Genomic DNA, 71,901 nt, shown 5'->3' on the forward strand with positions numbered 1-71,901 from the left:
CCTCTGATGACTGGCCCTGTCCCCTCCAGATCTCTCATTTTCTCTCACGTGTGTTTCCCTTAATAAATCTCTTGCACATCTGAAATAATCTTGGCTTCTGCTTTTTTTGAGCATCCAGGCTAACACAAGTGCTGTTATATCCTCTAACATTACAACAGTTAAAGTGTATTTATTTATTTTTAAAAGATTTATTTATTTATACAAGAACTGGGGTACAGGTCAGATGTGTGGGGGGTGAGAGGATTCACCAGAGACAGAGCGGGGAACAGAACAGGCAGACTGACGAAATGCACCATTGAGGAGAGCAGCGAGCGAGACAGGAGCGGTCTGCACTGCTCTCTGCTGTGCTCTCTGCTGATCCCAGCTGGCTGGGATCAAACCCCCACAGCAGAGGCTGCAGACACCCTCTGCCTCAACCGCCTGCGCCACCAGGGAGGGCCTCAAAGTGTATTTATTAAAATTGCATTGGAGAGGGAAGAAATAGCAAAGTCATTAACGTGAGAGTATTATGAAAGCCTCAGCCACTACATTTTTCATTCCTAAGTGCATTTATGGTAACCTTTGTTATGATAGCGTGGCCTATGTCAAGGACAAGTTCCTGCCTCTCTACTGTTTTCCACCACAAAGCTGGAGTTCATGGGTTCTCTTGATAAGTGAGGTATAAAAGCTGTCCTAGTCGCCTTTGGTGTGTTTGTGAAATGAATCCTGCAGGCCTGGGAATTTATAAAATTAAATTTAAAATGTATACATTTATAAAATTAAAAAATAATAATTATTTTTTATTGGATCACAGGGGTATGGACATGTGGTAGGAGCTAGTAATATTCCAATCATAGAGGATGTTTTGGAACATCTCACTGTCACTGCAGCCAGCCATCTGAAAGGCTCTTCCTCGATTAAGGAAGAAGAGTGTGGTCCATGTGCTTTTCTAAGCTCCTCCCATCTCTGGGTCAGACAGACTTTGGTTCGTACTGGAGACCTAGGCCTTCTGGGAGCTGCCTCAGCCTGAAGCTGAGCATGGATGGTTGTCCTCTGGTTCTGGAATATCAAACCCATGGGGTGAGCACACAGGAGATAGTGTTTCTGATAACTATACCTTCATTAATGTGCTTTATAGATCTTCAAGCACAATATCCCTTGTCCACTCCCTCTTCCAGAATACTCTTTCCCTTCCTTAGCTTTATATTTTTTCATACTGCTCATACTACTTGATATATGCTCCTTTGTTTTTATGGTCAAAAACTGAACCATAAACACAATGAGGGCAGGTGCATTATTATTTCATCTTGTATTTCCAGACCCTGTAACAGTAACTCACACTGTAGTTAATGAATTTCATTCAATAGACATTCAATAGTCACGAGGGTTTAAATTTCACTTGATAGACATTCAAAAGTTCAATGACTAGACTGGAAGAGGATGATCAGCTGTGCTTACAGATGCAACAGTTTATAATGATTTTAAGAGTGTTTCTTAAAAGGGGCCTCCTGGTGGCACAGGGGTTAAAAAACAGCACTATTAAGCAATTGGCAGCCACTGCAGCATGAGTTTGATCCCTGGCCAGGGAGCTACCCACATGAAGCGGCAGACCTCTCCTGTCTCGCCTGCTGCTCCCCTCAGCAGTGTATTTCAGTCAGTCTGCCTGTTCCCCACTCTGTCTCTGGTGAATCCTCTCACCCCTGCACCTCTGGCCTATACCCCAGTTCTAATATGCATAAATAAATAAATCTTTTTTAGAAAAAGTTTCTTAAAAGAGGCAGGTAAGACCAAAAGGGTTTTCATTTAACTCCGGAAAGTATTTCTCCAATGTGGCATCTTGTCTTGTGCTAAAAAATAACATCTGAAATTTGGGTGAGACCACAGGCCTTTACTAGTTTACCTTTACATGTTGTACAGAGATCATAAATTCAAGAAAGGAAGTGTGAGCACTGGAAAACATGGTATCTGCTACCCTCTCATCACAATAATTTCTAGAGGAAATACATCCTTCAGTTTCATTTTAAATTTCAAATTTCTGTTTTAAATTTGCTTGTGGCCCAAGACAGCAGATAGCAAGTGAATTTACATGGACTGTCAAGGGATATTGTTCGCCAGCTACTGCCCTGGTGGCTACTGGCTACTCCCCATCCCTCCCAGGAGGGCTCAGGGACTCTACTTTGAGAAGGAATAGGGACATTTCAGATCATGGGTGACCATAAGTGTTAACTCCACCTTCATTTGGTTGATAATACAGACATCCCCAAAATCTAGGGGAACCTCATCCTTCTTACCCAGGTAGCTCTTGTGTGCTTACAATATTCAATTTCCCCCCCAATTTGTTCCTTATGCTCATTTTAGAAAAGCACAGATTTGAATCTTCTGTAAGAGGAACAGAGGGTCTTCTTGGATTCTTTTGAGCTGAGAAAGAAAAAAAATAAGAACAGACCCCCCCCCCAACTCCACTCTCCCTCCCCGCAAGTTACATCAAAATATCAAGCATCCCTCTTGTCTAAAATGAGTAACTTCTATTTTTTGAGAGCAGTCAGGGCATTCTGCTTAGTCAGCACTCCTCGCTGATGACATTTACTGAGCTCCTCTGTCATGCAGTTGCCCCTGCTTCTTAGCAGCGTCTAATCCAGAATGAAGCCTTGCTTCCTCAGACCCTTCCCCAAATTATCACCCAAAGCCCAGATCCTATAATGGCTCTCAGAGGTGTGCTCTGCCCCCCTCTCCACCCGCCCTTCCCCCTGCAATCAGTACAAATCTCTCTTGTTCAACTGTAGGTGTGTTCCCCATGGTGGGTGCCCGAGGGCACTGAACCATCATCTGTCATATTCTCTCCTTCCCACCCTATTGCCAGGCCTCCCTTTGCTAGTACCAGGGAGCCACTAGGCTTCATGCAAAGTCACTGGAGCGCAACTGACAGGGGTCAGCTGTTTGCCGTTTTATTTCAGGTGGGCCAATCAGGACCTGGGGTTTAAGTCTGCCCTGGGCTTAGATTGTTGGCTACCAAGAAACAAGTCCACAGCACCCACTTTCTTCTGGGTAAATGTCAAAAGCCTTAATTACGGTTTATGATGGTTTCCTTTGTAAGAGCTTGGCTCTGAGGCCACACAAACAGCAACAACAAAAGGGAGAAACTATGTCAAAAAAATAAAAAGCTGGAGTTGCAGCTCTCAGCCCTATTTACCTTGATGGGGGGGGAGAGGAGTTTATAACCTTTCAGGTCTAGCTCCTGTTTAAAGCAGACACTTCACAGACAACAGGGCAAAGTGCAGGACTCCGCTACCCCTCTGGGCCCTGGAGCACAGGTTGTGTTGAGGAAGGGGGAGGGGTTCTCTGCTGACTTCTAGACCTCTTGATTTGATTGTTTTTATATTGTGCATCTGATATCACATTGTACTTCTAGCTCTGCGCCCCCTCCAGCCCACCCCTCCTTTTGGCACTATCTTAGATCTCAAATTATACTGAAGAATTTTGACAATCTGTGAGCTTTACATGAAAATTTTGGGAGTTTATGCAAAGAACTGTTCAGTTCCTATATGTACCTATTTCTTAAATAATGTGTATGAGGGCCCGCCCAGCAGTAACTTAATGGGCCTCAGGTGCACATAATTACCTTAACATAACCCTTCACTCCTGAAACCCTCATCTCTGGTCAATGCCTGGCTTGTTTTTAATTTACTCATTTATTCTCTTTATTTCTAATATAACAAACACCTCTGAAAGCACCCCCCCAACGTGAGGACAGAACATTGACTTAACTTAAACTTCCCCAGATTTCTTATCAAAGCAATACTTCTTCCTTACAGCATTTAATTGCAGAAGATTCCAAAGGCATCAGTAACTTCTCCACAGCTCTCTTGACTTAGATGCGGAATCACTGCAATGTTGGTTTAGGGACTAAGTATCGCAGAGATTCTAAGAAGAGATAGGAAGGATTTGTAATAAATACCGCTGGGGAAGGTTGCTGTAAAGTCAGAACTCCATAGGGCGCTCCCGTGGTCTTGGGAGTTACACAATGATGGTGTTTCTCAGCTCCCTCTCCAGGAATGCAGCTGAGGGTGTGTGTGTGGTGGAGGTGAAAGAAACTGGGTGATTTCTGAGATAATACAAACAATCTCGGAAGCATTCTCATTCATGAGGGTAAATCTCCATTCCTGCACCTAAGGACACCAGGACTTAGGGAAGATGCTAGTTCAGGTCAGAAAAGGCGAATCTTCAGTTAGGAATGTTCATGGAGGAGACAGTGGGGATAGCAGCGCCCAAGAAACTGGAAACTTGAAGATTTCCACTAGATGGTTGATGGCTTCTCCCAAACCACGGGGTGAATAAATAGCTGCAAACATTATGATGCTCAGGGAAAAGGGTGAGGAATGTATTGAGGAGATGGACTGATAGCTAGAAATTCTCAGACACTACCTGGTCTCAAAGAAGACTAAAGCTTACTAAAGTGGTCAAATGAATAGACAGGAAGGAAAGTGTTGCTCCAGGATGGTCTTGAAATGCTTCTTGGAATAGAAGCAAGTATCACGTGCCTCTTGGGAAGGAAACTAGTTGGTCCCTGCTGGACATTCATTCACTCAGTGAACATAGGAGAACCTGCAGTCAGTTAGCTGGATCACCAGACACATGGGCGATCAGAGGCAGGTTTTGCTTTTTTGGGGAACACCTTTAGAAATAAGAGGAGGTGCAGTGTGCTTTGTTGGAAGATGTTTGAGTAGCTGGAAGAACTAGAGTGTGATGGGGAAGATCTGGTGGATGCAAATGCTTGTGGGTCTCTTACACCATTCCAAGGGCTTTGGCTGTGCAGACTCTTGGTCAATATGAAGCCACTGAGGGATTTTTATTTGCATTTATTAAAAATTTTCCAAAGTAATACATGCACAAGGTAAAAAAATTAAATAATACAGGACTTAAAATGAAAAACAGAGTTTCCTATCCCACCCTTTCAACCCTAGACTGATCCCTAAGGCAAGGCTTTTAACAATTTCTCCTTTAGACCTTCTGGTAACTAATTTCCTATCATTAAATAATGTTTGAACAATAATTTCTTGATTTATTAACTTTAGGCAATCTTTAATAATTTTTTTTATAAAAGATAAGGATTTAACTTACACTATCCCCACCTTTCCTTTCTCAAATTATTGATAGATAGGACATTTTAAATACTTTCATTGGTTTAATTTATAGTTTTGAACAGCAGACCAATTTTGGGGCTCTTGTTCCATCAGCTGTAGATTTTATCTTTCATTCCCACTTGAATATATAAGCCCTGTTCTTCCTTTCACTGCTCTTCCCCCAACTAATGCTCAATCTCTTCTGTTTCTGCTTTTCCTTAGCGTGTCAGGATCAATTACTTTCAGTGTCAGTTCTGAATAAGTAAGGAAGCCTTTCATAGAGAGTCATAGGCTGATCAGAGTACCAATAAATAGCATCTACATTATTTTGGCTGTTTAATAAAAACTGTTTACTGAGAGCCGAGTAAACCAGGGCATTTTCTTCCACACACATCCAAAGCCAGGGGGTCTGTGCTACTTGAAAGGGAAAATACCTACCGCCAATGCCAAATCCAGTCTCCGCTTAGGCTCCATGAAAACTTTTGCTGTTATTTCATAATCAGACCTGAATTTCTTGATATCTTTTTGGGTTGTCTTCTGGTGACTAAAGAGAACTGGTCCTTCATGTTCTCAAACATTCCAGCTGCCCAATGAGTCTGCCTTAGGACAGAGTGCAGATTCTTCCCCAGGAGGCTGTGACTGGGCGCGCTCACCTGGGAAGGGTCTACGTGGGCACACCTGAGTGAGGCTGCCTGTTTTCTGGATTCTGTTTCTTCCTCTTTTCTGGCTTCTCTCCTCATTTTGCTGAAGAACAACCTCACGGTGATTTCTCTGTAAGGGTGCAAAGGACTTTCTGAAAACTTACATGTCAGAAAATGTCTTTGTTTTGACTTGACTCTTGACAATTTGGCCTGCTAGGAATTCTAGATACAAAAATCTTCCATTTGTGATGACATCACTCCATTGGCTTCTAGCATTCATGTTGATGATAAAATTTGCAGCCAGTCTGCTTCTCATCCTTTTCAGTTGAGCTAATTGATGACCTATTTTTATTTTCTCTTTGGGCACTTGTAATATCTTCTCTCTCCTTAATAAATTCAAAATTTCGCAAGCTTGTGTCTAGATGGAGGTTGCATGGGGGTTCCCCTTCTATCTGAACTCTAAGTCCTTCAATCCTTTCTCTTTTTATTTCTTTACCTATTTTGATAGATATGACATTTTTAAGACTTTTATTGGCTTAATCGATAGTCTCCCTTCCAGAAACTTCTCACAGTTAGATACTATCTATGTCTCTTTTCTTGTTCATATTTTCTGCTATTTCTTTTTGCACTCTATCTTAGGGATAGTCCCTCAACTGTTGTCTCCAGTCTGTCCACTGGATGTTTCTGGAGGCCTTATTTAATTTCCAAAGACTTTTCCCATTCAGTTTCCTTTTCATTGCAGCATCTTACAAATATACCTCAGATCTTTTTTGAAGGTACAGATGTTTAAGTTACGGTTTCTCTGTTTCTTCCAGAGTTGGTTGTACTTTTTCAAATCCAATTTTAATTGATGATTTCCCTTACATGCTTCTCCCCTGCTCATTCTCTCCTCCCCACCCCCATGTCTAATGCTTGGGAATTGCTGGTTGGCCTTTGGCACTTAAGAATCAAAGTAACTGTTGACTTTCATAGCAGTTGGTGTGGGTTTCTGCTGCTACTGTATGGTTGGGTCTGCTTCTCCAGTAAACCCTTTTGATGCTGGAAACCCTACTTGGGTAGGGCTCTCACTTGTTAGAATTCGACTTTGCTAACAGGCTAGGGGGTTACTCATTTCCACAAAAAGAGAGATTTTTTTTTTTTCCTGGAGCACCAACTCCTACCTCTCCTCAGGCGGTTTATTGAATTATTTTATATAGACAACAACAGCAACAATAGCAAAAACAACAACAGATTTGTAACTGGCACCAACAGGACATCGCCTGTATTCTGTGCACAGGGTTGGGGTAGAACAGGATGGGAGTCGATTTTACAACTGGGATAACTCTTTAGTAGATACACTTGGCAGGTCTCTTTGGGGTTACATTGTTCAGATCAGCTTAAATTCTCTCTGAAAGGTACCTTCACTCTTTTAATCATTTTCAAGCTTCATCCATTGATTCTCTTCCAGAAAGGTGTTGAGATCTTCTTCACTGATAACTAAATTCCTTCCGTTTTCTTTGCTGAGATGTGTCAATTCTCTTTCGGGTTTCTTGACTTCGATTTCAGTGGGGCCTGGAGAGGGAGGGGAGGTAAACTTATACGTTCAGGTCATCATCTTAAATGCAAAGTCCTACTGGAAGCATCTAGACAGGGGGTGATATGGATTACTTTACATTTTTAAAGGGTCCCCAGGGCTCTGCTGCTGAAAAAACAGTGATGAGGGCAAGAGTGGGTATAAATATTCTTCTAAATGACTAAGGATCTAATATCTTTTCTGAAAACATACAATGTCTGGGGCTTTTGGGAGCCAGGTACTTTACCAAAATAACCCATTATTTTAATCCAATAAGCTAGTTGAGGGACCCACCTCACATTCTTCCTTTGAACTGACATTCGGGAAAACCAAAGGGGCTTTTTGTGCTGACAAAATTGGACGAGGGGTAAATAGCAACCCAAGCGCTGGCAAGTAAGGACATCAAGGTCCTTCTAATTGCTGGTTGGTTTCCTCATTTACTCATTTATTTGGTTATTCAAAGCACTGCAGTTACTAAAACCTTTTCTGTAAGCAGAATGCTTGGGTTCAAATCCCAGATCTACCACCTATTAGCAATTGGCAATCAGACTTTAGGCAATTACTTGATCTCTATAAAATTCAGTTTGCTCACTCCTAAAGTGGGAGCAATAAATTTCCATCTCATAAGTGTCTCGTGAACATTAAATGAAACAACCTACATAAAAGCGCCAGTACAACATGGGGCACATACCCAGTCACCCGCTAACTGACAGCAACTATTTCCAGTGATGAATGAGTAGTTCGCATCTGTGATAGGTATTCACAGTGCCATGATGAAGAAATGATATGATAAAGGAATTGAAAGAAAAATGTCATCTAGGTCAACTGTCATAGTCTCTGCACCCCAATAAAGCAAATAAAAGGGTGTGCTAAAATAACGAAATAAAAAATATGTGAGTTAAAGGGTGTGCTAAAATAATGAAATAAAAAGAAGTGAGTTAAAGGAGAACTGGCTAAGTCTAGACATTAGTACACCAACTCAAGTCAAAAATACAAAGAAACAGGAGATTCTGAATTAGATCAGAACATTTGTGAAAATCTGTCAATATGTTATAATTCAATAAAATGTGGATCCACTGCCTCCAGTTATCTTGTTCCGGAGTAAAGGTTTCTCTGTGTGTGTGGTGACTCGTGGCAGGGATAGGCCCTGCCTACTGTGTGCTAAACACAAACACCCGCACAGAATTGCTCTGGTTTTCCAAGTGAGTTTCCCTCTTGATCTAATCAAAGGAGGGATTTTCACCTGCAAGATGGAACTGACGAAAGAAACGAAACCCCAAGTAGCTATTAAAACCCACTGTGAATTTAGAGCCTTTCCTTTAGCTTCTTAAAGCAAGAGAACCAGAAGCTGCTCAGGAGCTGCGTGCGTAAAGAGTAGGGTGGACAGAAGCCATCCCGCTGCATCCGAAATGCCACTTACGGTGGAGTCCAGCGTTGGCTAGATGATAATAATACTGGTAGCTGATAAATTCTCATGCCTGCTAATAGCCAGCTGCTTTTAAAATCAGTTTGGACATACTACAATTTAATCCTCACAGTCATCCTACAAGATATATTGGTCCCATTTTATAAATGAGGAAACTGAGTCACAAAAGAGTTAAGCTTGCCCAGAGTCGTATAACCAAGAGGTGACAGACCAGGATTTGCACTCAGGGAGTCTGTGTGAGAGCTGATGGTCTCAAGCTCCAGACAAGGGGAGAGAGGAGGGAGTGGGGAGCTCTCTACTCTGCAGACTGGCATGAAACAAAGCAGTGCCTCGAATGTGCAGTCCTCATCAGGACGAGCTTCACAGCCACCCGTGAGGCGGGAATTGTATGCCCATTCCACACAGAAAATGGGAGCACAGAGGTTAAAGGTCATCCCAAGAGCTAACCCTAGGTGTGGGGTTCCTTCCACTTCACTGGGTTGTCTTTGAAAACCACCCAGGACTCAAAATATGAGTCACGAGGGAGCTACCTGGTTATGCAGGCAAAGTCATGTTTCCAATGGATTCTGTGGGGAAGTTGTGGGAAAAACTGATCAAAAATCAAGTCCCAGAAAGACCTCGGGGTGTCAGGGAGAGAACGGCCCTCTGTGGGTCATGGCTCGTGGTGGCGCCCCAAGGGCCAGCACGGGCGGGTGCTGGCACCCTCGGGTCTGGGCTGGCCCGAGTTCCAGAGGGAATCTGAGAGTCCCCAGGAGGGGATCAGCCCCCAACTAAGGGCCCTGCTCCTGAGAAATCCTGCTTCTACTTCCTGCTGTGTCCTTTACCCGCTGCCTGGAGACACTGGGAACTAGGATATGGGAATACGAGCTGGGAGGACAAGGCTGGACGCCTGTGACACAGAGGTCGAGGCGTGACCCCCTAGCTCTGCCTACCTCCCCAAACCTCTCTACCTGCCACCTCGCTGGGCACTCCTTACATCTGTGTGAGGAGGTACAATTTCATAATATTTTCCTTCCATTCAGGCAGATAGGCCAGGCTGGTAGCCACTTCCTTCTGGATCGGCCAGGCCCAGGCCTCAAAGAACGGAGCCAGATTCTTCTGCACTTGGTGGGAGAACATCTTCACCCACAGATTCATTTTGTCGACGTTGTCTGTGGGCAAGTTGGTCTGGTTTCTATACTCAGTGAAGAGACGAATGAATGGCTCCCAGCCAAAGGCCTCCTGGAGCTAGAAAGAGAGAGGGAAGCAGGAATGAGACATCTCATCAACCAGCATGGCAAACATGGCGGCAAAGGCATTAACTGTACAACGGACCACCACAGGCATCCTGCTGCTGGCCTTCTCCCCGAGTTTCCTGCAGCCTTGCGTCCTGCCTCTCATGTCTGATGTTAATAAGGACCCCTGGCGACACAGAGCTCCTCAAAAAGTAGACACTCAAAAATAAGGGCTGGGGTCATAGCAGCCATTATCAATATTTACTACCAATATAATTATTCATATCTCACCGGCTCACGAAAGTAGTGCTAGGATATTACACGGGATTTAAAATGGGCTGAAGTGAGAAAATTCTATCTTCCAGAGTTGCAAGATTAAACGCAAACACCTGGAAGCTCCCACCCCCTACCGTGGTGTAAGGGAATCCTCACTAATCATAGGTCTGTGTCAATTTTCAAGGTCTTTGAGGAGGAAGTGAGGCTGGTAGAAGCAGAAGGCTGTACTCGAGTGGAGAGTCAGGCGTACATTTGGAAAAAGGCAGCCCACCCCAGGCTTTGGAAACAGTGGCCAGGCTGCATGGTGGATTTTAACACTGAGCAGTTCCCTAGACCAACCTCAACTTCATGTCACAGACGAGGAACTTTGTCTCTGGGGTGAAGGGCCCCTAAGACCAGGCCCGGCCTCTCTGGCACAGTCACCGTTGTTCTCAGAGCCATGGGGAATGAATAGAGAAACTGGAACAGGTGGAAGAACCAGAATAGCGTGCTCCTGGCCCGAGACGGAGTCCCGGAATCCAAGGTAATGACACTCCACAGTGAGCTGGGAGCCATCCAGGGAAGGGACAAGGGATGGGGCATTGAATGACAATTTAAAGACAAAGTGGGGCAGCCTGGATGGACTGAGGAGGAACGTGAGACGCAGAGATGTTCTGCATTCGCGGATAAAAATCGTTCACATTCCACTCATTGTGTGGGGGGAGGGTTGTTTGGTTTCAGATAGTGTTACATAGCAGAGTTCGGCTTCGCTGTCAGGTGTGTCTGGTTTAAAGCCAGTGGTGGTATATTTCCAGTGCTATAATTGCTGCTGCCATTTTGTTTTTTTTTTAAAGGTTTATCTATGCATACAAGAACTGGGGTGCAGGCCAGAGGTGTGGGGGTGAGGGGATTCACCAGAGACAGAGCGGGGAACAGAGCAGGTGGATCAACTGAAATCCACTGCTGAGGGGAGCAGCAGGGAGGCAGGAGAGGTCTGCTGTGCCATGTGGGTCAGCTCCCTGGTTGGGGATCAAGCTCATGCTGCAGTGGCTGTGGATAGCTTCATAGGCTGCGTCTTAACTCCTTGCACCTCCAGGGAGGCCCCGCCTCTACCATTTGGAACCTTTCTCGCTGCTTTCTATCTACTCTCATAGTGTCCAGATTGTGGGGTGGGGGCAGGGAGGTGGGGTGGGGACTCATTTAAGGCGAGTAAATTAACTGCAGGGTCATGTAGAGGCTTCTTCAAATGGGACCGTCACACCTGGGCTTTGCCTGGCTTGGGGACATGAACCAGGGGTCTCCTGGGTCACCAGAACATCACCTAATAACGCTGCCGCCGTGGTCCCCTCCGTGCCAGGCATTTACCTGTAGGTACGTCTCCAGCGCCGTCCATGCATTCCAGTTTTTCACGTTGGGACCCTTGCCCAGGTAGATTCTCACTCTCTTCTCCCGAACTGGGGGCCACAGAGCAATATTGGCCCGGCCCCGGGGGATGCCCAGCACCGTCTCATGCACGTACACACACCACAAGTTGCAGGTGGCCTCAGTGGTGTGCGGCGGGAACTCCCACTCCTGCCGCTGCTGGTTGCGGCCCAGCTCGTGGACGGGCCCCCACAGGCCCTTGGTTCTGATGAGCTTCTCGTTGATGAGCTCCTGCACGGATTCCAGGTGGCACATGATGGGGTACCCGGCGTGCATCCAGCCTGGGAAACGCAGAAGGAGAGGCTCAGTGTGCTCCCCGCCACGCAGTTCTCGGTCTTTGTCACTCCCCAAGGCCCCAGGTGACTTCTGGAGCCCCTCTAATGCTCCAGACCTACACCCTCCCGGGCCTGCCTCTCTCCTCCGCGCGTTCTGCAAGGACGCCCTCTGCTCTCCGATCTGAGCGGGCTCGGCCGCGGGAGGGCCGGGGAGCAGGGCAGATGGCGGGTCATGGTTCCCTGCTTGTCTAAGCACGCTTGCCCATGTGGGCCTGTCTCCTTACAGTGTCCTCACAGCCGAGGCCTCTGAGGATGGGCTGCCCTCTCTGTATGTAGGCACGGAGTCACCCGAAATTAGTGACTTCACAATGGCCACTTATGTCAGCCAAGAGAGCCAGGGTGGAAATTTTCAGGGTCCTGTAATTTCTACACGCGCCCCCCCCCCACTTATTTGCAAAAATCTCTTTTCTCAGTGTCTTCGCTAAGCTTGTTGGGTTTCTTTTGTTTTAATTTTAAAAGGACAGGTTTATATCGTCACAGTTGGCAGGGTGGAGAGCTGCCCCTTCTCTAGTTGCTCAATTCCTTCTCCCAACACCTGGAGCCTCGGTCAAGGCCTTGGACGTCTCACCCACTCTGCAGAGACCCATGTTGGACAATGGGGAGACCATGGACCTTCTGCATCCCCCCACCCCGCCACTGTGTGGTGCCCGGTGACTGGGTGCTTAGACCACCGTGTATTTTACTACACTGGCGACATGCGGCTGGACAGCCCGCTTTCTCCATGTCTCGGGTCTCACCATATTCCTTATGCCATCAACGGGTTACCTTAAATGGCCTCCTCAACCTTGGTTGAAGGGACATTGTTACCGAATCACTCCATACTCTGGATATTTAGGCGGTTGGCAATTTTTGTAGACGGAGGCTGCTGAGTCTGTATTTTTAAAATACACTCTTTCCAGTTATATGGCAAGGATGACACCTTCCATGTCTTGCTAGGAAAACCCTCTGACCCCACTGGCTGCCCTGGCATGGCTGTTGGAAGGAAGCCCGGGGTCATGCGGGGAGCACCCACCGACTGAGATCTGCACGTCGGCCACGATCCTCTGAGGCAAGCGCAGAGGGAAGGGCTCGGCGCCCAGCCTGGCCACCGCCTGCATCACCTCATCCCAGAGGCGGAGCAGCGGCTCGGGGTTCTCCAGCGTGCGGAGGTTGGCGGTCGGCACCGTCAGGATGATGTTGTCCGTGGCCAGCTCTCCCCAGGGCCCCGGATGCTCCTGGATCCGCCTCTTCCACTCCTCCTGGGACGTCTCCCCTGGGAAGACAGGCCAGGGGCTTGGCTCTCACTTTTCCACACCCCTGCTGCTGCAGCACCCAACTAGAACCCCAGGAGGATGCCAAGGACATGGCCACCGTACCCTCCCTCCTCACCCTTCTGTGAATTCCCCGGGATGTGCTTTGGTCTTTCATCTCTGCGGCTGCTAAGTCGAGAAGCTCGCCTCCCGTCCCTGAGCGGATCTGAAGCTGTCTTCCTACACTAAAGAGCAAGTGGCCTCCTCTCCCTGCCCTTGGGGTGCGCCCCAGGACCTCCACTCACCCAGCTTGTAGTAGGGGGCATGCACGGCACCCTTGACGGTGATGGGCACGGTGCCCAGCTTGCTGCTCTGCGGCACGATGATGTAGAGCAGCCCCCCCCAAAGGCAGGTGATGGACTTGCTGGGCTTGTCCAGGCAGCACCGGTTGATCACCAGGGGCCCTCGGAACAGCTTGCTGGCCCTGGTCAGGTCATCCGTGTGGCAGCCTATCTGTATCTGGGGAAGACAGACCCCCAGAGTCACCTTGGGCACAAGGAGGGTGAGCAGGAGGTGGAGGCAGGAAGGTTCACTGGGCCCCGTGCACCCCAGCCTGCCCACCACGCGTGTTGTGAGCACGAAACCCATGAAACCATCCGTCCTCCAGGTCATGCGGACCGAACTGTGTGTAGAATCCTCCCGAGGAGGCAAACAGTCCCACAAAGAGTCATGTTGAGTTGCTGATGTGGGAGCACCAGCTGTGACCCCCAGGCTGAGCCTGAGAGGGCAGCCCCTCCAGGGGTCTCGGGTTCTACAATACAGAACCCCAGGTTGCCTCCTGCAGTGGTGATTCTGCACTAGGAATGGGCAGAAGGAATCGTGTCTCTTGTGGATGGGGGTGGGGGCCGTGGGGCGGCTGATGGAGTGTGGCGTTGGACTCTCCCCAGACTCTAGCCTCCCTCCTGGGCCAATAAAGTGAGCCCCGTAGTTGATGGAGTCCTGGGTTGTTCTCCCGGATCGATGCTAAACAGGCCACAGGTGGGTCACAGTGACCCTCAGGGGGACAGAGCAGGGGAGCAACTTATTTTCGGAAGAGGGTGTGTGTATGTGAAAGTGAGAAAACAGAGGCGGGCTGGGCAGCCAGGGAGGTGCTGGAGTCAGAGACCTGGCGTGCACGGGAGACAGATGCATGCGGCAGAGAACGGCAACAAAAACTGATGAGATACACCACGTGCCAGAGCGCTGCCGTGGGGTCCCTTTCTTATTCCCCAGGTGATGGCGTAAGTGAAATGCACAAGGCAGAAGCTGGCCAGGTCTGAGCCGCAGCCTCTGGGGCAATTAGCTATTCCGTGCCTAGTTTCCTCACCCTTTAAACGCAGGAGGAGGTACGTGCCCTGTATTGCCAGTAGGGTTTTTTTTGGCAGACCAAAAACCATGGATAAATATGATGTCCACTGGCCCCACATTTCCAGGTGGGCTGGGCGGGGACTTACCTTCAGGTCGGCAGAGGCCGCAGCTTCAGGCAGCGAGACCTCTAGAATCTGCCTCCCTGGGATGTAGAGCCCGGTGCTCATCCAGCAGTACCTGGTGCCTGCAGGAAAGAGAGAGGGCTGCTCGATCCCTCCTCCCCCAGCCCCTCATGAGTGTCGCACCTCCCCCCTACAGCCCTCCCTGACTCATTTCTTACAAATATTACCACCCCAGCCCATCTACCATGCACAGCAACAGGTGGCGATGCCCTGGTGGAGACCAGACCCTGCCATGAGCTGCTGGCATCACCACACCCACCCCAGGTGCCCACCTCCTTCCTTACCTGGGTTGTTGCAGTTGACCTCCACAGTGATGGGGGACTCCGAGGGGCGCAGGTAGGGGCTGCTGTACACGTCGTCAATTTCCGGCACTAACAGAGACAGGTCACTTCCGGAGTGGGCCAGACCTGTGGCCAGGGAGAGCATGGCACCCCGGCAGCAGTCATTGATAACCGGGTTCTCGCGGGTGGCCACGGGGAGCCGGTAGCGACTCAGCAGCTTCCTCAGGAGCCGGTGCACCGACATATAGGCGGGGATCTCCTCAGCCGGGATCTGGAGGAAGGCCGCGCCGTCGGGCCCCAGCTTGGCCAGCCAGCCCTTCTCCACGTTCCCGCGCTTCCTGCCCATGATGACCTCGAACTCGGCCAGGGTGGAACGGAAGTGATAGGTCCTGATCCCTGCCTTCGGGGTGCGAAAGGGCCCTGGGTTCAGGCTTTGGCTTGTGATGCTGATGCCGAAGGGGTTGAGGAGGAGGTTCCCTGGGAACCGGGCCAGAGGGGACACTCCGGGGTTCTTGAAGGCCCACCACCAGGCCTGGGCGCCCACAAACAGCCCCCCGCCCTCCGCCACAAACTCCTGCAGCTCCTTGACCCCCACGTCACTCATGGGCTCGAAGCAGTAGACGCTGGCATCACTGGTCAGGTGGGGCTCCACGCTGGCGTCGATGCCCCCCACTGCCAGCAGGCCGCTTAGCGCTCTCAGCTCTGTCTGCACCACGATCTTGCCCCGGCGGCCCGCGTCCAGCCAGCGGACAGCGTTGAGCAAGAAGGGGCCCAGCTTCCCCACGGAGAACAAGACCTTGTGGCCAGTCACCACCACCCGGCCGCGCCCGTAGCGGGCGGCCGCAATCACACAGCCGTGGTAGGAGTCCAGGCCCAGGGGGAAGGCCAGGGCCCCGTGCACCAGCAGCTGGGACGGGAAGCAATCCGAGTTGGTGATGTCCAGCTCCGAGATGCCGTGCAGGAGCTCCTCTCTGTCCTCTGAGAGGTCGTCCTCGCAGCTGCAAGACACGCATGTTCTGTTACGGAGCAGCTCTTAGATGACAGGGTGCCAATTTCACTAACACAGGGCGCCCTGGGGCATCACGGTTTGAGCTCCGTGGGCCCCTCCTGAGTGGATTTTCTAGTAAGCAGATGCCATAAACTCAGTGTTGATATATACAGCTCGATGCTGTAAATGTACTTTCTGGTCCTTATAATTTTCTTAATGCTCTTTCTTTTCTCTAGCTTACAAGATTGTAATACAGTATAATATGCATATAACATCCAAAATACGTGCTAATCCATTGCTTATGTTATTAGTAAGGATTCCAGCCAACAGCAGGCTATTAGTGAAGTTCTGGGTGGTCAAATGTTTTGTACAGACTTTCGACTGAGCAAAGGTGGGTGATCTAGCCCCTGTTCCCTGTTGTATAAGTGCCCACTGTATTATTGTGTTGAACACTTACAGGTGCACATCTGTAAGTGGGCAGATCTGACTTCACTGGGTATGGAGGTTTGTTTGAGGGAAAAGAGAATGTTAATTCTACTCTGCTCATTCTTGGCAATCAAGTCCTCCAAAGGCAATCTCAATTGCTGAGTATTCACGATTTAAGACTTATTTCAGCCTTTGAAGCATTATATAAAGAACTGAATGGGAAATGCTCATTTCGTTCTCATAAAGAATCTTATTTAGACCTTTCTTATTTATAATCTCCTGCAAATAAAGTGGACGGAGAGCTTAGTTACTGGGCTGGTGAAGAATCACTCTATTTCAAAAGGCAAGGCAGGAATGGTAGTGGGACCTGCTAGTCATCTGAGCCCAAGAGGACTCATTTGTCCACACCTGCAGTCCACCTATTCATGGTTGGCTCACGGGATGAGGATATCCAAGCTATCCATCTGGTCCTATCTGTGGGTAACAACCCATTCCATGCCCCCCAAAAGATCTCAGGAATTCCATAATCCCCAAATGGTAAATGGAGGTCAGACACCTTTGTGGCATGACTGATGGATGAGGCAGAGTGACCCCTGTAAGCTTGAGCACTGGCTTTGTGGTTGTAAGAAAGCACTGGAATGGGAGTCCGTTAGACATGTGTAGTGTTGCTGTTCTCTCATCAACTGGTAGGAAAACTGTAGTCCCCATAGCAGGCACAACCTCTTCCTAAAGAGGAAGGCATCACCCTCCTAGATGAGCCATCAGCTCTTAGAATCACTAACATTTCAAGCCATTCAGTTAGTTCTGCTTGTTCTGATTCCAGATGCACACAACAACCTGGTGATGATAATCTGGCTTCTCATGATCATCTGTCCAGAGCACATAGTCACTAGCCAGGCCAACCAGAATGTTCTAGCTTTGTGACATTTCTATTTCTCAAGCAACATCTTACTCTATCATTACGTTGGTGATACTAAAATAAAAAACTAGTTTTCTATTTCAGCACTTTGTAAGTTCAGGGTCACAATTCACCGTTTTTTCCATAAGAGTGGTCAGCTGCTCCAGAACCATAGGTTGAAAAGATTGTCCTTTCCTAATTGAATTACCTTTGTCAAAAATTACTGACCATGAATCAGTCAGTTTCTGCACTACACAGCCCATTCCATTAATCTGTGTGTCTATCCTTATGCCAATCCCAGTGTTTTTATTATTAGCTTCCTAATATGTTTTGAAATTAGATTATATTTGTTACTTTCATGTGCACATTCATTCTAGAATCATTGCATTGGATTGGATTGAGTCTGTAGGTCACCTGGGGAAAGCTGACATGTTAAAATCTTTCTAGAAGGAAACTGCCAAGTACTTACAGCGAATATGTTTACATATTAATAAGATATACTCACTGCATTCCCAACAAGTGAATCCAGTGGATTTTGGTGAATGTAGTGGAAGCAAAGTACAAGTTAGATAAGTATATTCACTCTTGCCACGCCTGGTTAAGATCCTGACATAGGATCTAGAATTAGCATTCCACATATTGCTAATGACATCCAAGGGATTTGTGGATCCTTGTTATAAATAAGCTTATTAATATCTGCTCAGATATTTTTATTTTCCAAACTACTTGGGGAGACATATTCATGTTTACCTTCAGAAATTTGGCAGTTTTCTTGTTCATGTGAACTAAATTCAAGTAGACATTCAATTTTCAAAATTCTGAAATCTCTTTATAATCTGGAGTTCCCAGGCAGGAAATGAGGGTAGAGACTATGAGCCTCCTGACATCTGTGGGTGTTCTTGTTACATCAGCTGTTTTTATTTCTTGGGGCCTTATTTTTTGATCCAAAAAGTAGTGACTCTTTCTGATAAAAAATTTGATTCATTATGATAAGAAGTGCAGACAATTTACTCACTGAGAAGACTGAAAGGTTCCCAAGATCTTGTTTAGATTTTATTTTGAATAGAAATGGGCAATCATTCGAGTTAAAACTATCTTAATTCACACTTATATAGTCATATGGGGGTTTAAAAATTAAGAAGACACTTTAGTAGAGTGACAAGATCCACTGAGATTTTCACGTTGACCTCACTCACTTAGCCTGTGATGAAAATAATCTTTCTTTTTGAGTTATCACAGGAGCAGCTCTGTGTCTTGTATTGCCTAGTATTTCTAAGAGGCTTTGAGGGTATTTCATACAGTATTACCTATTACAACAAGAGTGGAGACACATTCAAAGGCTCAATAGCAAGGAAATGATTGAGTAAGATATACTCACTGCATTTCCAAAAAGTGAATCCAATGTAATTTTAAAGATTATGCAGAATGAAAATTTTATGAACAGAATTTGAAATAACACATAGGCTAAGATAAATATATTATAAACTGTAAATAAAAGAAGGAATAATATACAAAGATAAAAAAAAAAAAGCTATATTGTAGGTTTATACTATAATGTTTTATAAAATGAAAAAATTTTAAACAAGACACCCATTTATTCACCAGATCAACAAAATGGGAGGTAAAAAATCACATGACTATTTCAACTGACACAAAAAAAGCATTCAATAAGATTCAACACCCGTTTATGATAAAGCTCTCAATAAAGTGGGAATAAACAAAACTTATCTGAACATAATAAAGTCTTTATACAACAAGTCCACAGCCAATATTATACTCAAAGGCAAAAAGCAACAACAAAATTGAAAACTAAAAGCATTTGTACTAAGATCTGGTACAAGACAAGGATGTCCACTCTCACCATTGCTATTCACCATAGCACTGGAAGTCCTAGCTAGGGCAATTAGACAAGAAGGCATAAAATGAATCCAAATTGGAAAAGAGAAGTGAAACTATCACTATTTGCAGAGAACTGGATAATATACAAAGAAAAATCCAAAAGACTATGAAAAAACTACTAGAAATAATAAATGACTACAGTAAAATACAGCAGGGTACAAAATGAATACACAAAAATCTGTTGCATTCGATATATGCAATGACTTAGAAGAAAGAGACACTTAAAACAAATCTCATTGACAACTGCACCAAAAAGAATGAAATATCTGGGAATAAATGTAAGGAGGAGGGAAAGGAACTATACACTGAAAACCATTAAGACTCTTAAATAAAAGACACAAAGAAATGGAAAGCTATCCCAGGCTCATGGGAAGAATAAACAACCTTAAAATGGCATGTTACCTAAAGCAATTGACAGGTTCAACACAATTCTTATTGAAATGCCAATGACGGGCCTCCCCGGTGGCGCAGCGGTTGAGCGCTGGGTTGCGAAGCTGCCCGCAGCCTCTGCGGCACCGGTTCAATCCCCGGCTGCTCCCCGGCCACCGGAGGAGGGTCCCACATGGCGCGCAGACCTCTCCTGCCGCCCGCTGCTCCCCTCAGCAGTGTGCTTCGGTCCTTCTGCCTGCTCTGCTCCCCGCTCTGGCTCTGGTGAATTCTCTCACCCTCCCGCGCTTCTGACTGTACCCAGTGCTTGTATAAATAAATAAAAATAAATCTTTAAAAAAAAAAAAAAAAAAAAAAAAAAAAGAAATGCCAATGACTTTTTCAAAGAAATAGAGCAAACAATCATAAAATTTGCATGGAACCATAAGAAGCCTTGAATAGCCAAACAATCTTGAGAGAAAAGGAGAAAAGCTGGAAGATCATGCTCCCTGACTTCAAAATCTACTAGACAGCAGCTGGACACAAAAGAATATGGTTCTGGAACAAGACCAGAAACACAGACCAGCGAAGAAAGCTCCTATATAAACCCACACAAATATGTAACCACCACATTGGGTGGGAGAAAGGCAGCCAATGTGACCCTTGCAGTACTGGGTACTGGGTACTGGAGAACTAGTATTAAAATTGTCAGTGAAAAGAAGAGGTGTTTTGTTTTCTTTTTTCCCCTACTAATCTCAACCTAAGCATTGACAAGTATTTCTTTACATATATATATAAATATAAATATATATAAATAAAAAATATATAAATTTATATATATACACACACATGCATGAATAACACACACACACACACACACACATAGATATATCCTCATACCTTTTACTTTTTTCTCCTTACTTCATCTTAGCCAAGTAGCTCAGGAAAATCACTAATGCCATCTTCCATTGGTCAAAAAATGACCCATCAGATGTATGAGTCGTGCCATGAAATACCTACCTGAATAAGCAGAATCAAGAGCTGCAAGGCAATTATTCCTAGTAAGTAACTAACAGCAGCATCATCCATTGTCTCCATGGTGGAAATATTAGCCTTCAGTTGACTTCATGCATGTGTGAGCCCACAGATACCCTAACCCTTCCCAAATCAGATTCTATGATGGTGAGAGATCATTTAGGCATAGACAAAGAATCAAAGACATATAATTTTAGGAGAGAAATATCCTTTCAGACAACAAAGGGGGCCCGGGTTGTTAAACAGGATTATGACCAAGTCTTACCTTCCCGTTCCTTAGGATGAAGAGCTGAAGTCTGATCAGTCTGATCAATCACTATGCTTCCTCCCTCACTGCCCATGAGAGAATGGAGTTGTGGGGTGCTGAGGAGCTCCAAGCCAAGGAGAGGCCATAATTCTTTCCCTAAAACCCCATACTCACCCTGGTGTCCTTCTGTACCCAACCCTACTGGTCCCAAATACCAGTGCTCTGGGCTCCAAGGATGCTGACGGTTTTAATAACACAGGACATGACCTGGGCCTGTCTTCTACTCCTGGGACCGCTCTGTCTTCTATTTCCCTCTTTCTCCACCCAAAGATTGTTTCCTAAGTCCCCTGTCCCCTGCTAAGCTGCTCTGTGTCCAGCTCTGCAGGAGATGCTCGCTGGAGCACGAGGGGCACAGATCATAGTGGTGTCAGAGAACTTCCAGTGCAGCCTCCTCTGCCTCCTGCATTCTCCATCGTCAGGTCTTTTGCCCCAGAGGTAAAATCCTTTCCTGACTCCTACATGTAACACAGAACTTGGCCCTCCTTTCCACTCTCCCAACTTCTGAATCCTTGAGTTCTTACTTCCATGCTGACCCCATCTGGCTTGACATTCCGGATCTTTTTCCACAGCTCTCCAGACTTTGTCTTATGGGATCTGTTTCCCTCTTCCTCACATTTCAGTCAAAAACCACCTTCTTCTATGAACCTTCCTGGATTAGCAATGCCAACTCTTGGGGCCAGCAATATATTTTATTAAGTTAGATCCTTGGGGGGAATGGAATGGGCTGGGACAGAGATCCCTAAGAAGCGATCACTAAGCTAGGTGGTCTGCTCTGAGGAGGCGGCAGCAATCGGGCCCTGGCACCTTCTGTGTGTCGGGGTATTTTTAAAATTTGGTGGATTTATGGTGAATCTACAACTGAGTGGCAAGTTATTTTCTTTAGCCTGAGAACAATGTGAAGATAAGAACCACGTCTGCCTTTTAACCTGAGATCAGTTCCTCACTGGGTTACGCACTCACCTAACTAAGACTGGGATCTTGGGCATCTTCTTGGAGACTTTAAAGAAACTCGTGTCCCCTTTGTTCTCAGTGAAGTATATGCCGGCCACGCTGGTCACGAGGTTGCCGGGGAACGTGAACAGGACCCTTTCATCATCGCCCTGGTTGGCCCAATCCCAGGCTTGGCCTCCAATGAGCAAGCCCCCGCCGCGTTTCATAAACTGGACCAACTTCTCAGTCATGGTTTCATTGTAGGCATCGATACAGTAAACCCCCAGGGAGTCTTTCACTTCCGACTCGATCTTCGCCTCCAAACCAGAGCCCTCAAGGATTTTGGCCAAGGGTGCCAGGGATGGGTGCACTCCGATGGAGGCCCCAGGGGAAGAACAAAGCCAGCCCACTGCATTGAGCAGAAAGGGAGTGAGCTGGGCCTCCACCAGGTAGTCCTCGTGGGCCACTACTACCAGGCGGCCGCGGCCATAGGAGGAGGCAGCGATGAGGACCTGGCCCACGTCATTCACCATCACCGGGAAGGAGGCCTCTCCAATGAGCAGCAGTTCACTTGGGGTGGCATCCTCGGGGATATCCCAGCTGGTCACTCCATTCATAAGGGCCTCAAAGGCAGCAGAGGGAGTCGCCATGGCTGGATCAGTGTCTGCAGAGAGGAAAGCAAAGACTCAGCCTGGTGAAAATGAGATGCACAAGTAGACAGTCAAGCAAAGGGCTCACTCCTCCCAGGAAGGGGCAGTTGTTCCTGTTATGCAGATGACGCGCCACTGGGATGGCTCCAGCACGCGCCAGGCTGTCCATGTCTCCAACCCAAGAGACCACATCATGTCCTCTCCTCCTAAACCCATACGGTCAAACTAAAAGGGTCAGACAATTCTCTGTCACAGAAGGAAACTACAGGAGTGAAGAATGAGGGTGAAATTGTGTCCCCAAAGAAAGATGTGTAAGATGTAACCCTTGGCACTTGTGGCTGTGACCGTATTTGGAAATGGGGGTCTTGAGGATATAGTCAAGTTAAGGTGAGGTCACGCTGGACTTGAGACGGTCCTACTCTAACAGCTGGTGGCCTTCTAAAAAGAGGGAATTTGGACACAGAGAGCTACAGATACACAGGAGAGAATGTTCTGAGAAGATGGAGGCAGAGATTGGAGAGATGCTTTTATGCACCAAGAAGGCCCAAAACTGCTGGCAACCACCAGGTGCTAAGAGAGAGGCAAGGGACACAGTCAGCTTCAGAACTTCCAGAAAGAACGAAACTTCAAGTACCTAGATTTCACAATTCTAAGTCTTCAGAACTGTGAAAGAATAAATTTCTGGGGCCTTCCCAGTGGTGCAGCAGGTTGAGCGCAGCGCTGTGAAGCTGTCTGCAGCCTCTGCAGTGCGGGTTCGATTCCCGGCCGGCCAGGGAGAGACCCACATGGCACGGCAGACCTCTCCTGGGAGAAGAAACATCTATGGAGAAGTGACAAAGGCATGGGCAGGCGGTTGGGAGATTTGAAAGGCAAAGAATTGGAGGCTTTCCTCCAATTCTCCTCCTGCTATTGACCTCTGGGGCTGGCCCAGGGGAGTGGAGGGAAGGCCAAAAACACCTGAGGTCCCTTCTCTGTGCCAGTGTCCCCTTCCCTGCACCCTGAGAGCAACCAGTGTCATCTTAGCCAGCCATCGCACAAGTGGAGAGCCAGGATATTGGAATCATGTGACATCCTGCATGATGGACAATCGCAGAGCTGTTATAAAGGATGAGCTAAATCTATTTTGCATCTACCTCAAAGAGTGTCCTAGATATCTTTTAAGTGAAAATTTAAGTCACTATAATATGTAGGACACAAACCCATTTTCATATGAAAGAAGATAATAATAGTAGTACTAGTAATTTTAGTAGCAGTAATGACATAGACAGTGCTTTGCACGTTCCAGGCATTACTGAAAAAGCTTTACAAAAGTGATTTAATCCTGACAATAAAGCCAGGAGGTGTGTACTATCACTACAGATGGGCAAACAAACAAAACAAAAAACCCAGTGACGGGAAATGTGTTACTGGTTCAAATCTCCTAGATGATCGATGGTAGATGGCAAGCCGACCTTCTCAATCAAGTTCCAGAGACTTAACAGTCACCTGCTAAGTACCAGCATTGTGTATGCATTTTGTTCATGAAAGCCCCATAAGAACATGCTAACATGCTAACACTGATTGCATTAGGCTGGGGAGAGATTTCGGTATATTTTCTCTTTATACACATCTCCAGCCCCTCATGCCGAATGCATTACCATTACCATTAGAAATAACACATTTCTAGCTAATATAAAGTCCATCAAGCAAGTAAAACACACAGTAAATGGCTGAGTATATACACATTTAGGTTCATCAACTGATCCCATCTCACTGGCCCTAAAGCATCTTCCTTCCTCTCCCCCCCAGGCTGTACAATTGCCCACCAATACATCTGATTTCCACCCCTGTGGGGTTCCCTGCAGTGCTGTGGGGTTCCCTGCACTTTCCCATTCTCGCCAGCTCTCTGACTCTCTGGTTCTCCTAGCTCCATGGGGAGTCCCTGCTTCTCTCCTGGCAAGGTTCCTCCCCTGGTCCCCCTGGCCCACTCTGGACCCCTCTAGCTTACTGGAACCCAAGGCACCTCAAAAGCAGAGGGTACCCCAGGCACAATCTGTAACCCAGAGAGAGATCTTTACACAACTCCCATTCCTACTACTAGGCAGCTCCATGGGGCCTAAACTGCTTCCCTTTGAGATATGTACCCAGAAGGGAAGGTGGGTAGCAGGCCCCCCGGGGCTATTGCACCACAACTTGCATTAGAGCTTGTTTTCAAATCCCCAAAGTGGGGACGTGCTGGTCAGGGGGTAGGTTCTGTTCTTTAGCGTCTCTGAGAACAAACAGGTACTCAGAACAAGCGGGTACTCCTGGATGGAGGACTGAGTGGAGGGTGTGGCTGTAAGTGCTAATATAAGGTCACCTTCTCAGCAAAGAGCTACCCTGGGCTTGAAAAACGGAGTATCAGACATCCCGTTCTATCAGTCCTCATGAACCAAAGTGCACGCTGCTTTCTTCCACGGACCCTTTGTCTTTATTTCTATATTTGTCCAATATCTTTCCCAACATCCATCAACTTTGACAAAACTGGAAGTGGGTTGTCTCAAGCCCTTCCTCCCTACTCTGTCCTACACAGGCCCAGCTCAGTCTTACTTGATTTCCACTTTAAAATGATTTAGTTCCTCTAGTTAAAGAATAGGTAATACACGTGCAAGGATAGATGGCAAAAAAGAAGCTCCCATCTGTACACCCGCTGCCACCCAGCTTAAAAGACAGACTATCACCTCCCCAACCATCCCTTCCCCATCCCCAGGAAAGCAAGCTGGATCCCTGACTTTGCCTCTTCCAATCCCTTATTTCCACCTTACCCCATCCTCATATTCCCTGGTTCCCATGGGGGCTCTCTGTCCTCTCTGGATCAGCTCACTTCTCTCCCTAGATAACTCCCCGCAAGATGCAGGAGCCCTAGCCCAGGAGTGAGGTGACCCTGGTTACTAAAAAAATAATAATAAAATAAAGCCCAGGCGCTGCTGCTGATCCGCCTGCCTGGGAGGGTGCTCTGTGCAATGGACAGTGCGCGAGCCAGAGACAGGACATTCTTAACACGGAGGGGCTGTCAGTACTAACTTCTCCCTCCTCCTGTCCGCCCCAGGCCCGGAGCCAGCGCGCAAAGAGCATAGCCAGGACGTCAGAGGAGCGAGGAGGGGCTGGGGGGTGGGCGGGCATCGAGGAGAGGGGAGGCACAAGGGGGAGGCGGGGAGCCAAGTGGAAAAGCTCAGCTTGGCAGCTAATTCTGCAGTCCGGCTGGCACCGGGTCTGGGTGGGTGGGAGCACACTCACTCGTGCGCGCGCACGCGCGCGCGCGCACACACACACACACACACACACACACACACACGTCCCAATCCGGGGCAGAGGTGAGGCTCTCAGTCCCGGGGACGGTATTTGCAAAGGCCAAAGGGCAGTAGGCCAGAAGTGATGCTCTGTCACCAGCTCCCCGGGTGACCCTGCGCGCGCCTCGCCTCCTCCCGGGGCTAAGTCTTTCTCATCCGATAAAGTTGCAGATTACACGGTGTTTCTCTGGCCAGGCCTGTGCGCAGCTCGACCACACAAAGCCAGCAAAGCCACATCAGATGTCAGAGCCCCGGGGGGAGGAGCAGCAGCGCGGCGGGCGGGGGCTGCGGACCCGGGGCCGGGCCCCCCGCGGGCGCTGACAGCCAGGGTGCCAGCCCCGATCTGGGCACCCAGCCCCTCGCCTCCCCTCTCCCCCAGCCCCCTCTGCCTCCCGCCCGCCCTCGCCCAGGCCCAGGCCGAGTCCATCCAGCCCGCGGGCTCCGGGGGCCACTCACCAGGCCGCCCCGCAACTTCCCGGGGGGCGCCGGGCGGGGCAGGGCTGGGCGCGCACGGTCCCGGGCCGGCGCGGAGGGGGCGACCGAGCCGGGAGCCGGAGCTGGAGGAGCCGGAGGAGCCGGGCGGGAGCAGAGGAGGGGTTTCCTGAGGAGTCTCCACCCCACTTCCTCCGGGCCGGCGGGCGCCCGAGGGGCGGCGCCTGGCGGGGACAGCGCTCCTTTGTGTGGCGGCCCGTGGGCCCAGCGCGCCGGCCCGGTCCTGCAGGCGTGGACCGCGGTTCCGTCCAGCCCTGGCACTTCGCCGGCTCCTCATTAGTGAGGAAAAGAGCGAACAAAAAGATGGGGCAGTCTGTGGAACATTATCCAACAGCCAACTAAACGGGTCTCCATTTACTTGGGGGGGACACGATATATTTATTGGCGAGGGGCAGACAAGTTGGAGACATTACTGGCCATGCTGTCATTTTTATAGAAAGCAGCCTGTGTGTGTGTGTGTGTGTGCGTGTGTGGTGGCAGAATGGAAGGATACACCTCTTGAGCTAATATTGTTGAAGCGCAGGACGAGCTGAGCGCAACCTCCCTAGCCTGGCATCCTTTGTGTTGTTTGATGTGTTACTTTTGTAAATCAAAAAGTAAGAGTGTATTTCAAACAATGGACAGCTAAAATTTATTCTCTGTACATTCCAAATCCTCTTTCTCAAGGCCTTTCTGATAGCAAGCTGACAGCTGCTCCTCCCCTGCCCCCAACCCCAGGCCCCATGAATTTCAGCCCTACTCTGTGCTGTGATTTTGGTCTTACTCTGTGTTGTGATTTTGGTCCTACTCTGTGCTGTGACTTCAGCTCCCTCAGGCAGTTTAGCATGGAAAACACAGGCCAGCGTAGTGGTTAGGAACCCAGAAGGTTACCAGATGGCCCCGATTCAGATCTCAGGCCGCACTTACAATACTGAGCGATCTGGGGCACATTATTATTCCTCTGTGCCTTCGTTTTATTACCTGTACAATGGGGAAGATAAAATTAGGACCTCCATTAGAGATTCATGGTAAGACGTAAATTAGGAAAGCGGCTTAAATTAGGTGAGCGAAAACTTGTAAAGTTCTTAGCCCAGTACCTGGAAGACAGTCACATGGTGGGAGCGCTAGTTAAACAAAATAGATGTTCAGGTCGTTGCTCTAGGGGTCAATATTTCACATCTCAGGAAAAGGCATACCTTTTAGTCCTGACTATAGTTTTGGCCCAAATCCAAGCCAGATGTCCTTTCTCCATCCCTCCTCCACCCCTGCCCCCAAATGGAATCATGTGCACAATAATCAATAGGGGCATTTGGACAGGCAGCCTCGGCAGGAGGGTTTATGCAGAGGAAAAGGCAGGAGCAAAAATCAAGAGAAACTGGATTCAAGCCTGGCACGCAGGGACTGCCGAGGCTGCCAGGCCTGGTGGGAGCTTCTCCAGGCTCAGGGGTCCCCGCTAAAGGAGGAGGCTGGTGACTTGCTTCAGGGGTCCGTTTCCAAGGATCTGAAATGGCAGGACTAACCCCAGCTTAAAATTTGGCAATTTTGTTTCATAAAACAATTTAAAATTCAAAATAGGTATTTGCTAATAGACACATAATTAAGAAAAGGACAAACTGTGTATCTCTCTATCAACCCACCTCCAATCTAGCCTGTCTCTGGGCATGGGGAGCGCATGAGATTTGGGGGAGGGGGTTCTGTCTGGTTTTGTTTTCCATAAAAGGAGGGGTAAGCGAGTGAGAGGGAGAACAGAGCGCAGAAGCAAAGGTGACAAAATGTCAGCTTCTGATGAATCTGATTATATCATATTCTGCACGCATCTGCACCTTTGGAACACTCCCCTCGGACGAGAAGAAACGCAGCACTACGTTAATGACCTAGCGTGGCAGAAAAAAGCAAAATCAGAACCAGACTCGGAGAAACCGCAGGGAATCCTGGAGAGCCCCCGGCTCGCCCAGGCCCCAGGCCCCAGGGCCCAAGCCCGGCGCCTCCCCAGCCCCGCGGCGCCGCCTCTCGCGGGACCCGAGGCCCCCCCCCGCCCCCGGCACCCCTGAGCCCCCCGGGCCCCTCGCCGCTGCGCACCCGGCCACCGGGCCCGGCCTGCGCGGGTTCCAGAAACCATCTCCGGGCAAGACTCACCCGCGGTCCAGCAATTCCCAGCGCCGGCAGTCGCGGGGGGCTCCTCTGCAGAGGGGCGACGCGGAGACCCGCCCGACCGCCCGGGACCGGAGAACCGTGGCGCAGGCGGAGGGCGGCGCGCGGCGCAGGAGGGATGCGGGGCAGAAGCGGGGCGCGGGGGGCCGTCCTGGGAGCTGATTGGCAGCCGCCGCGGCGGGGGCGGGGCCTGACACCGCCCCCAGGACCGCAGAGGCCCCGCTTTGTGTCAGTTTCTGCGGGAAGAGGAGGCCAGAATCCGGGTGGAGACCCAGACCCGCCCTTGGAGTGTGGCAGGGTGACTCCTTAAAGGAGAAATCAGCGAGACTATTTACGAGAGAGGGGTTGACCAGTAGTGATAAATTTTGCAGGATCTAATACACAACGATTTCTAAGGATAAGCTACCCCCTCACCATCTATCCATCCATCCATCCATCCATCCATCCATCCATCCATCCATCCATCCATCCATCCATCCATCTATCTATCCATCCATCCATCTATCTATCCATCCATCCACCTATCCAAGTATCCATCCATCTATCCATCTATCCATCCATCCATTTATCCATCCATCCACCCATCCACCTATCCATCCATCTATCTATCTATCTATCTATCTATCTATCTATCTATCTATTTATCGATGGATGGATGGATGGACAGATGTAGATATCTATATCTATATATACCAGGAGTTAGGCTATATATTTATTTACACTTTTAACACTTAACGTGGTAGTAAAATGGAGCGTTAGACTTCAATTTGTACAAGAAACTTAAAATATGTTTATGATTTACAGAGAAATTAGAATGGATGATAGAGAACAGAGAAATTGTAATGGATGATATACATCCAATTTAGAATTAGTTATCCTGGGCGGGTAGATTACTTATATTTTTATTTCATTCAGTTCATTAACATTTTAATAGTAATCTGCATTATTTTGTGATAAAATAAGATATAATCCACTAAAAATAGATGAAATGTCCTGCTCAAACAGCTGGCAGTGACATTGCTATAATTGGTTGCCTTTTGGGGGGGGGGTTGGGTATTGGAGGTTTCTTGAACTTTGTTCCTAGTCCTGATTCATTTTAATCAAGTAAGAGCTGGATCCAGTGCTTGACTTTTGAGCCAGGTCCCCTGTGAATCTGTCTGCTCATCTAGCTTGATGAGCTCAACTTTCAACCCTGGGCCAGAAAGCATTTGTCACTTTTTTATGACTGGCCCAAAGGCCTAAGTGGTTTTTGTGGCCTCTGCATTCTCCAGTTTCCTCACCTCTCACTGCTCCTGACCCTAATTTTCCAGATTCTTGAGACCCTGTCCCCAGACTGAACTGACCTCAAGAAAAGACCATGTAAAACACCTTCTTTATCACAAAACTATGTCTTGCCTGAAACTTCCAAACTTCCAAACTTCCAAAGTGGAACTTGTATTATTTCAGATTTCATTATAAATCCCCAAACTACAATAAGCATAAGTGAAATTCTGTGTTTTATTTGTCTTTAAATTTGCCACTTTTTCTGGCCATGAACAGGTGCTCCTTGACAGATGGACGGACAAGACAGATGCCCTGGGGTAAGGAAGGTAATCCCAGGTCACTCGAAAAAAGAGAGGAACAGCTTGATGTAGAAAACTGATCAAATCACACACTGCCTGTATTGTAAGTTTTCTCCTCTTTTACTTTAGTTTTCTCCTGTAAACCTTTTTGTTTTCTTTCTATAGCTCTCCAAATTTTAGCTGACACTATCATCTCTTTCTGTTTCAGGTTTCATGTTATTAGTTCAGTTTTATTTTAAGTTCTATATCCTTTCTACTTCTCCTAGAGTTTTGGCTTTTCTTTCCAGTTTCTATGATGAGTTATAGAGTCTTTCACGAAACCTGGAAAGCACTGAAATAATTATTGAAATAGTAAGTTCTGTCACATAGGAATGAATGGACAATTTATTAGAAAACTATGCTATAAAATAGTATATGGCATTCTTAAAAAGGATGAGCTCAAGTCATACCTTGAGGAATGTTCTCCATATCTATTTTCAATGAAAAAGTATGACCCTATATTTGTATGTTTATGTTTATTTGACAGGAAAATGAGGATAGGTTTGACCACTTCAGCAAGTGGGGAGGGTTGACCAATAATTTTTTTCTTTAGACATTCCATATTTTTTAAATGTTATCAAAACCATTCGAAATTTAAAAAAATGGGACAATTCAGTAACACTTCTTCTAGTAGAAATACACATACCTGTTGCCAAAAGACATGTACTAGAATGCTCAAAGTGGTACGATCCATAATAGCATAAAACTGGTGCTACCCAAATGTACCCTCCCTGCTTTCCTACCCTTTCCTACTCTTACAAGAGCCTTAAAAATGTTATTTTCAGACCAACATATATAAATACTGAGCATTTATTATCACATGATCTGCTTTTAAGGACATTTTAAAGAATGTCATTCAAGAATGAATAAAACAACCTTAGATAAATAATAGATTTAAGATAAAATAGTGAGAGACATCTAATTCTGGCATTGAGAGACTACCTTGCTTGGAAGAATCCATCTACCTACATAAGATTGCAATAAAGTTGGGTGAACTACAGGAAATAGAAGACTCTGAAGGGGAAGCAGCATAGGACATGAGGAGTTACATCCCTGAGGAAAGGAAAACAGCACACAAGCTCCACATTCTCTGGCACTTCTCCCTTTAAAGACTATCCCAATTCACAATGTGGACCAAGGCCAAGGAGAGAATGCAGACTCACTGGTTCAAGATGATCAATTGAACTGGAATCCAAGGGCACAATTTTAAAGAGCAAATTTGAGTGAAATGAATTTAAAAATCTAAGTACAAATTCCCCTTAAGTCATTGGTTGACTCCTAAGCTGTGCATGCAGACAAAAAATCTTGCAGAAAATAATGGCTAAAACAATAAGCAATTGAACAGACATCTCAGTATCTCAGTATGTTCTTGGAATAAAGCAAAGTTTCATCAAAGTAGATGATTCTTATGAACCTATTTTGCGTTCAGTTGAGACCTGAGAAAATCCATGGCTATAAACAAGAATAACAAAGGAGTAAGCATTAGCCTCTTGGTTAAAGGGAAAATTTGAAATGGACCAGTTCTCAGAAAATTAAAAACGTATTGACAGTGTAAAGGTAATATGTTGGCACTTTATCTGTCCCCTACCCCATCAAAAATTCTCTTTGAGAAAAAGTAACATCACCAGAACCTTTAAATTTTTTTCATTCATGATGTCCTGAAACCAACCAAGTATTTAGAGAAAGGCCAAAACTCAGATAAATTGCCAAGAACTCAGGAGACAGGAGAAACAACAAATAACAGAAATAGGCTTATAGATATTTCAGACATTTGGGTTCTTAGACAGGGACTGACTTTAAAATAACTGATGAATATGTTCAACATCCATCTGCCCCCAACAGGTTTGGAGAAGTTCAGTAGAATTAAAACTCATAAAGAGTAAAGTAAAAATTACAGGGATAAAAAGAATAATTAAAATCAAGAATTCAGTAGTTGGCTTTAATAGCCTATTGTATGAAAATGATCAGAGATTTAATGAACTGTAACGAAGGTCAATAGAGGGTATCCAAAAATAAGAGGCAGAAATGATGTTGCACAAAAAGATGAGAAGCTATACAAAGAGCATAATAGAATTATGAGATGTGGTCAAAATTATGCTTTATGTGTATTCAAAGTCATAGAAGAAGAGAGAAAATGAAACAGAAGCAACATGTTAATAATTAATGACTGAAATTCCATTAAAGAGATAAAAAAAAAATCAAAACTCAGACTGAAAGAAAGTTACATTCCTCAAGCAGAATAAAAACAAAGAAAATTGCATTCAAACACATCATAGTAAAACTGCTAAAAAACAAATTCAGAAAGGAAATCTGAAATCAGCCACAGATAAAGGATACTTTCCATTAAAAGGAACAATAGTACAGATGGCTTTTCTAAAAGAAATGATGAAAACCAGAACACAATGGAATTGCTTTTCTAAAAAGAAAAGAAAAATCTGCCAAGCTAAAACTCTATGCACAGCAAAAATATCCCTTAAAAGTGAAGGCAAATTAAAGATAGTTTTAGAAAAACAAAGGCTGGCAGAATTCGTTTCCAACACAGTATAAGGATTATAAAAAAGAATTTTTCAGGATTAAGGAAAATTATCCAAGCTAGCAACACAGAGCTGTGGGAAGGAATATAGATACTGGAAGAGAAATACACTGGAGCTATAAGGTAATACTGACTATTTTTTTAAAATTTTTTTAAAGATTTATTTACTTATTTATACAAGCACTGGGTACAGTCAGAAGGAGGGTGAGAGAATTCACCAGAGCCAGAGCGGGGAGCAGAGCAGGCAGACTGACGAAGTACACTGCTGAGGGGAGCAGCGGGCGGCAGGAGAGGTCTGCGAGCCATGTGGGACCCTTGCTGGGTGGCTGGGGATTGAACCGGCGCTGCAGAGGCTGTAGGCAGCTTTGCAACCCAGCGCTCAACCCCTGCACAACCGGGGAGGCCCAATACTGACTGTTTAAATGCAAATATATCTTGTGGGGTATAAAAGCAAATAAAAATAAAATATGCATTATTTTAAGCACCACTGTAAGTTGGACATTCATAAAGATAAATTGCTTTAAAGTGATTGCATTGTTTGAGACTTATCCTTATTCTGATACCAAAGCCAGATAAGAACACTAACGAAAAGAAAAGAAAATTACAGACCAAAATCCCTTATGAAAATCAATGCAAAAATCAGGCCTCCCTGGTGGCACAAGGCGCTAAGTCTCAGCACTATGACGCTACCTACACAAGTTTGATCCCTGGCCAGGAAGCTGCCCCACATGGCCCAACAGACCTCTCTTGTCTTGCCTGCTGCTCCCCTCAGCAGTGTATCTCAGTAGATAGGCCTGTTCTGCTCCCCACTCTGTCTCTGATGAATCCTCTCACCCCTCTGAAGCTCAGGCCTACACCCCAGTTCTTGTATGCATAAGTAAAAATAAATCTTAAAAAAGAGAAAATCAATGCAAAAATCAAATCCTCAGCAAAATTTTACAACAGTACATTCAACAATACATTAGAAGGCTCTTATACCATGATCAAATGAGACTGAATAATTAATATACTTGTTCTAAAAATATGTCGGAATTATATAATTATAGATTAGACATTATGTTTAAGTATACAAATAAAAAAATGTGCTAGATTATCAGGAGAAATTAAAAAACCCAAAGGAATTAATATCATATATTCTCTAACTACATTATAAATAAGGCAACATTGACAATCTTCATATATGTGATTGGATATAAAAGACAGACGTCTAAGAAATTCATGACTCAAACAAAAACCCATAAATTATAAATATTAAAGCAACATAACTAAATATTCATATCAAACTTGGGAGATGTAGATAAAAAGCAGTGATGCAAAGTTTTAGACACAAGAGCTTATGTAAGAAGAAAAGCTCAAAAATTAATGTACTAAGCATAATGTAACTTAGGGGCTTAGGAAAAAAATTACAGAAAAATTCGTGACACCAGGAAGAACTGGAAAATAAGTAACATAGTAAAATAAACAATTTTGTGTGTATGGGGAAGAGCTAATAAAGTAGTTCAAATTTTGGCAAAATTAATGCAAACAAAAATAATTTATATATAAAATTTACACATAAATAATAGATGATGGAAATATCTAAACAGATAACAAAATGTTAGGAACAATTTTATTCTATTAATTGAAATGGTTAAATATCTTGGACAATACCATCTGCCAAAACTTACCCCATACAAAAACAGTCCTATAAATCTTAAAGTGATTGAACCAAAGTTTTATATCCTTTGGCGAAGTAAACTACAACACAGGATTTTGCTGGTGATGTGAGGGAACAGTTAAGAATCAGATAAGTCTATTTTGCATAAATTAGCAAAATAAGTCTATTTTGCTGTTCATCTTCCAGAGAACAGCAGTAGTGAGAATGCTACCCATCATTTTTAATGATATGATATCAGCAACAGATAGGGTTCCTACCAAAAAGGATAATTACATCTCAGCCTACATTCACATACATAGATATAACTATCTAATGCTTCTCTTTGTATCTACATTTATGTATAAAAGTTATTGCATATTTACCATGGAGTATTTATTCCAGGAATGTAAAATTATCTAACATTAAAAATTGAATACTTAACCATGTTAACATATTTAAAGAAAAAAATTATATGAGAAAATGAATAGCTACGGAAGATACATTCAATAAAACATCTACCCATCATACAAGTGTTTACCAAAGGAAGAATTGAAACATTCTTATCATGGAACCAGGCATTAAAAGATAATTGCAGCAAATGCCATATTTAAAAGTGATATAATGAAATCTTTCTCCTTATTATCTGAAGGATAAAACAAGAAAACCTTCTTTACATTTTCAATATTATATTGGAGATCCTAGTCAATGCAGTAAGACAGGAAAAAGAAATTACAGGTATAAAGATTGGAAAGCAGAACATAAAATTGTCATTTTCAGATACATTTTCAGATACTTGCATAGCAAATCTGAAAGAATCTATAGGTAAATTTAGAATGATGATGAGTTTAAGTCTGATTGAAATGTAATCATACATATGGCATATGAAAAGAATTGAATTTCTACATGCCAGCGACAATAAGCTACAAAATATAATTTTTATAACAGAAAAATTTATAATAGTAGTAAATATATATATACTTATATCTATTTAACACAAATGAGCAAAATGAAAACAATGAAAATATTATGAAACGTTAAAAACATAAAGGCAGCCTAAATAAATAGCAGTATATACCAAGTTCATAAAAAGAAAGCTTCATCTTAAAGAGGTTATTTTCTCCAAGTGGATACAGAGAATAAAAGCAAAACCAAGAACAACTCCAGAAGGTTTGTCTTCTTGTTTTGTTTTAAAGAACTTGATAAGTTTGTTTAAGTATTTATATGGATGGTCAAATGTTCAAATGTCCTATCAGGTTCCAAGTTTTAGTGTAAAACTATAATAGTTAAAAATTAGTATTGATGCAGAGTTAGACAAATAGATAAGGAAAGAGAGTAAGGAGCTTAAAACAAAAATCATTCATATATGGAAAATTTAATTCATGCTGATCACTGGTGTTAGGACAATTGATTATACATAGGGAATAAACAACATTAAATTCAGTTTCCAGGTGATTAAGGCTAATTGCAAAGGCAAAACTGTAAAAACTTTTAGAGGAAAGTAGTAAATAGTAGATATATAAAGTATACATATTTGGAACATATACTTATAATTATGGTATAAAGTATTAACAAATAGAATAAAATTAATTTATTCTCTTTAGTAAACAGTTTATCAAAATTGACAAACTTTGAAAAGACAGACTATGAAAAAAAATACTGGTATCTTGAAATTTAAATTCAAAACTTTGTCTATCAAAAGAGTCAGACAAGGTGATGCAGAGGAAGAAATGAGAAACATCAATTGAAAGCAGATGTCTGCAGCATCCATCGCTAACAAGGATTTATTAGCATAGATTATATAAGGAAACTATTTCAATAAATCAACAACGAAAAAGACAACCCAATATGAAGATCAGTCAAGACAAGAACCAGCATTTCATAGAGAAAAAGCATGATGATCTACTAATACATGAAAAAAAAACAGCCAACTTCATTAGTTACCAGACAAAAACTAATTAAAATCACAATGGAATGTTATTCCAAGCCCAACAGATTGGCTGAAATGAAAATTGATTAAACCAAGTTATGACAAGTGTGTAGAACAGCAGGGGACCTCATTTGCTGCTGGAGGGAGCGCAAACTGCCAGGACACATTGGAAACCTCTTGGAAATAGTCTAGTAGAATTGACTATACACCTGGGACTTCTACACCTGGGGAATGGTCTGTGGTTGTACACCAGAGAGAGTCATCTAGAGGACAAGAATGCTAGAGGACATCATTATTTGTTCATAACCCCTGTAGCAGGCAGCCTTTAAAATAACCCCATAATCCCTACCTCCGGATATTCAAGCTTTCCTGTAACTACCTCTCCTTGAGTGTGGCCTGGCATTGGTGACTCATTTGTAACTAATAGAAAATAGCAAAAGTGATGGGAATGTCGCTTGGAGATCAGGTTACAAAGAGAATCTGGCTTTAGGCTTTCTCTCTGGGAGCCTTCACTCTGCCATGCCGAGACTTGCATGAACTATGTGGCAAAGAATTGATGTGTCCTACCAAAGCCAGGGAGTCAGAGAGCTGCCAGCTGTTCTGCGAGTGAGCACTGAAGGGTCCTTCCAGCCCCAGGCTTGGGATGACCATAACCCTGGCCAATACCTTGCTTATAGCTTGAATCAGAGACACTCTCCGAAGCAACTCCTGGGGGGTACCCACAGAATCTGTGAGATAACAGGGGCTGTTGGGTATTGTTTCAAGCTGCTAAGTGTTGGCATAATCTTTTACAGCAGTAGATAACTAATACATCTCCCATCAAATGTCCATCATTAGTAAGATGGATAAATGATAGCATATTCACACCATAAGCAATGAAAATGAAGGAATCATCAAGGGTGAATCTCAAAAACTTAATAGGTACAGTATGGTGCCACTAACACAGAAGTAAAAAGCAGGGAAAGTCAATGAATACATGCTTTTGGAATACACAGAGTATATAGTAAAACTTTATAGTAAAACTATAAAGAAAACAAGGAAATGATTAATAGAAAGATTGGGATAGCTGTCTCCTCCTAGGAAGGGAGAAGAATGAGTGTAAGATGGGACAAACTAGTCTTTAAAGCCTTATTTTTTGACCTAGGAGCTGGTCAGGCATTTAATTCATTATTTTGGGGCCCTTCTTACATACTTTACATATACTTTATTAATAAATTAAAAAACCTAACCATAGCAAGAAAGAAAATATTGAAGTCAATCGACAAATAGTTTGAAGTATGAAAGGGTGGATGGATGGATGGATGGATGGATGATGGAGGATGGATGGAGGATGGATGGATGGATGGATGGATGGATGGATGGATGGATGGATGGATGAGGATGGAGGATAGAAGGATGGATGGCAGATGGATGGATGGATGGAGGATGGATGGAGGATGGATGGAGAATGGATGGATGGATGGATGGAGGATGGATGGATGGATGGATGGATGGATGGATGGATGGAGGATGGATGGATGATGGATGGATGGATGGATGGGTGTGCGGATGGATGCTCGTCTAGACAGATACATTCTGTCTTTCATGTCCTGTTAGACCTGTGCTTCTTCCAAGAAGTTCCCATGATTATCAGATTGGTACCTCTTTTCCTCCTGTATTTAAGGCTTTCTCCCTCTATTGTAGGTGGAGCCAACAGGGTGGCCAGCTGGTGATATTGACTGGAAACTATATAATCCAGCACTTATTGCATCAGGACAAATACACTCCAGATAAATGCTCAGACTAATCCCCGCACCCCCAACCTCTCCACACCTCTCCTTACCATTACCCCTGCCTGCACCTCAGACACACCCAGAATCCGAGAATGCCTAGGGCATTTGGGGAGGTGACGACCTTCAGTTACCTCTGGGCTCAGGCAGAGGCAAGACACCCCCAGAGAATTCAAGCGAGTCCCAGGAGGTGAGATGACATCACCTCCAGGGTCCCTTTAGCTCAAATCTTAAAGGCTCTCTGGGGAGCGAGAAAAGAAATCAGGAGAAAATAGGGGGTCGCCTGCCTACTGGCAGGCCATGGCGTCCTGCAACACTGCAAGGACACAGCCCGAGCTGCGGGGAGGCAGCAAAGGGACCGAGAGGCCAAGAGTCAGGACAGCTGTGGAGCACCTCTGCCACTCCCAACCCCCCTCGGGGACCCCAAGCCAGCCCCGGCCCACAGCCCCACACCCCGCGCAGACTCCCTCCCTCTCGCGGCCCGGCCCGGACACCCCTTGGGGCCTGGGGCCTGTGTCCCCGCCAGGCCTGAGCGGGTCCAGAGTCCATCGCTGACCCCACTCACCGATTGCCCCGCTACTCCCTGCAGCGCGGATTGGGGGCAGGGGGACGGCTAGGAGGGGGCAGCAGCTGTTCCCGGGGCAGGCGACGCAGCCCAGAAGGACCCGGCGCGCAGGCTGGGGACGTGGAAGGTGGCCGGGCTGGGGAGGGCCTGGCAGGGAGAGCCGGGCAGGGAGGGGGCGCCCCGGGAGCTGATTGGCGGGCGCAGCCGTGGGGTGGAGCCTCCCCACAGCCGTGTTGGGGGGGGCGCATCCCCTCTGTGAGGCCTGGCTTTGTGTCAGTTTCTGTCCTGGCCCGGGTGGAGACCCAGGGGTCCTCCCGGGAGTGCAGCAGGTTGTTGAGAACGACCAGAGGTTAATAAATAATAACACACTGTTAGAGAAGATGATGCAGAGTGATTTCCAAGGACGAGTTAGTTAGTGATGGTCCTACATACTTTTTTTTAAAGAATTGGGTTGTATTAAAATGGAGAGCATGATGGCATTCTTTTTTTTTAAAAGATTTATTTATTTATGCATACAAGAACTGGGGTACAAGCCAGAGGTGTGGAGGGTGAGAGGATTCACCAGAGACAGAGCGGGGAGCAGAACAGGCAGAAGGACCGAAGTACACTGCTGAGGGGAGCAGCGGGCGAGACAGGAGAGGTCTGCTGCGCCATGTGGGTATCTCCCTGGCCGGGGATCGAACTCGTGTTGCAGTGGCTGCTGATAGCTTCATCCGTTGTGTCTTGACTCCACGCGCCACCAGGGAGGCCCCAATGATGTCATTCTTTTAAGAAGGAAAACGGTCTTGTAGTTGCTTATTTAGGGGGTGCAGAGAAGGATGAAGAAGCTGGCAATGGGTACTTATTTTTATGTCTTTGAATGATTTTCAAATATCACAGATCTTGTCTTGTCGATGAAATGAAATATCAAGATATTAAAATTTTTATTAACCAGTAAATAGGCGCCGGATATTGGACGTGAAGGAGCGTGAGGAAAAGTGGGACTCTTGGGAGCCTGGCGAGCGAGACCCCCAGGACGTCCTCTGCGCACCGCGGGGCCGGCCAGCGCGCCCTCCCCATAACCGTTGGCGCAAATTACCCCGAACTCACTGGCTTGACCAGTTCTGTGCAGGTGTCGACGGGAACTTGCTCCTTCTGGAGGCTTGGGGGACAGTCCATATCCTGCCGTTTCCACCTCCTAGGGGTTGGGGCCCCTACCTCCATCTTCACAGCTGTCTTACCCCGGGGGTGTCTGCTTCTGTCCGCACCTCTCTTCTGCCTCTCCTGTCTGGCTGCCACTTTTTTTTTTTAAGATTTCATTTATTCATTTATATCAAGCACTGGGTACAGTCAGAAGCGCGGGAGGGTGAGAGAATTCACCAGAGCCAGAGCGGGGAGCAGAGCAGGCAGAAGGACCGAAGGACACTGCTGAGGGGAGCAGCGGGCGGCAGGAGAGGGCTGCGCGCCATGTGGGACCCTCCTCCAGTGGCCGGGGAGCAGCCGGGGATCGAACTGGCACCGCAGAGGCCACGGGCAGCTTCACAGCCCAGCGCTCAACCGCTGCGCCACTGGGGAGGCCCTGGCTGCCACTTATTTCTGACCACGCTTGACCTGTTTCTCCTTCTCTCCTGCTTCCCTTTGTGCACACACTTTGGATTTTCTGTTCATGTCTCCTCTGCAGTGTCCGTCTTTGTCCCCAGAGAGCTCAGCTCTTCCGCAGAGAAGCGAGGCGGGCACACCCCCCGAGGACACTTGCTTCCCCCTCACTGCCTTGCAAGCTGGTCTGCAGCGCTGAGAAAACGCGCGTGGTAACGTGTGCGTCAGGCGCTAGACTCGGGGAGCTCCTAGCCTGGGGGGGGGCACCCCCTCTCCTGCTTCTTTCCCCCAAGGCCAGGCTTTCCCCCAGGCCCAGAACCAGGCCAAGGAGCCTGTCCCAGACATCAGAGCAGGAGGGACGGGCTTGGAGAGTGACCAGGAGGGAGGAGCAGCGAGCCCAAGGCCTGGCCCCCTGACCGGGAATGTGCTGGCACAGCCCCCTGGGGACCCGCAGGGCTGGCACAGCCCCCTGGGGAGCTGCAGGGCAGAGGCTTGCCCAGGCTGCAGAGGCTGTCTCCTCCCAGCAGCACACACACACACACACACACACACACACACACACACACACCCCTCCCAGCACAAACACCTACACACACAAACACACACATCCCAAAGCCTAGTCTCCTCCCAGTTCCCCGCAGCTACACACACACATACACACACTCCCCAAAACTCCCAGCACAAACACCTACACACACACACACACACATCCCAAAGCCTAGTCTCCTCCCAGCTCCCCGCAGCTACACACACAAACACACACACACACACACACAAGCACACACACACCAAAGACTAGAGGAACGTGCCAGCGATTCAGCCTCAGGAATTTTCCTGCTGGAAACACTGAAGTCCAACCGGACATCTGCATGTGAAGGTCACGTCCTCCCCACCCCCTGCCCGGCGGCCCCCCTCCCTCCTGCATTCCTGAGCTCCCTTTTCTGATAGAAGATTGGAGACCATGTTTTAGCTCTGCAGCTTGAGCAATGGCACAGAAACGCAACACTAAGGGCAAAAGGACGGCTTTGCAGGGAGGGGGCTGTCTGGGGAGAGGCGGGGGCGCAGGGAAGGGCCTGGCTGACCTCAGTCTCAGAGAGGAGAGATGAGGCCGGAGCTGCAGCTGTCCTGGCAGAGAGCTGAGAATGAGACCCAGAGCTGCTCCCCGAGAGCCCTGGGTGTTTAGGCACCCCCTACAATCCCTAAACCCCTGTGCATCCAGGTCCCCCAGCCCTGCTCTCAGCTGTGTAAACACATCTTTGGCTTTCTTTCACCCTCAGAGGACCTCACGCGAGAGCACACTCCGTGGCGGGTGACCATGTAAGCCATTTCTGGACACCTCTGGGAAGTAGGCCTGGCCCGGAGGGAGTTCCCGGGCAGGGTCCTCCTGAGGGAACACAACAGTAGACTTTGTCAGGGACCAGGGATGTGGGGAGAGGATGCCCAGCTGGGTTGCAGACTTTTAAAAAAGGATTCTCAACCCGATTATTATTTTTACTTAAATGTTTCTCAGTGAAGTAACGCTGGTTTACAGCACTGTGTGTGCTCAGGGCCACAGCATCACACTTCTTCAAATGTCTGTGATCACACCGTTGCGACCGTCTTGCCCCCGCCCCACCGAGGTCCATGGGCCCCTCCTTGGTAGAGGGCATCATGAGGCCTAGTCTCCAAAGACACCTGTCACAAGCTCATAGGTTGAAGGAAGGGCATGAGCCCCACCTTGGTCAGGGGAGGCTGATGTGTTTTAGGTGTGAGGGAGGATGGACATGAGCTCACAAACTTTCCTGGGGGCATTTCAGTGTAGTGTCCCAGGTCAACAAAACATGCCAGTAGTCGCTGTGATGATTTTGATAGCTGGATATTGGACATTTGAATCAGACGCCCACCCAGCTCCTTATTGCTCACATATTCTCACTGTGCATTGGAGATTCCATCAACTCCTCCAAATGATTTAGCGGCATCTACTTTATTTTTTTAATTTTTACTTTTCTTAAATATTTGCTTCCCTCCACCCCCTCGGGTGTTGTCCCCATAGAATTTCCATCCCCAAGGCACCCGTGCACCATCACCACAGTCTCCTGTGCTCCTCCTTCCCTGCCTCTGATTGCTCTCCCTCCTGCTCCCCTGCAGGATGTCTCTGGTTTGTAATTGTCTGTTTTTGCTTTGTTGTGTTTTGTACTGTTATTGTTTTTTTTTTTTTACACTGATGTCTTATTTGGTTCCCCTATATTCCTGCTGTAAGTGAAACCATCTGATATTCTTCTTTTCCCTTCTGGCTTATTTCACTGAGCGTAATTCCTTCTAGCTCCATCCACATTGCTGTGAATGGCATGAGTTTATTTTTTTTTGATTGCCGAATAATATTCCATTGTGTACATATACCACATCTTCTTGACCTAGGCATCTATTTTTGGGCATTTGGGTTGTTTCCAGGTTTTACCTATTGTAAATAGTGCTGCAATAAACATAGCTGTACAGGTGCTCTTTTGAATCAATGTTTTTGTGTCCTTTGAGTAGATTCCTAGGAGTGGAATTGCCGGGTTGTATGGTAGCTGCGTTTTTAGTAGACTGAGGAACCTCCAGACAGCTTTCCACAGTGGTTGGACCAGTTTGCACTCCCACCAGCAGTGCAGGAGAGTTCCTTTTTCACCACATCCTCGCCAACATTTGTTGTTACTTGTTTTTTTGATATGTGCCATTCTTACTGGTATAAGGTGGTATCTCAGTGTGGTTTTGATTTGCATTTCCCTGATTATAAGGGATGTTGAACATTTTTTCATATGCCTTTTGCATCTCCTCTTTGGAGAAATGTCTTTTAAGTTCTTCTGCCCATTTCTTGACTGGGTTGTTTATTTTGTTTTTGTTGAGCCGTGTGAGTTCTTTGTATATCTTTGTGATCAGTCCCTTATCAGTTGAATGGAATAAAAAGACTTTTTCCCCATCAGTGGGGTGTCTCTCTGTGGTGGTTAATGTCTCTTTTGCTGTGCAGAAGCTTTTCAGTTTGATGTAATCCCAGGTGTTTATCTTTGCCTTCACTATCACTGCTTTGGGTGATGTCTTTAAAGATGTTTCTGAAATGCATGTCTTGTAGTGTTTTACCTATATTTTCTTCTATATATTTTATGGTTTCAGGTCTTATGTCCAGTTCTTTTATCCATTTTGAGTTGATTTTTGTGCACGGTGAGAGGGAGTGGTCTAGTTTCATTTTCTTGCATGTGGAGGGCCAGATTTCCCAGCACCATTTATTGAACAAACTGTCTGTGCTCCATTGCATATTCTTTGCTCCTTTGTCAAAAATGAGTTGTTCATATAAGTGTGGCTTTATTTCTGGGCTCTCTATTCAGTCCCATTGGTCTGTGTGTCTGTTTTTGTTCCAATACCAAACTGTTTTAATTATTATGGCTTTGTAGTGTAGCAGCATCTACTTTTAATGGAATCACCGGGAGTGTGTTTCTGGCAAAGACTTTGCATGCACCTTGTTGACAAAGTGAAGTTCCCTGTGCAAGAAATCTACCTAGATTAGGTTCTCTGAAGCACTTGCTGTTGCTTTACAAGAAAATATAAAAGTGTGTGATTTTTCTTGTAATGACACTGAGCTTCATATTAGATGCATACTCCACACCTCTACTTAAATGCTATTCTAGACACATAAAACTTTCATTAATAACAATTTCTATTGAAAATTGAATTTTAGAGAAAATATCTAAAGACTTTTGACTTCTAAATTTAATTTAAAATTTAACTGCCTATATTACTATGTGAAAAACTCCACTGAGATGACAAGATGATTAAGACTCACCTTTCTGCATGTTTCAATTTACACATGCCCAGACAAGAATGATATGACAGTTTGCACCAGCAGCTTCTTTTTATGTTGGATACTTTAAAATATGGAGAAAGCCAACTATCCTTTATATATAGATTGTTCATTTTTAACAATGTTTGTGTCCCCCCCTGTATAGTCCCCATAGAATTTCCTTCACCAGTGCACCCGTGCACCATCACCACAGTCCCCTGTGCTCCTCCCTCCTTCTGACCCCTCTCCCACCTCCTGCCCTGCAGGATGTCTCTGATTTATAATTGTCTGTTTGTTTTTGTTGTGTTTTGTTGTGTTTTGTACTGTTATTATTTTTTCCCCCTGATGTCTTACTGGGTTCCCCTATATTCCTGCTATAAGTGAAACCACCCGATATTTTTCTTTTTTCTTCTGGCTTATTTCACTGAGCATAATTCCTTCCAGCTCCATCCACGTTGCTGCAAATGACATTAGTTTATCTTTTTTGATTGCTGAGTAATATTTCAGTCTGTGTATATACCACAACTTCTTGATCCAGTCATTTTTTTAGGCATTTGTGTTGTTTCCAGGTTTTGCGTATTATAAATAGTGCTGCAATAAACATAGGGGTACAGGTGCTCTTTTGAATCAATATTTTTGTGTCTTAGAAAACCAACTACTATCTTGTAAGTGATAGAGAGATGAAGGAATATGTAAAATGGCACCATAAAGATGCAATCAAAAGATTCATATTGTAGGAAACTCTACAAGAGCACAGAAAATTATTCCCCCTGAACCATTTGAGAGAAAATTGCTAATATAATACCCCAACCATCCCTGACTATTAAGAATATTCTCCTATAAAAGCATCATACTTCCATCACAATCAGAAAAATTAACAGTGATACATCACTACTATTTGCTCTTTGGATCTCATTTAAATTTTGCTAATTATCCCAATAATGGCATTTATAGCAATAAGCTCTAGCCTCAACTCATACGTATTGCATCTAATTTTCATGTCTTTTCTTTTTAGTTTTCTTCAGTCTCCCACAGTTCTTCACAGTATGACCTTGACCCCTTTGAAGACAGCAGCTGGTTTTTTAATATATCTTCTTCACTTTGAATTTCTCTCCTTCCTTGTGATTAGTTTCAGGTTACACATTTTGGCAAGAGAATCACAGGAGTGATGCTGAGTCCTTCATTCTCTCAGGTAGCACATCTGGGTGATGAGGGTAAGCACTGGGTGGTGGTTACCTCCTACTGCCCTGTCAGCACTTGTAAACTGTGGGTGCCGTTCACCTCCGGGGTTGTGTAGCAAAAATAACAGACCAAGGTAGAGAATTTGGAGAGTTCAGCCTGCGCTCCATCCTTAGCTCCCTGTGTGATACTGAACAATTCTTTTTCTTCTCTGGACCAACCACACTCACCCTTCATGCCTGCTTCCTCTTCAGGCCCAGCCAAGACACTGTCTGTCTCCTCCTCCTCCTCCATGTCCATTAAGCTAACTTTGCCATATTCTGAAAACTCTTAGAGGAAAAACTCTCCTCTTTGTGCTACTATTTCAGCTCAGAACATGTTTAGAAGGGGATTCATCTTCAGAGGTGAGATAAGAAGAGAGATAACAGCCTGGAGGTATGAAGCTATAGGGAGAGAGTGGAAAGGAGAATTATTGTCCCTAAGGAGCTACTCCTTGCTTCTGGGCTTTGCCGGAGGCGGAGGGCTGGAGATTGGCTGAGGAGGTGCTTCTGATCCAGTAAGACTTTCAGACACAGCTTGCGGGCTCCTATGCTTGGGGAAAAGAATTTACAAAAGCATTTGAAACTCCTCTAGTCTTATTAGACTGGGCTTCCTTTTTTAAAATAAAGATCAAGAGCGGTCTGCTGCAGTGTATTTCAGTCAGTCCATCTGTTCTACTCCCCACTCTGTCACTGGTGAATCCTCTCACCCCCTACACCTCTGGTCTATACCCCAGTTCTTGTATGCATAAATAAATAAATCTTTTAAAAAATAAAAATAAAATAAAATAAAGATCAAATTCCTTTCTAGGCATTCTTTCCGACATGACTTCCTCTCTGACGCACCACCAGAGGCCTTCTGCACAGTGAGAGGAGCCCTGGTTCCAATAGGCTCTTGAAAAATTATCAGCACAGGGCCATTGGGTAAAGAAGAAAAAGAGGGAAAGAGGTAATTCTGCATTAAAGTAAACGCAATTACATATGCATGCATGTACACACATATACAATTTAAAAACCTGGCTGCCTTCTAGGAATGGAGGCAATTAGTCATAGGCATGGACTCTCGGTGACATCAGGGGCGCCATGCTGACGCATGACCACATTGCTGCTCTTTCTGGGTTGATGGGTAGGGCAATGGAAAAATGCCTCTTTTAGGCAAATGAGCTAAGAAATACAAACCCAATCTGTTCTTTCTATGGGCCTCAGATGGCAAGGCACCAGCCATCTAGAAAAACTCTACTCATTGTCCTTAGTGTGGTTTGGGTCGGGTCAGCCATGGATGGCATCTGTGGCCCCAACACAGATGTGTGGCTGGGTGGGTAGAAGATATTTCCATGTCTCTTGGGGCAGTGAGCTCTGCCACCTCTAGGTTTGTGTAATTACCCTCTGTGACATCTGCACGAGGACAACAGAGTTGCCTAATGTTGCATTACTCGGGATGCATCCCCTTGGTAAAGACACAAGCCCATATTAGAACCGGAACCTCTAAAGCAGCTGTGCTAATTACTTGTGTTCACAGTGTGACATGGCCATATTCTCGTCTCACTGCAAATTGGGGGCTCAGCTTAGGAGGTGGGGGTTGAGGAAGGGTTGATAGCTTTAAATTTCAAGGTTTATTTGAAAACTTCCTTCCAGGGCAGGAAACTCAAAGACGATCTAAAGGAAAAAAAATAAAGTGACAAACCAAGAATTAAAGACAAATATTTAAATATACAGGTAGAAAGACCAAGTAAATCTCTCATAATTATGAGAGTCAAAGAAAGCTATGCTGAATATTATTAAATATTGACTTCGAACTAGTTAAATATCTTTTAAAGAAACATAGCTGCAAATTGTGCTTCATTAAAACACTCAGCACTTTAAGAAACTTTCTATTTTGAAATGATTCTAGAGACACAGGAAGCTGCCAAAAAAATGTTCAGGGAATAATTCCTAAGTGCCTTTCACCTAGTTTTCCCCTCATGCTAACATCTTGCATAATGACACAGTATAATATCACAGCCAGGAAATAGACCTTTGCACAATGCATGGAGCTTGTTCCAATTTTACCACTTGTGTCCCCACCATCAAGATACACAACTGCTGCGTCACCATCAGGCTCCCCCCTGCTGTCCCTTTATTGCCTCGTGCTCCCTAATAGCACACAGTAATAATGTGTGCACATTTTGTATGTGCCAGGCACTCTCTGGGCACTAGAAATACATCACCATAGAAGCAAAAGTCCCTGTTCTAGTCAGAAGAGACAGAAAATAAAAATTTCTAAAAATCCCAAGGTCTTTAGGACTGGAAAGAACCCGTTGGAGTTTTTATGATCTGGGGAATGATACACATTTACAGATCTGGAGTTTTCCTCTTGGCTTTGGGTGGGTGGGATGAAAAGGTGAAAGGGGTTATGAGAGGAGGAACTAGTGAGAATTTCCCCAGAGAGTAAAGGTAGCTAGAGCAGCAAACCAAACGCATCTTTTCAATTAGCTCTAAATGCTTAAGCTAGGAAAATGGACTCTTATAGGACCTGGGGCTGGCTTTGAAAGCAGTCCAGAGAGGGAATTGCTGAGGGCCTTGGAGGACTCTTCCTGCTTCTCTGTGGTGAGTCATCCTTTAGAGGGCAAAGCTGCCATCTGGGTTCAGATCAGGTCACGACCGAGCTGAGATGGTGCCTGGATGGCTCGAGGCTGGTCTTAGCTTTGAGGTCTCTTCCCTGTCGTTATAGCTCAGCCAAGCTTTTTAAAGAAAATCAGATGGGCCAACAAAAAGGGAAACCTGTTTTGTCTTCTTTCTACTGACAGCTACACAGAAACGTGGAGAGAAGAATAAAAAGTCCACTTCTCGTAGTACTCCTGCTACTTACCGAGCTCCATATGCCACAGGGCAGTGGCCGTAGTCCCAAGCAAAGTGTGCAAACTGGCTAATTGAGGCAGAAAAGACAGTCATTAAGGGGCACTGAGTACAGGCTCCCCAGTGTGCCGATATCGCTACCATTCTGGAAACTGGACTGCCCACTGAAGCCGTTTTGGGAGTTGTTGGGTTCAGAGAGCCGATCCTTGGGTTCACTCAGGGGAAGGTTTCACCAGAGCTCCCCTTTCAGGGGCATGTGGCGAGTTCTCTAGGCGAGCTTACCCATGACACAGCGAGGTTAGTTATATCCGAAAGGCAGGTTTATTATAACAGGGAGAGAAGAATAAAGGACACTTGCACAGACACTAGCAGGCAGAAGGGGTTGCCCCGAAAGGGATAGGTTGGCTGAGAAAGGCCTGCGTGGTCATAGGCGGGCGGCCTTGAGGAGAGCTGCCTCTGCTGAGGGAGGTCAGTGAGGAGAAGCCCCAGCAGGTAGAGGTCAGGGGCAGGCAGGAGGCTGCTGCCCTGCAGAGGGACAGAGATGGTGAAAAGAAGCACCTGCCCAGTCGCGGGTGGGCAGAAGGCCTGCTGCTCCGTGCCAGGGCAGAGACTGCACTGAGACAGTCTTCTCTTTGGGAGAGGCTCACTCCTTTGTGGAGTGGCCTGTTTCCCATTGATTTTGGGTAATTAAATAGAATTTGAAAGGAAGGGAGATTCTACAAAGACTCTCAATGTCTGTGTCTTTACTTCTGGCTTAGGCCCTAAGACACCAACAGCATCTGACTCTTTGCTTGGGTCTGTGTCTTGGCTCCGAAGGATTTTTAGTTCCTATAGCTGGTCTAACAGCCATGTTAATCCTCTCTACTCCCACCTCCAGCTTCTGGCAGTGTGTGAACCAGGTTTCTGGTCTGGTGGCGCCTCTTTCCCGACTTTTCTATCCGTATCCTCCATCATTAGTGTACGAGCAGTATAAATGGAGACGAAGGGAGAGGTGGAAGACATGTAATAAAACAATGAAGGAAGATGATTTATTCCGTGGCGTGTGGAAGTGGGAACAATTAGACATGGTGCCTTGGGAGAGTGGGAGGATTTAATCTATTGATAGAAATAAAGGAGACAGAGAATACGAGTATGTGGAGAGAACTGAGTCAATTGTGAGATATTTAGGAAATGTTCTTTAAACTTCTAGAAAAACCATCTTGACTTTTGGAGAGAAGTGCAGGAAATCAATGCAGAGTTGAGAGTGGACCATAGAGTGTTAATGAAAATTCTTACAGTTAGAGCTAATCCCCCAAGGGAGAAACTATAGAAAGCAGAGCACAGACCTCACCAAAACTACCAATTCTACTCTGAAAAAGACCATTAAGAAGAAAAGTTAAGGTATAGGATATAGAAAACATTTAAAAGCACATTTCCAGCTAAAAGGTAGCACCTACAACACACAAGGAACTTTAACAGCAGAATAGCACAGAGCATAATAGAACATAGTAAGAGGCTTGGAGAGCTTTCCACTGGAGAACGCAGACCTTTGGCATTAAATAAGCACAGGAAGGGGGGCCTCCCTGGTGGCCTAGGGGTTAAGTCTCAGCTGTGATACTGAGTTTGATCATAACTGTGGCCTGAATTTGGTCCCCGGCCAGGGAGCTACCCACATGGTGCAGCAGACCTCTCCTGTCTCCCCGCTGCTCCCCTCAGCAGTGGATTTCAGTAGATCTCCCATTCTCCCCACCCTGTCTCTGGTGAATCCTCTCCCCCTCCACCTCTGGCCTACACCCCAGTTCTTCTATGCATAAATAAATAAGCACAGGGAGGATTGCCATCATTAGCCATACTGACTATGCAAATAAAAATAATTAGAATGGCTAATGACAGTGACAACATCAATTTCTGGTGAGACTTGTGTTACTTGATGCAACCACTTTGGAAAATGCCTGGATAATTTCTTAAAAAGCAAAAACCAAACCAAACAAAACCAAACCACCAAAAAACTTAATAATGCAACCACCATCCCACACAACCATTGTGCTCCTGGGCTCACAGAAAACCTGGATCTGAATGGCTGGGCCTGGGGGGTCAGGATGCTCACCCGCCCTCCCCCATCCCTTCCACCTGCAGGAAATGAAGTCTAGGGTCCTTTTCCCTTGGGGTTGGAATTGACTAACAAAAGCACTGATGGATTTAATAGAAGAAGCAATCCTGACTGTTCTCAGCCTGTGGTTTTTACAATTCTGTTCAGAAAATCTTTGAAAAAGAAGTAAAAAGACAAATACGTGATTTGCCTGATCTGTTGGAGGAGGGTTAGTTTGGGAGCTCAGCCAGAGTGCCTTTCTCTGGGGTGGAAGGGGCTCTCTGGGGTGGAAGGGGTCTCTCTACGGCAGAAGCTCCATCTTGCATGATATTTCAAGCACCTGAGGAGGCTGAAGGACCATTTGTTGCCAATCCCTCAGCCCCAGAGACTCTGATTTAATTGGTCTGGGGCTTTGCCTGGGCGCTGGTAGTTCAGGAAGCTCCCAGAAGTCACCAATATGGTTCTCCGCCTTCAGGGTGCTTGGGAGACACCTGTAGGGCAGGCTGGGCCCTAAAGGCAGGGTCCTGCCCCAGGGTTTCTAGTTTAGAAATCTGGGGCTTTTGCCTGTCTAGCAGGGACCCTGGGGAAGCAGCGGCAGCCGCCAGGGGACGCACCTGGAGGGAGAAACAGCCTCAGGTGAGTGTTCTGTCTGGGAATCCAGCCACCCTCCCTTTTAAAAATGCTTTTTAAAGATTCGAATGATTAAGAATATTATCCCCTCATCAATTGTTACCACCACCAATCTGTGAAAACTCCTCTTATTTTAGCTTTTTTAAAAAAAATTTACCTTATGTAGGGTAAGGAAAAAGTGTCAGGCCTTTCTGCCCTTCCGCCATCAGGATGGATGACGGAACCCTGTGGTCCCGAATGCACGCCTGGTGGTGGGCACCTGGAGTAGGGTGTGGGCCTAGGTAGATGGGACTCACCTGGGCTGAGACTGGGCTTTTAAGGGCGGCGTCACGGGGACGCCAGCAGAAGCTGAGAGGAAGCAGAGAAGGCCGGAGAGTCCAGATAGAGTGAAGACTTGCTGGGGGCTGGGAGGCCTGCCAGACTCCCGGCCCCCCAGCACCCCTGCCTGCTGTGTACCTGGTAACCCCAATAAAAGACCTGCAAAAAGCCACTGAGGACTCTGACTCCTCCTTTACCCGGTCTGCTGGATCATAGAAAACCTGCCCTGTGTCCATTGCTGCCCACTACACCTTAATTCCCAGTCACTACTCTCACCACCTCCTCCTCCACCAAAGGCACTGGTGTGTGACTTTTATAATTATGTGGACATGCAAGTCACTTGAAGCAGTAATGCCTTTTCTGAGACTTACAGTCACAGAGAGTTGGCTCTGAGGAGAATTTGAAATCTGGAACGTGCTTTGGGGGAAATTTCCAGTTACTAAGACCCCACAATCTGTGACTCTTAACTTTACACCCCAACACCTGAAAGTATTTTTTTAATGAATAAACATTTTTATTGTATTGTCATTTTAGTTTTTAAAACATTTATAATCGTGTTTTAATTCTGTTGCATTTTGTATATAGATGACTAAACTATTTCCAAATATTTTGGCACCTAACTTACAATATTGAACTTATTTATTTATTTTTTTTAATTAATAAATTTTATTTTTATATTCCCCATACAATTGCAATCCCCCCATTCTGACCCCAATCCCTCCCTCCCGCCCCCCACCCCCCAAAAAGTGTCTCTGGTTCATAGTTTTTGTTGATTTTGATTTTCACTTTCTTATAGTTATTCATTTTCCTGGTCCCTTATTTAAGTTTTCTAGATTCCTGCTATGAGTGAGACCATCCGGTATTTTTCTTTTTCTTTTTGGCTTATTTCACTGAGCATGATCCCTTCCAGCGCCATCCATGTTGAACTTATTTTGTTGCCTATCTTGATTTCTTAGTTTAAAATTACCAATATATTTATCACACAATAAGGAGATATTTCAAAGGGTACAATTTTATTATGTAATTGATTGGATTTAGCAGAATGCTAATAAACCTCTATTTCTTGGCTTCAGTGATAACTCCTTAGTTATTTGATAATAAGAATAATGATGGGAATGTGTTTTTTTATATAAATTTTATTTTTATATTTCCCATACAATTGCCACCCCCTTATTTTGACCCCAATCCCTCCCCTCCCTGTACCCCACCTCCCCATAGAGTATCTCTGGTTCATAGTTGTTTGTTGATTTTGATTTTCACTTTCTTATAGTTATTCATTTTCCTGGTCCCTTATTTAAGTTTTCTAGATTCCTGCTATGAGTGAGACCATCCGGTATTTTTCTTTTTCTTTCTGGCTTATTTCGCTGAGCATGATCCCTTCCAGCGCCATCCATGTTGCTGCAAATTGCATGTGTTTATCTTTTTTGAATGCTGAGTAATATTCCATGGTGTATATGTACCTGAAAGTATTTTTAAAGAAATGATGTGTCAAAGCCTTCCCTGATAAATAATATTAGGGTTTCCTTTTCTTGCAGTGATACTTTCTGTACAGTAGGCAGTTTCTTCAGGGCATCTATTCTTCTTGAGGATAAAACAGAGCTGACAGATAACAGTAGGGAGACGTCACCCACCTTTCACAGAAAATCTTTAAAACTGCGTAAAATCAGGCGGTTAAAATATGAAAGATATTTGTTTCCCAGGAGCTTCCTGGGTGGAGATATTTTCCAATTTAATTCTTTCAGTTTAGTTTTTATTTATTTCACTCTCTCAGCAAAGTTCATGAGATGCCTGTAAGTCTTTGCGACCAGCTTTCAACCACCTGCACGGCAGTGTAATAAAAGGACCTGTGCCCCAGATACACATCTGTCTTGACTTTTAAGTAGCTCGATGTTCTGGAAGTTGTTCAGCAAAGTTGTGATCCTTTGCTCTTTATATCTGGTTCCCTGAAGCTACTGCTCGTGTGTTTGTGATGCCGTTCTGGGATCACAATTATTTTATAAACAGACACACTTTATAGATATGTATGTATTTGCGTTAACATTCAATTTATCTCCTAATGATACCCTTGGAGAAATCGTACTGACATACATATATGATAGACAAATTGACTGATTTTAGTTAAAGAAAACCTGAAATTTATTTACTATTTAATTCAGGATGAGAATGTCTAATACCATTGTGTTTTGAGTCCATCCAAATCTTCCTTCACCCACAGACACAAAAGGGTTTATTGACTATAGCACTTTATGCAATGCTGTGCTTAAATGTTTAATAAGTACGGGGTGAACTAACTGAAACACCCCCATTTTAAGCCCCCTTGAGTCACAGCTCTGACAACCCCTCCCCTTGGTAGAGATGTCTCTAAGATTCTGAAGTTCTGTAGTCAAACACTCTCAGAAAACCATTTTTTCCCAAATTAGAGTAAACCCTGATCCAGGAGTGGTTGCTCCAGTAGGGGGAAGATATATTATTTTCTGTTTCCTTCCAATGAAACTGCTTTTTGTTTTTTAGTCAAAGTAAAAATATGTAAAACATGTAAAGATTTCAGGTGCACAGCATAACTCAACACCTGCGTCACTCCATCATGACCCCCAGCGAACACCTAGTCTCCACCCACCACCCTGGTGCTGATCACCTTTAACCAACGACCTGCCCTTGGCCTTTTCCCTCTGGTAGACACCATTTTGTTTCGTACTCCAAGGGTTGTTTTGTTTGCTTCATTGTTTTGTTTCTTTATCTCACACACATGTGAAAGCATATGGCTTTTCCCTTTTCCTGTCTGACTTATTTCACTTAGTTTCCTGCCTGCTAGTTGTGTCAATCCTGTTTTTAAACCTTCAAAAATGAATCTGCTTTAATTTAACATTATTGCTATACTTTCTGGTGTGTATTTGGTTTGTTTTAAATGATTTCAACTTATAATTTGTACATTAAAAATGTTCTAGAACCCGCTATATTTTGTTTCTGTAGTTAAAAAAAAAATCCTATTTCCCTCCACATTTCTCAATACTCCTGTCCGCCCTAAAGGACACCTTTTCTGGTTTGTGAGAGGTCATCTGGAATTCTAATCCTAGCTTCCAAATCAATAACCATTTACTCTAATTTGCTGTTATCTGTAAATTTAATCATCATGCGCTTTCATCCATCCACCACAAAACTGGTGAGAATGTTAAACAGTCTGGTATCCAAGATAAAACAATGCACGTTTGCCAGACATTGTTCCTTCCACATCAGTGGAAATTGGAGAATGAATCTACAACGAAGCTATTTTTTCAAATGACTGTATGTTAGCTTGTCATATAATTAATGTGCGTGTAATTAAGATGTTATTAATGCTAAGATATTGTATTGTTTTCACTTACCAAGTCTTTTAAAGCAGAAAATGAATGCCTGTAGATTTTGATGTTCCTATCTGGCCAGTGATTCTTCAAAGTCAGGATCAGGTGATAGTTCTGTGCCTACCCCTTCCTCCCTCATCCCACTAGACACAGGCTCACACAGGAATGCAATTCAATAACCAATTTACTAATAAGCAAATATAGTTTGATGACTATAATAAAATATCAATTATGCACTGGTTTATTCCTGACAATTTTTGAAAACTTATTTTCAGGAAAATCCAATCTTATGGGAGCTGGACACTGATTTCACATGGTCTTATGGCTTTGTAAAATTTCTAACAATGGTATAAACTCTCATCAATTAGGAGTGATTTTTTTAAAGATTTATTTATGCATATAAGAGCTGGGGTGCAGGCCAGAGGTGCTGGGGTTGGTGAGAGGATTCAGCAGAGACAGAGTGGGGTAAAGGACTTGCAGATCAACTCAAATACACTGCTGAGGGGAGCAGTGGGACAGGAGAGTTCTGCTGGGCCATGTGGGTTAGCTCCCTGACCGGGGATCGAACTCTTGCTGCAGTGGCTGCCGATATCTTCAAGTGCTGAGACTTAACCCCTTGTCCCACCAGGGAGGCCCAGGACTGATTTTTGTTTCACTAACTTCTCCTCTACCCCACTTGTCCCCCATTTGGATGATAATGCAGTGGTCTCAGGCATTCTTGAGATCCAGTTAAGGGGATGGTTAGAACAGGGAATAATTTTGTTTGGGTTTCATGGCATATCTGAATCTGGTTCCTAATTCTCCATGTATAGTTAGCTGCCTTGGTGTAGAAATGGCTCCCAGAGTAGTGCTATCATTCATTGTGTCCTGCTGACTCATAGAGGATGTATTGATCCCCAAGAAGTTCCTCTAGTGCCTGGAGTGGGTAGTGTGTATGGAGTGAGGAGGTACTGTGGAGTGGAGATCTCAACATTCAAGAGGTATAGATCCAGAAGCTAAAATATGGAAAATTCCAAATCTTCTAGTCATATGTGAACAAAAGATAACATTCCTGAAAATCCATGTGCCATGACTGATAACAAATTGTGATGCATGAGGAAATCCTTCCTTGCAGAACTGAGGGCTGTGCTGCTCTTCACTCTGTGCTCTGCCAAGGAGGGAAAGATGACCTAAAGCTAAACAAGGGTCTTATTACGTTTTATTTATTTATTTTTAAAAAATATTTATTTATTTATACAAGCACTGGGGTATAGGCCACAGGCGTGGGAGGATGAGAGAATTCAGAGAATTCCCTACTCTGTAGGGAACAGAACAGGCAGACTGACTGAAATACACTGCTGAGGGGAGCAGCGGGAGAGACAGAAGAAGTCTGCCACCCCATGTGGGTATTCCCCTGGCCAGCCAGGAATTGAACTGGCACAGCAGAGGCTGCAGACAGCTTCACAGTGCTGCGCTTAACCTACTGTGCCACCGGGGAGGCCAAGGCCCCTTATTACGTTTTAGAGGAACATTTGGTACCTGCAGAAAAACAGATCCGCTAGAGTTGGAGGTGAATGCTGACACAAGGAAAGAACTGAAAGCAAAATAGGCTTGGCATAGGAGAAAGAGTTAACAGGATGCTGCTCTGTATTCATTGTTCATGCCTGGTTTTTGGCCAAAACTGTCTCCATAGTCTGGAGGAGGGAGCTGACATCTCATTACTAGTGAGGAAATGCAGCAGACATGTGCAAAGTCAGTCTTTTCAGTTGATTCAGTGAGTAGCACAAATAGGGGTTAGCTTCTGATGCCCCAAGTCCAGTAGCCATGAGAAGACCCAGTCTCAGATTTCTGACACCAAGTCCTGAGACACCCACCACAGGTAAGGTCCTTCTGCATTCCTGAGGACAGACCAGGAATCAAGCCCAGTTTTGCTGAAAGTTGATCCAAAGTAAAGTGTAGACAGTGTTTATGCAGGTGTGTTGAAACCATTCCACCAACTGGATTTCTTCCTTTATAACGTCACAACTTTAATACAGCTGCTACTTCTATTTTTGTAACCTACCAGGCATTTAAGAAGAGATTTTGTGACTGTAGAAAACAGAAATAGTGGACTATCCATTATGTCGAATTGAAATTATTAAAAATGAAGACAGCTGCGATCAGAAATTAATATATTCATTGAAGGGTTAAAAGTAATGAGCTGAAATATCCATGCAAGATATTTAATATTAGCAGGATATTTTAGTAAAATATCCTTTGTTCTAAAACACAGACATGATAAGTGCTAAAATTAATAAAATTAAAGATAGAGCAGATTCTAATTAGTATTAGTACACTTGCCTGTCCATGATGTTCTGAATGTTGTAAGTAAGTAATCAGATGTCACAAGATTTGCTTCTGCATGAAGCAGTTTGATTAAATTTGTATTGTTTATAACAGACTTTTCCCATAAGTTGTCTACAGAGAGTAGAGGCTGTATTGTCATATTTTGTATATAAAAATTTAAGTCGCTAACCCAAATCACACATCTGCAAAGTCATAAAAAAGGATTCCTATTCAGTTGTACCTATGAGGCATCAGCTTTCCTTGTACTATGTACACCTGCCGATTCCATGTCTGAATCTCTCTCAAGTTGTTTCACATCTACTGTTTGGTGCCACCATATGCAGCATTGTTCCCAAACTTCGTGTTTATTTTCATTATATTTTATGTCCCATTGTCACCTACCATCTTCTTTTGCAGCAGAAAGATCAAGAGCTCCCAAAATCCCACTGCATTATTTCCAGACTTTAAGATTCCATCGTGTTCTTTGGAAGATGATGGCTTGTTACTCTTATGTGGAATAGATATAACGCACATCAAGATCAGACCTATTTCTTGCCCATAGTGAACTGAAACATCTGACTAGGACTGGCATGTCTACACATGTGTTTTTTGATGAAGTTATCCTTAGGGTTCTTTAAATGATGAGATTTTTACTACTTTGGACTCTGCAGATACTGTTTTTCTGTGGGAACAGGCAACCAGACGTGGGTGAGAGAGTTTATTCTCCTTGGCCTGTCCAGTGACCGAGACACTCAGGTCTCCCTCTCTGTCCTGTTCTTGATCACATACTTGGTGACAGTGCTGGGCATCTTCCTCTTTGTTCTTCTGATTGGACTGGACATTCACCTCCATACCCCCATGTATTTCTTTCTCACCAACTTGTCCCTCGTTGATGTCTCTTATGTCACATGCCTCGTTCCTCAGATGTTGGTGCATTTCCTTGCAGAACATAAAGTCATCCCACACGTGAGCCCAGCTGTTTTATTTTTTCCCCTGGGCTTGGGTGGGATTGAGCTTGTCCTATTGACAGTGATAGCCTATGACCGTTATGTGGCCATGTGAGACCCCCTGTGGTACTCGGTCATCATGCATGGAAGGCTGTGTAAGAGGCTGGCCGCCATATCCTGGGTCAGTGGCTCTGTCAACTCTCATGCAGATTGCCCATGTGCACAAACAGGTTTATTGATCACATATTCTGTGAGCTCCTCACTGCGGTCAGGCTGGCTTGTGTAGACATCTCCTCCAATGAGGTTGCAATCATGGTGTCCAGCATTGTCCTGCTGATGACACCACTCTGCCTAGTTTTCTTATCCTACATCAGGATCATCTCCGCCATCCTAAAGATCTGGTCCACAGAGGGGAGGAAGAAGGCCTTCCACACCTGCGCCTCGCACATGACTGTGGTCGCCCTGTGCTATGGGATGGCCATCTGTACTTACATCCAGCCCAGGTCCAGCCCTTCTGTCCTTCAGAAGAAGTTGATCTCTCTTCTATGCCATTTTGACGCCCATGCTGAACCCCATGATTTACAGTCTAAGGAATAAGGAGGTGAAGGGGGTCTGGCAGAAACTCTTAGGCCAATTATCTGGATTAAGGTCTAAGCTGGCAGGTTGATGAATTCTGAGCCTCACTCAGAGAACAGAGCTTTGCTTGTGTGTTCTCCCACCTGTTCAGAGGTGACAGACATCAAGTGCGTTGCCCTGGCAACCGTTAGGAAGGAGATGAGGAGCCGTGTCCTGGTGATTCTGGGGCGGAGGCTGAGTGGTTGGGTCTCAGTGTGGGATGTGGGGTTTTATGTGATGGCAGCATGTTCAGTGGAGTTAGTGCTGCTGGAACAGCATCCCTGGCCCTTCCTCAGTCTCTATCCCATTTCTGAGTAATGAAAATAATGCCATTGATTGTCTTTGATTTGTCACATTGTTTGTAATCATGGACCTATTCATGGGTCTTACTGTGCACCACTGGTTCTTATTCATCCACATTTTGTACAGAGTTACTGTGTTTCCATAGGAAACAAAAGCATTTTCACATGTTAGCCTCCCTTAAAATGAAGGGAGGTGTATGCACCACTGTGGTCACTGTGTGAGTCACTCTGCTGGGGTGAGTGTTGCTATGGAGGCTGATTAAAATGTTTTTTGAGCTGGGCAGGTGGACACAGTGTCTTCAAGTGCTGGAGGGAACTCAGGGGAAAAGCATCAACTAAATGTGTTGTTTTCCACAGATAGGAATAAAACTCCATGTTGCTTGTCACTAGACTATTACTGGCCAAGGGAAAGCAATGGTTCAGATATGCCTTGCTGTATGCAAACGCTTGAGAGGAATTTTACTCTGTATCGAAAGGGGTGCTATTTAAATGTTAAAACTGTCCAAATCCATGAAAAACCAGTAAATTCTTTTTCTGAGTTTTCAGAAACATAAATATGAACATAATATATGAGATCATGATAAGATAGTGCAAGTAGCATATTCTTCTCACTCCCAAGAAGGCTCGAAGTCTATTTTTCCCCATCAAGTCTCCTTAGTCTTGCATTTGTGAACATATAATCACACAATCTCAATATACAAATAGTGTTGAGGGTTTAATCCAATATCCTTTTGATGTATTAGATTTGCCTTAGTAAATTCAGTCTTAAATTCTTGATATCAGCAGTCAAAACTTTTCCTTTTGTTGATATGATGATCAATTTTTGTATAGTGAACCAATCACATATCCCTATAATAAATCTCACTTTGTCTTGGCATATGATCCTTTTATTCATTTGTGAATTTGGTTTGGTAAGTTTTCTTGAGAATTTTTGCATCTATGTTCGTCTTGGACATTTGATTTGTGATTTTCTTTTTTTTTTGTGATGTCCTTATCTACATTGGGTATCAGAGTAATGTTGTTCTCATAAAATGTGTTAGGAAAAAATTCCCTCTTAATGTTTTGGAAGAGTTGAACTCAAAGGTTTGGTAAAACTCACTTATAAAACTATCTGATTCTTGGCTTTTGATTTTTGGGAGATTTTAATGATTGTTTTAATTTCCTTTATTTATGTTTCTATTTCTTCATGATTCAGTTTCAGAAATTTGTATTCCTCTAAGGATTTGTTCATTTCTTCCAGGTCATTCAGTTTATCAGCTTTAGATGTTTGTAGATGTTTATAGATGTTTGTTTCTTATGTTCCTCTGTATTTATGAGATATTTGTTGTTACTTTTCTTCTTTTTTTTTTTAAGATTTATTTATTTATTTATTTATTTATTTATTTATTTATTTATTTATACAAGTACTGGGTACAGTGAGAAGCGCGGGAGGGTGAGAGAATTCACCAGAGCCAGAGGGGAGAGCAGAGCAGGCAGATTGACCAGTACACTGCTGAGGGGAGCAGCGGGCGGCAGGAGAGGTCTGTGCGCCATGTGGGACCCTCCTCTGGTGGCCGGGGAGCAGCCAGGAATCGAACCAGTGCTACAGAGGCTGCGGGCAGCTTCACAACCCAGCGCTCAACCGCTGTACCAACAGGGAGGTCCTACTTTTCTTCTTTTTTTCTGACTCTGTTTAATTAGAGTTCTCCCTCTTTTCCTGTGAGTCTAGCTAGAGACTATTTTGTTTATTCTTCCCAAAGAAGCAGTTTTTGGTTTGTTGCTCTCTTGGACTGCTGTTTTGATTTGATATCTGTTTTATTTATTTCTCCTCTAATTTTTACTATTTTCTTCCTCTTACTAGCTTTTGGGTTGGTTCATCCTTCTTTTTCTAGTTACGTAAGTTGTAAGATTTTATTATTTTGTGAGCTCTTTCTTGTTTTTGTATTGTCCGTAGCGTTGTCTTGATTCTGCTTTTGCTGCATTTCATAAGTTATGGTAGTTTGTGTCTTCATTTTCATTTGTCTTCAGATTTGTCTTTTTGATTTCCTTATTGATCCAATAGTCACTCAGCATTAAGTTGTTGAGTCTCCACATTACAAATTTTTCTTGCTTTCTTTTGTGAATAATTTCTAGTTTCATAGTGTTGTGATTTGATAATTGATATGATTTCAATATTTATGAATTTATTAACACTTGTTTTGTGACCCAACATGTGGTCTATCCTGGGGAATATTACATATGTACTTGAGAAGAATGTGCACTCAGCTTTTCTGGATGCAGTTTAAGTGCTATGGTCTAATTTGTCAATTATGGCTATTGCTTCCTTCTTGATTTTCTGCCTGGCTGATCTATCCATTGATAAAAGTGGTGTGTTGCAGTCCCCACAATATTTATTTTCAAATAAAATAATCATTTATGATATTAAAATAATAATAATATAAAGACATAAATATGGTATAGTATAATATGAATTTAATATATTAAATAACATAAATATATGTATTACAAATGTAAAACTACAAATATAAAAATCATAATTATTGGGAAGTCTGTCTTAAGTGCTAGAATATCTCTTTATGAACATCATAGAAATTTTTGAGCAGCATACTGTCACTTAGTCCTGCCATGTTTTTTGTTCTGGTAACCTGGTGTTGTGGAGGGAGAATGTGGGAATCTGTATAGCCATGGGTTGACTGGGCTTGAGTTTTATTGTTACTTTGTTTATCCTCAGTACACAACAAATTCCGTTTCCTCTGGCATTATCTGCTTTTACATTGGATGTTCAGAGTCTGATAGATTTTTCGCAGCCCTGCTCTTCTTCCCTAGCGTGAAGCTCTCCCCATGAGGATGACTGTCAAGGTACATCTCCCACTCGCTCCGCTCCCCCGTGTAAGTGGCTGTCACTTCTTCCTCAGGTCTTGCTCACCTGGTGATGGGGGGGAGTGATTGAGTCTCTGTTTTCTTGGTTTAGCTCAGGCTCAGGCACATCCTGTCTCCCTGTGGCTCAGGCTTGGGGCTTTCTTAGTGGGCTCACCCCTTCTCCACCTTAGGAAATGGCTCCACGTCCAGACCCAGAGTGGTTTCCAGTCCCAAGGACCCCTCATGAGAACGTGTTCTTGTTTTCCTGTTCCCTTCCCTCAGCCATGATTTGTCTCTGAGGTGCACAGGGTTTGCTGCTCCTCCCCCCAGTGGCTTGAGACTTTTGTTCCATAAGGGAGACAACTTGGTGCTGGGAACCTGCCTTCTGCTACTGCAGAGGCTGCTGCCACCTTCCCTTCGCCCTGCACCATGAAGGAGCCTTTCTCTGGTTTTCTGTCTTTCCCTGAACATTCTTGTGAGGACTGTTGTAAGTCTGTGGAGAAAATCTCGAGTATTGGTGTGAGTGCCTCTTACTGCTGTGGCTCTCATCCACTCTATATTTATAGTACCCCACACTTGAACTTGAACAATTTGTTAAAGCAGTTCTTACTGACTTGTTCTTTGGCTTAGTTTCCTCCCATGCTCTTGCCCATGTAAGTAAAGCTCACAGCCTACCTCTCTCTGATGTTTACTTGTTTTTCCTGTGATTCATGCATTGGGTAGCTCTGTAATTTAAGCTTCTGATGAATTCAAGATATTTGTGATTCTATAGATTATTTAACATTGTTTTGTTTTAATGAAACCAGTGCTTTTTACCATCTTTCTACAACCTAAGTGGAATTCGGAACAAGCTCAATTACCAGTTTTCTTCTTATTTCTGCTTCTTAGGAGACTATATTTCAAGCAGTTTTAGATTCACTACAAAATTGAACAGAAAGTACAGAGAGTCCCCATATACTCACTGCCCACTCCTATCACCAAGAAGCCCACTGTAAACATCCTACATCAGAGTGGTACATTTTCAATTACTTGTTAAGACCTTCACAGGTAAAGTGTAAGCTGGGGCATGTGTGATAATTTGCAATTAAGTCAAATATAATAATGCAAATAATGACTTTTAAGTCAGGGAATTTAAATCAATCAAATCACTTCTGTGGAAGCAGCTTATCCAAATTACATGCATTGTGTTTGAAGGAAATAATGTGTATATATTCATGCTCTTCTTGAAAACACAAGCCTACACATTGACAGTATATACCAGCGTCTGTCACAATTGCTTCTTAAAGGAACTAATTCAATTTCTACAGACACACCTACCTGTATGATAACCTTCTTGGGCAGAAGAGGGAGCATTTCCTTTTTGGGAAAGAGCAGGAATTGTGGCATTTATCTGGGTTCACATGAGAGAGAAGAAGCAGCAAACAACAACAACAACAACAACAACAACTTTAGGTGCTGTGACTGAAATTCTTCTCTCCCTGTTAGGTGGGATATGACACTGAAGACTTTAGATCAAATTTTGGTTTTGTGGATAGTGGTTGGGTATTCTAATGAAAGATTATTGTGGCACTGGTTTACAGAATGAATTGTTTGGTTGTTATTAAATCTATTCTATCAGAAATGCCTGAAGATCTTTAAAACAGAGTTTGTGGGATCCTATCTGCATAGATTCTGATTCAGTTAGTCTGGTAGAATGAAGTCCATCACACATTGAAAGACACTGAGTGATGTGACACTTAGGTGCAAATGCTAAAATATCACAGGAAAGCAATATTAGTAATGGAAAGATCCATGTATCTATGCCTCAGAGTGTGAGTGGGTATAACTACTTTAGTAATAGAGACAGATTTCCTAAGGCTTTGAGTAGGAATGTCTGAGGGTGCTGTGAAGACCTTGCTAAAAGCCTGGCACTTGGGCGTTCACCTTTGCTGAATGGAGAAAAATAGTAGAGATGGGAACTTCTGGATATTGCCATGTAGGCTCTTATGCCCAAGGAATTTAATTCTCTGGAAGTTTGTACATTTAAGTGAGGAATGAAAAGCATCCCTACTTTCTATTTGTATTGCCTGAAATTTCACTGAACCTTTATCACTGGTGCTATAATATTGGAAACAATGGTAACCTGATGAATAAATTAGTGGGTAAGCAGAAGGATGACACATGTGTATAGAGAATCTGATAAATAATGGACTTTGGGGAAATGGATGAATTGGCATGTGAATGATAGATTTGAGTATCGAGATGGTTATGGACAGTTTGGTAAAGGAGTGAATATGTAAAAGGTGGTATTGAGAATTGTTGGGTATTTGACTTAGTAGATGAATGAATGTTGGATAAATGATTTACACAAATGGGTGTGTGAGGCATAAAGAGAATGCTGATGTTGCGACATTTGACAAACTTACATTGAATTTATTTATAAATGTTAATTTTACAGGTATATTCTATACCTTTGAAAAGGTATAGAGAGTTAATTCTCTGTTTTAAGGATTTTGGTTCTTCTTTTTATTCCCCCTGGAGATTATAAAGGTCTATTTTTGTATGTGTAATTAGCGTTTAAGTTTAAGTCATTGTAGTCACTGCTATTGTTCTTGGAGCCTGGGTAGCATCATGAGATGCACCTGATGTCCAGCCAGCATCGTAATGCTCTCAGCAACCCATTAGACTCACTGCACAGATCTCAAGGGAATGATAACAATTCTCCTACCTCCATGAGGAAATCTTGGAGTTGAAGAGGATAATTGGGATTGTTTTTTCTCCAAGGTTGAATGCAGACCTAGTCCCTGCTCATTAGACTAGGTCATGAAAGCTAAAAGTCAGGGTGTTGGACTATAGGGAAGTATTATAACAATTTTCTTCAACGACTTAGAATTAAAGGCTTTAATGAATTGTTGTAGGTTGAGGATAGAGAGAATAGCCTGCCACAGGGTCAGTGAGCAACATAGAAAACTGGAAATGGTGACAGCAATGAATAGTCCAATGCAGGAAGCTCCCAGGGGACGCTGCCAGCCCCACATTGCTAATTCACCTACTACCACACTTGCTAGGTTTGTGAATGAGGCACTTTGGGGCACCTGTGAATGTCTCCCCAGCAGTTTCCCTCACAGTCTAAACTACTACCAGGGGAGTTCTTAGCCCAGGAGCTTAAGGAGACCAGGACACTTCATTGCTGTGTCCCATCACTTTGGTGAAGGGAGGTGTTTTTTGGGAACCCATTTAAACCTGGACTGAAGTAAACTTGTCCAATTGGTCTGGATTTTCAGTGTTGAGAACTTGTAGCAGCATGGGTAGCAAAGGTTTATGGAGGGGCAGAGATGAAGCTGCCAGTATTTGTGGGACAGTGGACAAGGGCTACAAACCATGACAGCTCTGATCGTTTTACTCTCCATATCTTGGCAAATATAGTAAAGTAATTCTGCTTTTCTGAAGCTGGAAGCTCAGGGACAATTTTGTTCTATGGGTTTCTCTATTCCAAACTTTAATATTGGCACAGGAAAGGATGAATCAAGTGGAGTTGGTGAGGAAGAGTGATTAATAATTAGAATTTGAAAATAGTAAGGATTATTTCTGCACATGTTTGGGGAAGACATTAAATGATTAGATTAGATATTATTCATGAATATGTAGTAGAAGTATGTTACATTTTCAAAAAGTTAAATTGTTAATTACTGTGAAGTCTCTTTCCCCAATTTCCCCATATGTTATGCACATAAACAATTTTGATTTTCCTGGTAGTGACAGAAAGGGAAATGTAGATGATAAAATGGATTGTTCCAATTTCTAATACCCAGAATATGGCTGGGACTAGAATTGAGATCTACTGACTCTCATTTTTGTACTTTGTTTTTCTAGAGTGAGATGTAGGGATTGAACTGTGGAGACATGATAGACAAAAGAAATAATCCTGAAAAAGAATGCCCTTATCTTACCCATAGGGAACAAGAGTTATGAAGAGGGTGAGCATTTACAAAATGAAATAATAATAAAATGTATCATCAAAGGTAATTTCAGGGTTGCATAATTGGGAGAAACTGGCCATCAATATTTGCAGATATGAGAAAATTCAATCAACCAAAACCAGACAGGAAATAGAAAACTAATTACCTTTTGAGTATGAAAGCATTTTGAGACACCACCCACCTAAAAGACCCTTGGATTTTCTCTTGCAAAGATAGGATGACAGAAATGTTCCTACCCATGATGAATGTGATGAATGTATTTAGTCACAGGTCAGATGAGTCATCCTCTAAATGAAAGCTCCATGTCTGTTGATAACTAAACACTGTCAAGTTAGACTCTAGTGTGCTTTGACCAGCATAAAAGAAAACTGACCTTTAATTTGTGGCACTTAACCATCATGCACTCTGCTTCCATGTTCAGAACTGCTGTTTGTCAGCTAAGGTTGGAGAGGACTCCAAGAAAGAGGCCAACCATGATTAAGACTCAATGGAGTGTTACAAAGATGAGCACAAAAAATATTCAGGGGGAAAGCTCATGGGTTTTTAATTCCTTAGCTGTAGGACATCATCTCTGTAATGAAAGTGCAATAATATGAATAACAGGCTGATTCCTAAGCCTCATTGTGTTTCAGATCGGATTTTCAAGGTATTTCCAAGGTTTAGTCCAATCATGCACTGTGAATTAGCATGAATAGTGGAAAGGATTATTATTCCGAAAATTAATTCTGGATGTTGAGATACTGAAGAATATTAAAAAGAGACTAAAGAATTATGTGCATACATCTTGAGTCTTTGTGAATCAATGCTTCTCTCTTCCTAATGTAGGGAAGAGGGAGAAGATAATGTATTGAGTCAGCCAGCCAAGCGAAGAAGTGGAAAATGGTATTAGACAGTTATAAATGTAAAATATGCTAACCAGGGTAGGATAATAAAATGTGGCAATTAATGGTTTGAATAGAAAAGTTACCCAAGCATTGAACCCTGAAGACTGTACTTGCCTAGTTTAATCAAGTATTTTTTAAGGTTTATTTTTATTTATTTATGCATACAAGAGCTGCGGTGTAGGGCAAAGATGCAAGAGGTGAGAGATTTCACCAGAGACAGAGTTGGGGGCAGAACAGGCAGATCTACTGAAAGGTCTGCTGCGCCATGTGGTTCAGCTCCCTGGCCTGGGATTGAACTCATGCTGCAGTGGCTGGCCATAGCTTGATAGCACTGAGACTTTAACCCCTGAGCCACCAGGGAGGACATAACCAAGAATTTTGAATGCTGGTCCATAGACTGCAATGTAAATGAAACACAATTAAAATCCGATTAAATTTTTGTGAACAGCAGCAAAGAGAGAGAAACACAAGGAATGAGTCTATATGGTACCTAAGTAATAAAAATTTTGCAACGTGCATTGAGTTTTGTCACTGAATCAACTTTCTTATCCTTCTTGATGAAGTTATAATTCTTCAAATCCTTATCAGTACTTCTGGAGCAGGAATATGAGAGAATAGGGTGAGATGCTATGAGGGCACTTTGGGTAGAGAAGCCACGTTACTACTTGGGGTGATACCCTTTTCCCCAGGCATGCTGCACAGTTGTAGGGAGCCTGGCATGGAGGGGCTCCACCTGGGCGATCCATTCATTAGCATTGGAGCAAACAATAACAGACTAGTTGGAGATGCCTGCTTTCCACTGTTCTAAAACACCAGCTGCATACAAATTTTGCCGATAATCACTGCCTGAAAATTTACATTGGAAATATCTTTATTTTTACTTATTTATTTTTTTATTTTTATATTCCCCATACAATTACAACCCCCTTATTTTGACCCCAATCCCTCCTTTCCCTGCCCTCCACCCCACCTTAGAGTGTCTCTGGTTCATAGTTGTTTGTTGATTTTGATATTTTCTTTCTTATAGTTGTTCTTTTTCCTGGTCCCTTACTTAAGTTTTCTAGATTCCTGCTATGAGTGAGACCATCTGGTATTTTTCTTTTTCTTCCTGGCTTATTTCGCTGAGCATGATCCCTTCCAGCGCCATCCATGTTGCTGCAAATTGCATGTGTTCATCTTTTTTGAATGCTGAGTAATATTCCATGATGTATGTGGACCACATCTTCTTGATCCATTCATCTATTTTTGGGCATTTGGGTTGTTTCCAAAGCTTAGCTATTGTAAATAGTGCTGCTATAAACATAGGGGTGCAGGTGCTCTTTGGAATTGATGTTTCTGTGTCCTTTTCTCTGAAGAGGAAATGCAAATGGCCAACAGGCATATGAAAAAATGTTCAACATCACTTGTAATCAAGGAAATGCAAATCAAAACTACCATGAGATACCATCTCACACCAGTGAGAATGGCACCTATTAAAAAAACTTGCAACAACAGATGTTGGCAAGGTTGTGGAGAAAAAGGAACTCTTCTGCACTGCTGGTGGGAGTGCAAACTGGTCCAACCACTATGGAGAGCTGTGTGGAGATTTCTGGACCTACTAAACATAGATCTTCCATATGATCCAGCAATTCCACTCCAAGGTATTTACCCAAAAGAAATATCTTTAAGAGTTGGCTTTCCTGATACACGTCTTCATATGGGGAGAGGTCAGGGCAATGCTAGAGCGTGGCCATTGCTATTGGAAGGCTGGTTTGGATAGAGAGTGATGGACGGCATGAAACTATTTGGCTGAAAGTTTCAGAAGGCCAGCTCAGAAGAAGGGAAAAAAGAATGTACTGAAGTCAAATTTTTTCTCTCCCCATTTTGTTCCCCCACACAAAGACTAGCGCTGACTTTAACATTGACTGACGCAGTTGTCTGAACTTTTTTTTTTTACATCATTTTTCATTTTTGCACAATATATGCATTTTCATCTTGGTTATATGCCCCATGCAATTCTCACCCCCCCTATTTTGACCCTAATCCCTCCTTGCCTGCCCCCCCCCAATAGTGTGTCTCTGGTTTATAAACCAGAAATTAGCCTCCATTTTGTTTGTTTGTTTTTTTAAGCTACTCTTTCTTTAATCTAATTTAATTACTTTTATTTTATATATTTTTACATCATTTTTCATTTTTGCACAATGTGTGCATTTTCATCTTGGTTCTATTCCCCATACAATTCCCACCCCCCTTGTTTTGATCCTACTCCCTCCTTCTCTCCCCTCCCCCCACCCAGTGTGTCTATTAGAATGAGTCTTTTCGCTCTGCATCCTCTTGTTCGAGGGCATATTTTGAGTGAAGTTATGATCAGGCAGTAGGAACTGAAATTGTGGGAAAAAGAATTGTGGTTGGTTTATGGAGGTAGAATGGGTTCAGAATAACAGTTGGTTACAATTACATCCAAAGTCATCACAGAAAATATAAGGTTCCATGGAATCAATGAATAGATTTGCTTTTTTAAAGAAAAATTGTGATTGACTAAAACTTAACTTGTAAACGTGGTGTATTGTGTCATGAAAAGGAATTGTTGAGAAATCTGTACACCTCCTCTCTTTGTCTTGATTTCGATGTCACTGGGAGATGAACAGTTCAGTCCTGATTTTGTGGAGCTGAGCAGATTGGGTAAAGGGTGAAGGATCTGGAAAGGTAATATCTGAACTGAAAAATTTGACCTGGCTTCATACCTCACCCCTGCATTTCCCTGCAAAGTCAGGGACATTCACATGCCAGTTGACAATGAGAGCAGGTACTTTACTTTTTATACTTCACATTTAATATTATTTCATATTTATAGTCTTTTATCAAAGGATTCAACATAAAAATAGCAGATTTCAGGCATCAGTAACAGGGCTTTCAACAGATAATTTCTCATGGGATATTTCAATGGCAACTTTTATCTTTTGTCACAAACACTCCATTCATTTTGGCCCCAACCCTCCATTCTCCACGTTAAGTACTGGCATGAGGAACTGATCAGTTAACATTATTTCAGTATTAAAAGCTTATTTTAATAAAACACTGTGCTGTAAAACACACAGTATGATCAAACAAGCTACATATTAATAAATGTCAGAAATAAGACAAGAGTAGAATGTAGATTGTATCGAAAGTCTTCTGTCTAGCCTAAACTTAATTCTTACACATTTAGCCATCAGAAAGTGAGGGGGCATACCCCAAAAGAGCAGCAGAGGAGGATCTTTACAGGCAAGACCAGGCCTGAGGGGTGCACTGCAAAGAGGTCTCTAGAGATGCCCTCCTCTCTTTCATGCTTGTAAGCAGCCTGTGGGGCCACTGAGTGGGGCTGGCATTGGGGGACATGCAGAGAATCTGGTAAGGGACCAAAACTGGGTCAGGCACCTATCACAGATGGGGTCCAATTTTAGCAACGTCTGAACCTGTGGAGGGGATAGGTGGGAAATTCACATTGCCTCTTTATGGACCCCAAGACAGAGGTCACATACTAATACTCCCCCTGCTGTCCAACACCAGCAACACTCCACAAAGTGCTTTCCCCCTACTGTTACCTTCTATTGATCTTATATATTGTGAGTTGATAGTAATTTTTCTGTCTCTATGGAAAAGTGTGCCATTAAATGAAAAGCACATAGTGGCTATATAAAATCAGATTTGAAACCTAGGTTCTCTGATTCCAGAATTTTCCATAACATCGCACCTACTGCCAATCTTTCCCCTTGGAATGGAGTTACCCATTTCTTCCTGAAAGGTGCAGGTGACATATTGAAAATAGTTTTCTTTTACTTTTCCAATTTTTTGTTCCTTGTTTGTCGAATTACCTTATATTATCACCCACCATTCTCTCTTTGCCCTGGAATCTAAGGAAAATTGGTGCAAATAAGGAACTCCTAAAATTTCACTTTATTAGCTTCAGGGTTTAACTGGGTCTTTGAGACCCACCAAATCTTTATGAACATGTTGTGAATTATCTGAAATGTCTGCTAAGTTTGGCATTGTACACAGTAAGTACTCACAAAGTGCTTCCATCATTATTTGGCTCAACAACTTCTTTCTAACTTTCTCTGCAGATCAACCATCTTCACAGTTTTAGATGGGAACAGGCAACCAGACGTGGGTGAGAGAGTTTATTCTCCTTGGCCTGTCCAGTGACTGGGACACTCAGGTCTCCCTCTTTGTTCTGTTCTTGATCACATACCTGGTGACAGTGCTGGGCAACTTCCTCATTGTTCTTTTGATCGGACTGGACAGCCACCTCCACACCCCCATGTATTTCTTTCTCACCAACCTGTCCCTCGTTGATGTCTCTTATGCCACATGCATTGTTCCTCAGATGTTGGTGCATTTCCTTGCAGAACATAAAGTCATCCCACGTGTGAGCTGTGCAACCCAGCTGTTTTTCTCCCTGGGCTTGGGTGGGATTGAGTTTGTTCTCCTAGCAATGATGGCTTATGACCGCTATGTGGCCGTGTGCAACCCACTACGGTACTCGGTCATCATGCACGGAGGGCTGTGTAAGAGGCTGGCCGCCATATCTTGGGTCAGTGGCTCTGTCAACTCTCTCATGCAGACTGCCATCACCTTTCAGCTGCCCATGTGCACAAACAGGTTTATTGATCACATATCCTGTGAGCTCCTCGCTGTGGTCAGGTTGGCTTGTGTGGACACCTCCTCCAATGAGGTTGCAATCATGGTGTCCAGCATTGTCCTGCTGATGACACCATTCTGCCTGGTTCTCTTATCCTACATCAAGATCATCTCCGCCATCCTAAAGATCCGGTCCACAGAGGGGAGGAAGAAGGCCTTCCACACCTGCGCCTCGCACCTGACCGTGGTCGCCCTGTGCTATGGGATGGCCATCTGTACTTACATCCAGCCCAGGTCCAGCCCTTCTGTCCTTCAGGAGAAGTTGATCTCTCTCTTCTATGCCATTTTGACGCCCATGCTGAACCCCCTGATTTACAGTCTAAGGAATAAGGAGGTGAAGGGGTCCTGGCAGAAACTCTTAGTCCAGTTATCTGGATTAAGGTCTAAGCTGGCAGTTGATCAATTCTGATCCTCACTCAGAGAACAGAGCTTTGCTTGTGTGTTCTCCCACCTGCTCAGAGGTGACAGACATCAAGTGCGTTGCCCTGACAACCAGGAAGGAGATGAGGAGCCGTGTCCTGGTGATGCTGGAGCGGAGGCTGAGTGGTTGGGTCTCAGTGTGGGATGTGGGGTTTTATGTGATGGCAGCATGTTCAGTGGAGTTAGTGCTGCTGGAACAGCATCCCTGGCCCTCCCTCAGTCTCCATCCCATTCCTGAGTGATGAAAGAAATGCCATTGATTATCTTTGATTTGTCACATTGTTTATAATCATGGACCTATTCATGGGTCTTACCTTGTACCACTGGTTCTTATTCATCCACATTTTGTACAGGGTTATTGTGTTTCCATGGGAGACAAAAGCATTTTCACATTTTAGTCCCCCTTAAAATGAAGGGAGGTGTATGCACCACTGTGGTCACTGTGTGAGTCACTCTGCTGGGGAGAGTGTTGCTATGGAGGCTGATTATAATGTTTTTGAGCTGGACCTACTGCAGGTGGACACAGTGTGTTCAAGTGCTTGAGGGGACTCAATGGAAATACCTTGTTTTCTACTGATAGGAATAAAAATCAACATTGTCACGAGATTGTTAATGGCCAAGAAAAAGCAATGTTTCAGACACTCCTGTCTATATGCAAACAATTAAGTGGAATTTTACTGTGGATTATAAGGAGTACCATTTAAATGTTAAAACTGACCAATATGAAAATCAATAAATTCATTTTTGGAGACTTTA

General features: G+C 44.3%; 2 protein-coding genes and 1 pseudogene across 5 annotated transcripts; 2 read left to right on the plus strand and 1 right to left on the minus strand.

The window, feature by feature from the left end:
- Nucleotides 1-4,275: 4,275 nt before the first annotated feature.
- On the minus strand, nucleotides 4,276-38,587 carry LOC119248101 (TRPM8 channel-associated factor 1). 4 transcript variants are annotated; one of them, XM_037515109.2, is made up of 9 exons: nucleotides 38,444-38,587; nucleotides 21,863-22,496; nucleotides 14,987-15,981; nucleotides 14,667-14,764; nucleotides 13,479-13,692; nucleotides 12,957-13,196; nucleotides 11,553-11,890; nucleotides 9,669-9,945; nucleotides 4,276-7,291 (listed from the first exon to the last, which is right to left on the minus strand). In XM_037515109.2, the coding sequence occupies exons 2-8, from the start codon at nucleotides 22,480-22,482 to the stop codon at nucleotides 9,691-9,693; spliced, it is 2,760 nt and encodes a 919-aa protein (XP_037371006.1). In that variant the 5' UTR covers nucleotides 22,483-22,496; nucleotides 38,444-38,587; the 3' UTR covers nucleotides 4,276-7,291; nucleotides 9,669-9,690. The 4 variants fall into 4 exon arrangements, with proteins under 4 accessions (XP_037371006.1, XP_037370981.1, XP_037370990.1 ...); XM_037515084.2 differs by having other exon boundaries at nucleotides 4,278-7,291; nucleotides 9,695-9,945; XM_037515093.2 differs by lacking the exon at nucleotides 38,444-38,587 and adding an exon at nucleotides 28,398-28,508 and having other exon boundaries at nucleotides 4,278-7,291; nucleotides 9,695-9,945.
- Nucleotides 38,588-45,853: 7,266 nt separating this feature from the next.
- Nucleotides 45,854-58,135, plus strand: LOC119251249 (olfactory receptor-like protein OLF3; annotated as a pseudogene).
- Nucleotides 58,136-70,171: 12,036 nt separating this feature from the next.
- On the plus strand, nucleotides 70,172-71,134 carry LOC119251260 (olfactory receptor-like protein OLF3). The gene has a single exon (XM_037518638.1). It carries the CDS (start codon nucleotides 70,172-70,174, stop codon nucleotides 71,132-71,134), a length of 963 nt encoding a protein of 320 aa, XP_037374535.1.
- Nucleotides 71,135-71,901: the final 767 nt, after the last annotated feature.

Source organism: Talpa occidentalis, unplaced genomic scaffold (genome assembly GCF_014898055.3).
Source record: "Talpa occidentalis isolate TD23 unplaced genomic scaffold, MPIMG_talOcc4v2.1, whole genome shotgun sequence".
Classification (NCBI taxonomy): domain Eukaryota; kingdom Metazoa; phylum Chordata; class Mammalia; order Eulipotyphla; family Talpidae; genus Talpa; species Talpa occidentalis.

Bases quoted from the DNA above. Each gene is read 5' to 3' on its own strand.
- LOC119248101 (XM_037515084.2), bottom strand. From the start codon at position 22,482: ATGGCGACTCCCTCTGCTGCCTTTGAGGCCCTTATGAATGGAGTGACC. The intron at 11,891-12,956 runs GTGGGTGCTCCC...TGCGTTTCCCAG, and splicing joins CGACGTGCAGATCTCAGTCG to GCTGGATGCACGCCGGGTAC. The intron at 9,946-11,552 runs GTAAATGCCTGG...CTCTCTTTCTAG, and splicing joins CGCTGGAGACGTACCTACAG to CTCCAGGAGGCCTTTGGCTG.
- LOC119251260 (XM_037518638.1), top strand. From the start codon at position 70,172: ATGGGAACAGGCAACCAGACGTGGGTGAGAGAGTTTATTCTCCTTGGC.